General features: G+C 34.2%; 2 protein-coding genes and 1 long non-coding RNA gene across 4 annotated transcripts; 2 read left to right on the forward strand and 1 right to left on the reverse strand.

The window, feature by feature from the left end:
- The first annotated feature begins 20,743 nt into the window (after window positions 1-20,743).
- LOC107956025 (uncharacterized) lies at window positions 20,744-51,805 on the forward strand. Its single transcript, XM_016891783.2, has 5 exons — window positions 20,744-21,666; window positions 21,777-22,065; window positions 23,192-23,368; window positions 24,471-24,668; window positions 51,653-51,805. The coding sequence occupies exons 1-5, from the start codon at window positions 20,744-20,746 to the stop codon at window positions 51,803-51,805; spliced, it is 1,740 nt and encodes a 579-aa protein (XP_016747272.2).
- A 12,827-nt stretch (window positions 51,806-64,632) lies between these two features.
- LOC121219433 (BEL1-like homeodomain protein 1) lies at window positions 64,633-68,423 on the forward strand. 2 transcript variants are annotated; one of them, XM_041097608.1, is made up of 5 exons: window positions 64,633-64,869; window positions 65,274-66,346; window positions 66,983-67,362; window positions 67,463-67,523; window positions 67,603-68,423. In XM_041097608.1, the coding sequence occupies exons 2-5, from the start codon at window positions 65,453-65,455 to the stop codon at window positions 67,612-67,614; spliced, it is 1,347 nt and encodes a 448-aa protein (XP_040953542.1). In that variant the 5' UTR covers window positions 64,633-64,869; window positions 65,274-65,452; the 3' UTR covers window positions 67,615-68,423. The 2 variants fall into 2 exon arrangements, with proteins under 2 accessions (XP_040953542.1, XP_040953543.1); XM_041097609.1 differs by lacking the exon at window positions 64,633-64,869 and adding an exon at window positions 64,879-65,165.
- A 216-nt stretch (window positions 68,424-68,639) lies between these two features.
- LOC121219434 (uncharacterized) lies at window positions 68,640-69,644 on the reverse strand. Its single transcript, XR_005916183.1, has 2 exons — window positions 69,166-69,644; window positions 68,640-68,897 (listed from the first exon to the last, which is right to left on the reverse strand). It is a non-coding gene; the product is annotated as an uncharacterized lncRNA (long non-coding RNA).
- Window positions 69,645-72,089: the final 2,445 nt, after the last annotated feature.

The raw sequence follows: 72,089 nt of genomic DNA on the forward strand, positions 1-72,089 counted from the left end.
TGAGAAGATACAGCACGAAAAAGGTGATAGTTTGGCCGTGGGATACGTATCAGAGTTATGGGACTTCACTCGTGTTAGCGTAGCTCAGAACAACTTGCAGGAATTGAAGGAGATTTGGGATCAATGGGATAATGAGGTTAGGCAGCTATTCTATTCAAATTATGGGGATTTACCTTATTTACTTGACATGAAGGTAGACAAACGTCTATTTCAAGCTCTTGCCCAGTTTTGGAATCCGGCCTACAGTAGCTTCACATTTGGAAAGGTTGACTTGGTGCCTACAATAGAGGAGTACACGACTTTACTTCGGTGTTCGAAGGTTCAGGTGGATAGAATTTATTCGAAAGCGGTGAATGTACCAACCTTCTTGAGGAAGTTGATGAGTATAACAGGGATGAGTGAGCAGTGGGTTACAGCTCGGATTAAGCAAAAAGGGGATAGTAGGTGTATTCCTTGGAAAAGCTTGAAGGACCTCATTTTAGCACACCAGATGCGAGGAAGAAAGTAGACGTCTTTGCTCTAAGTATATATGGTCTAATCTTGTTTCCTAAGATTTTGGGACATGTTTGACGAGGCGGTCACTGATTTATTCGATCGGCTTGGCAAGGGAGTTACACCAGTCCCGGTAATTTTAGCAGAAACCTTTAGATCATTGAATGCATGTCGAAGAACGGGAGATTGCAGATTTATTGGATGTGAGCAGCTATTACTTGGGTGGTTCCATAGCCACTTCTAGAAGGTTGATAAGGTTTCATATCAGGTCTTCTTTGAAAGTTATTCACCGTTGAAAGAGATAGTGGCTGCGTCGAGGAGAGATGATATTACAGAGGAGAAATGGATGGCAATCTTTCAGAATCTGCAAGAAGAAGATATCGAATGGAGAGCTCCGTGGTTGCTTCCAGATGAGATCCTATATAGGTGCAGGGATTTCGACTGGGTTCCGTTGCTCGGGATTTGGGGAGCTGTTGGTTATGCCCTATTGCTAGTGTTAAGACAGTACAGGTCAAGACAGTTTGTGCCTGCCACTCAAGTCCTAGCTGAGTGTGAATTCTCATATAAGGATGATGGCTACAAAAGGAAGGCTCGTGAGATGGCCAATGGGTGGAATCAGACTCGTCGAATGAAAAGATTAGTCGTGGGTCCAATGACAACTTCTGAATATAACGAATGGTGTGTTAGGAGGATTAATGACAACATTCTTGGGCTAAGTTTAGAAAATAGTCAATCGATAGAGGAGCATTTGCGCGTCGTCCCTTCTAAGCTGGAAATCATAAAGCAAGACCTCGAAAGAAGGAATGCAGAATTGGAGAAGAAAATAGAGCAAATGGAGGAAGAAAAGGTGAATTTAAAGTTGGACATAGATGTTCAAAAGCAGGAAACCGAAGGCCTGAGAAAAGGGAAGCGCAAAGTCGAGGAAGATCTGAACAGCTTGAAGACGGATTATAAGAGACTACGTCTGTCAGTAAGAACTGCTGGGTTGGGAAAAACCTCAGAGCAATGGCGTCAAGAGATTCAAGAAGAAAAAACCAAGGCTGGTAGATGGGAAGAAAGATTCCAAGAAGCCCAGATGCAAAATAGATCGCTTGAGAAGAGTTTGATAGAAAATCAAGATGAAAGGGATAAACTAAGGGCTAGAGTGACCGAACTTGAGAAGATTGTTCATCAATACCGAAATCATAATTCAGTGGTAGAACTGCAAGCAAGTTTAAGCAAGATTGAGCAAATGAAGAAGACTATAGAAGAATTAGAGAAAGCATTGCAGAGTAGTGAAGCCAGGATTGAGTATTTGGAGGCAAACAAAGACCATTAAAACGAATAGCTTCACTATCTCCAGAATCAGGTCAGAAGCAGGGATCGTGTTATGGGACAAGCCTTGGTTCAGATTCGAGAAGTAGCTAATCACTTACAAACTTTGGCAGTACAAGCTGACATGTTGAGCGTAAAGTATGAATTAGAGTCAGACCGGAAATGGGAGTTAGCCTCGTTGCTTCAAAAAATCAAGGTCTTAAGTATTAGGACGAAGTCGTATTTGTAGTCTATTCTATGTAAAGGGATTTGTTTTCTAATAAAGTTTTCCAAGTGGAATTGAATCATAATTAACGCCTTTCTTGCTTTCATCTCATGCATCACATCATATGCATTCAAAATCTTTAATTGGTCCTAATTAATTAAAATTATTCCTCAGTTAACCTGGAAACCAACCAACCAATCCAACACCGATACGGCACTCGAGCAAAGACCAAAGATATGGATCAGAGATTAGAAAAGCTCGAACAGTACCAGAAGGAAATGCAAGACCAGCTTCAGTTGCAAATACAGGAGCGTTTAGACAAGATGAAGCAAGAAATGTCTGAGAAGATGCGGGAATCTCAAGAGGATATAGTGGCAAAGTTAACCCAACTGATAACTAAGGGAGGTGACAAAGGAAAGGGCCCCATGGCAGATATCGATGAGGGAAATGATGATGAACTTTTCTATCCTCCAGGTTTCACCCCTCCACACAAGCGAGCTCAAGCTGAATACCCGCGCAAATCTACTGTCACCATCATGCCTCAGTAATTTCGAGCTGGTGTTTCGAACCTTCAAACTGGGCCGGGTTTTAATCCCAAAAATAATCCTATTAACTCTGCTATTCCTAAATTTGATGAAGTGGTTGAGAAGGAAAGAGGGAATGAGGAGTTACCGATACAGTTAGAGGAAATATGCAAGTGGCTCGAGGAGAAGTTCAAGACGATGGAAGTCACTGAAGGTTATCGAGGCATTGACGCAAAAGAGCTGAGTTTAGTGCCAGATCTAGTTCTCCCTCATAAGTTTAAGATGCCTGAATTCGAGAAGTACAATGAGACGACTTGCCCAGAGGTTCATATCACCATGTTCTGCAGGCGAATGACTGGATACGTTAATAATGACCAGCTATTAATACATTGCTTCCAAGACAGCCTTGCAGGGGCAGCATCCAAGTGGTACAATCAGTTGAGTCGTGCCATGATTGGTTCACGGAGGGACTTGGCGCAAGCATTCATGAAACAATATAGTCATGTGACAGACATGGCTCCTGATAGAATCATCCTTCAGAACATGGAGAAGAAGCCGAGCGAAGGCTTTAGGCAGTACGCGCAGAGATGGAGAGAGGTCGCAGTCCAAGTTCAGCCACCGCTCCTGGAAAAGGAAATGACCATATTGTTCATTAACACCCTAAAGGCACCGTTCATTACACATATGTTAGGAAGTGCCACAAAAAGCTTTCCTGACATAGTCATGAATGGCGAGATGATTGAGAACGCCATCAGGAGTGGGAAGATCGATGCTGGAGAGAGTAACAGAAGATCAGCTTCGAAGAGAAAGGAAAACGAGGTGAACAACGCGAGCATGTACAACAAGGGGTACTCGAAGTCAGCAACAGTGAGTCAGCCAGGAAATGCGGCTACCAATCAGCAAAGCTCGTCGAGACAAGAGGTCGGTACAAGGCGAAATACGGAGAGGCCCCAATTCACGCCAATTTCTATATCGTACAGGGAATTATACCGAAACTTATTCGATGCATATGTAGTTTCCCCTTTCTATCTAAAGCCTTTACAGCCTCCGTACCCCAAATGGTACGACGCAAATACACAGTGCGACTATCATGCGAGAATCACGGGGCATTCCATAGAAAACTATACTGCCTTCAAGAAGTTGGTTGAAAGGCTCATTGGTATGGGTGTCGTTAAATTTGATGAAGCCACCAAAACAGAAAATCCATTACCAAACCATACTGACAGTGGAATAAATATGATGGGCGAGGATAGAAAAATTAAGGCAGACATTGCGGACGTGAAGACTCCTTTGAGATGAGTCTGGAAAGAGATGGTAAAAAGGGGGCTAATTGCTTCAGAAGAAAGCTGTGAGAAGAGGAGGAACTACTGTGAGTTCCACTGTGAAATAGGGCATGAAATCCAAGAGTGTACGGAGTTCAGAGCCGTGGTACAGGGTATGATGGATAATAAGAAGATGGAATTTTGTGAAGGAATTCAGAAGGAGAATCATGTATGTACGTCAGAGTTGGCATTGGGAGTTCCGAAGGCTAACGATCCTGTGGTCATCATCTCACGACCTAAGAATAGTGAGGTTGGAGCGCGAGTAACACCAAAGGTTATCATTCAAAAACCGACCGTGTTTACTTACAAGGATAACAGGAGGGTTCCTTAGAATTACAATTGTAATGTGACAATCCCGGGGAAGGAGGACGCAATTAATAAAGAGGACCATGATGAAGAAGGGCATGACGAACAGGTGAAGGCTCGAGTAGAGCCAATAAGAGAAGAAACTTTGATTGGAAAGAAGGAGAAGGCAGTCAAACCTGAATTGTTGGTCAATAAACCAATCAAGGAGGAGGAAGCTAGAGAGTTTTTGAAGTTCATAAAGCATAGCGAGTACAACGTTGTGGAGCAGCTACACAAACAACCAGCTCGCATATCTGTGCTAGCTTTACTCCTAAACTCGGAGGGACATCAAAATGCACTACTGAAGGTGCTAAATGAAACTTATGTGGCCGACGATATCTCTGTTAACAAGTTGGATCGACTGGTCGGCAATATAAGCGCTGATAACTTCATCTCTTTCAGCGATGACGAAATACCACCTGGGGGTATGGGATCTACTAGAGCTTTACACATCACTGCAAGGTGTAAATGGTGCATATTACCGGGGGTTCTGGTAGACAATGGATCGGCATTAAATGTATTACCCCTATCCACGCTCAACAGGCTACCTGTGGATAGTTCGCATATAAAGTCGTGTCAGAACGTGGTTCGAGCATTCGACGGTACTGAGAGGAGGGTCATGGGAAGAATTCACATTCCCTTGTTAATTGGCCCAACTATTTATGAGGTGGACTTCTTAGTTATGGACATCAAGCCTTCTTACAGTTTCCTATTAGGAAGGCCGTGGATTCATTTAGCAGGTGCGGTACCGTCATCGTTACATCAAAAACTGAAACTGGTGTCTGAAGGCAGGGTTGTGACGATAGATGCTGAAGAGGATATCATTGCATCTGTGACCAACGATGCGCCTTATCTAGAAACGAGCGATGATGCAATCGAATGCTCTTTCCGTTCCTTAGAGATCATAAATGCAACATTCATCTGTGAGGGAAACAAAATCCCGATGCCGAGAACATCTAGGACCACAGAGATGGGTCTACAATTGACTGTTAGAAAGGGAGCTTTGCCGAGAAGAGGATTGGGGAGATATCTTTAGGGCCGAGTTGAGGTTCCAGTGTTGAAAGACAAGCAGGACCGTTCTGGCTTAGGATACAAGCCAGATGCTAGGCAGAAGAGGATAGAGCAGGAAAAGAAACAAGTGAGGAGAAGGGCTCACTTGACAGGTGATGAAGTCAAATAGGAACCCATGACCTTTCCTCACCTATCCAAGATTTTTTTATCTGGAGGATTAGTCTATCAAGGAATGCTAGGGGTCAGAAGTATTAACACGGAGCTAGGGAGTATTCACGCCGTGTATGAAGAAGCGACGTGAGGAAGAACTTTGCCAGATATTTGTCCTTACGAGTCGGAAAGGGAGCTAAACAACTGGACTGCAGAAGAAATACCTGTAGTTTTTAGGATTTCCTCAGAGTAATGTCCAGAACACCCTTATTGCTTTTTAGCCTAGAAGTGATAAGGATTCCTTTGTGAAATAGGCTCATGTCCAGAAAATCGTTATTTTAATAAAGTTCATGTTTGCAGTCATTTTTTGAGTAAATCTTTCTTTCCATAAGAGCAGTTATTTTAAGTTTTTCTTAAACTACACCCGCATTTCATTCATGACCATATTGCACCAAACAGATTCATGAATCCATATTGTTTTTTATAACAGGTCCTACGATATCAATGATACGGATGTCACTCTTACAGATTTAGAGTCTCCTTTTGAACGAAACATGTGTTTAGAGGGATCGCATGATCTTGAGGATGACGAAGACTGTGGTTTGTCTCCTGACTTGTTGAAAATAGTAGAAAGGACAGAAGCAAATCCTACCTCACAGGGAATCAATAGAAATTGTGAGCTTGGAGGAAGGTAAAGAGGTGAAGATCGGATCGGATATCTCTGCAAGGACAAGACAGGTCCTCATCGAATTACTCTGAGAGTTCAATGACGTGTTTGCATGGTCATACTAGGGTATGTCGGGGTTGAGTACCGACATGGTAGTTCATCATCTCCCTATAAGAGAAGATTGCAAGCCAGTGCAATAAAAGCTCAGAAGGATGAGGCCTGATATCGTGTTGAAGATAAATGAGGAGGTCCAAAAGCAGTTTGATGCCGGGTTTCTGCAAGAAGTCAAGTATTCTGAGTGGGTGGCTAACATCGTACCAGTTCCAAAGAAAGATGGAAAAGTATGAATGTGTGTGGATTACCGAGATTTGAACAGAGCTAGTCCAAAGGATAACTTCCCATTGCCCCACATCGACACATTGGTAGACAATACTGCGGGCTTTTCATTGTTTTCCTTCATGGATGATTTTTCTGGGTATAATCAGATAAAGATGCATCCTGAAGAAATGAGAAAGACTACGTTCATTACGTTATGGGGGACGTTTTGTTATAAAGTGATGCCGTTTGGATTGAAGAATGCAGGAGCGACATACCAAAGAGTCATGGTAGCCTTATTCCATGACATAATGCACAGGGAAATCGAGGTTTACGTTGATGACATGATCGCGAAATCTAGAACGGAGGGCGAACATGTGCGGGTCTTGAGAAAGTTATTCTTAAGATTGAGAAAGTTCCAGCTCAAGCTTAATCCAGCGAAGTGCACTTTTGGGGTCAAGTCAGGAAAGTTGCTAGGCTTCATAGTCAGTGAAATGGGAATCAAGATTGACCCAGACAAAGTCAAGGCAATACGAGATTTACCTCTACCTCGCACTCAGAAAGAAGTTCGAGGTTTCCTCGGAAGACTAAATTACATCGCTAGGTTCATTTCACAACTGACTGAGAAATGTGACCCTATATTTCGTCTTCTGAAGAAACATAATCCTGGTACTTGGGATGAAGAATGCGAAGGAGCTTTTAACAAGGTGAAGCAGTATTTGTCTAACACTCCAGTGCTGTCACCACTTAGCCTGGATAGGCCGCTGATATTGTATCTGACAGTTTTTGATAATTCCATGGGGTGGGTGCTAGGCCAACATGATGAAACGAGGAGAAAAGAAAGGGCGATATATTATCTCAGCAAGAAATTCACTGACTGTGAAATGAGATATTCGCCTATTGAGAAGTTATGTTGTGCCTTGATTTGGACAACCCGAAGATTAAGGCAGTACATGTTATACCATACGACTTGGCTAATCTCAAAGTTAGACCCGTTAAAGTATATGATGGAGTCAACTACTTTGAATGGGAGAATCGCCCGATGGCAGATCTTACTGTCTGAATTTGACATTGTTTATGTGAGCCAGAAGGCTGTGAAATGGAGTGCAATTGCTGACTTTCTAGCTAGTAGAGCTCTGGAGGACTACGAGCCGTTGAGTTTTGATTTCCCAAATGAAGACCTGATGTGTATAGCGGCTACTGAGGAAAATCCCCAAAAAGGTCACGGTTGGAGGTTAAACTTTGATGGAGCCTCGAATGCTGTGGGTAATGGAATTGGGGCAGTCCTAGTATCCCCGAATGGTGATCATTATCCTTTTACTTGCAAATTAGATTTTGATTGTATAAACAACATGGCAGAATATAAAGCATGCTTCATGGGTATTTGTGCAGCTATAGAGCGAGGAATCAAAGTGCTAGAGGTCTATGGAGATTCAGCATTGGTGATATATCAGCTCAGGGGCGAATGGGAAACGAGAGATCCCAAATTAATCAGTTATCGAAAGTTGGTCCTTGAATTGATTAAGGAGTTTGAGGACATCACTTTTTGCTATCTCCCACGAGATGAGAACTAGATGGCTGATGCACTAGCTACCTTAGCTTCCATGATCAAGCTGAACAGACATGGGGATATGAAGCCAATCCAAATGAGTATCTATGAAGACCCAGCTCATTGTTACAATATTGAAGAAGGAGAAATCGATGATAGTCCTTGGTACCAAGATATACTACGATATGTAAAAAATCGTGAGTATCCTGGCCAGGCAACGGAAAATGAAAAGAGAACTTTGAGAAGACTAGCCATTGATTACGTCTTAGATGGGGAAATCTTATACAATAGGGGAAAGGATCAAGTTCTGCTAAGATGTGTGGACGCTGTGGAAGCAAAGAAAATCTTAGAGGAAGTCCATGAGGGCATCTGTGGAACGCATGCTAGTGGTTTCACAATGGCCAGACAGATTATGAGATTTGGGTACTACTGGTCCACCATGGAAGGGGATTACATCAATTATTCCAAAAAGTGTCATAAATGTCAAATCTATGGTGATAAAATGCATGCACCTCATTCACCTCTTCATGTCATGACTTCTTCATGGCCTTTCTCCATGTGGGGTATGGATGTTATCGGGCCAATATCGCCGAAGGCTTCAAATGGACATCGTTTCATATTCGTGGTTATTGACTACTTCACCAAATGGGTAGAAGCTGCTTCGTATGCTAATGTTACAAAGTCATCAGTCAGTAAGTTCTTGAAGAGAGAGATCATATGTCGTTATGGAATGCCTGAAAGAATCATATCCGACAATACGTTGAATTTGAACAACAGCTCAATAGTAGAGGTCTGCAGTCAATTCAAGATCAGACATCACAATTCGTCGCCGTATCGCCCGAAAATGAATGGTGCAGTAGAAGCGGCCAATAAAAATATAAAGAGGATTGTAGGGAAGATGACTGAGACTTACAGGGACTGGCACGAGAAATTACCGTTTGCCCTCCTTGCTTATCGAACGTCAACCAGGACCTCCACCGGGGCAAAGCCTTTCTCCTTAGTTTATGGCATGGAGGCAGTCTTTCCCATCGAAGTTAAAATCCCTTCTCTCCGGGTTTTGTCTGAGCTACAATTGGATGAAGCGGAATGGGTTCAATCTCGATACGATCAGTTGAACTTGATAGAGGGAAAGAGGCTAAAGGCTATTCAGCATGGTCAGATGTACCAGAAAAGAATGATGCGAGCCTACAACAAGAAAGTCCGACCCAAAGAATTTCACGAGGGGGACCTGGTGTTGAGAAAAATTCTTCCTCTACAAAAGGATTTTAGGGGGAAATGGATGCCGAATTGGGAGGGTCCTTATGTTGTAAAAAAGGCTTTTTCTGGAGGAGCCCTGATCTTGGCTGAAATGGATGGAAAAACTTGCCTAATCCGGTAAATTCAGATTCGGTGAAGAGGTCCTTTACTTGAAGAAGGGAAGGAACCAAGGTGAAAACCCGCAAAGGGCGCTTTGATTCCAAAAAAAAATGGAGAGGCTAGGGTGAAAACCCGTAAAGGGCACCTTAAGACCAAAGGGGATTTGAGCTGAAAACCCGAAAAAGGCGGCTCAAATTTTGATTGTCGCATGGTAGTCTTGTTGTACCTAAATCGGCAGAAAGGAATAGACGACATCTTGGGGCATCAACAAAATACTGTGAATCCCCTAAACACGTGTTGAATTCAAAAGGGTTTTCGAAAAGTTGTATAGAGAAATTCAAGAAAAGATATCTGGGGCACCTGATCACAGTATTTGTATTGAATTCGTTGTTTTAGAATATTTCATTCTTCTTCAATATAAATGTCCCCAGACAATTCTTCTATCATTGACAATCCATTGCGAGCTATGCTCCCAAATTAATTTGGTTTTATTTATCATTGTAATATTTTCGCAAACATGTTGCATTAGAGTAACGTTTAATGGATTAATAAAACTTTTACAAGGGAAGTTTTTCATATTATTCTAGAAATCTTTAAATAACTCAGGAACCGGAAGCAGGACTGTTGTGTAGACCTTCACCGAGTTAAAAAGTCAGGAGATATCTAGGAGCCAAGAGTTGAGATTTTAAATTTTTTTCAAGTTTTGACGAAGCGTTGTTGCCACGAAGGAAACCTTAATGAGCAATAATGACTTTAAACATTCAATATTCATTTTTCATGACATAACATTCAAATGTCATTCATACACGCCTAGTTAGGAACATTTGATTCATTCTGATCATAACATCCTAATCATTAGGCATAATTAGGCTCATAAAGTGAATTATACAGGTCATGTTTCACAGAGAGCAGATTGGTGAAATCATAGAGTCTTATCTCCCTGAGCAACAGTGAAGCATGTTGAAAGATAACAGATCCTGTCTCCATGTACTGGCGTGAAGTAGATCATAGATACCAGATCTTGTCTCTCCGTACAGGTGGTGGAGTAGATCGAAGAAAATAGATCTTGCCTTCCCATACTGGTGGCGAAGCAGATCAAAGAAAGCAGATTCTGTCTTCATGTATTGGCGTGAAGTAGATCAGAGATACCAGATCTTGCCTTCCCATACTGGTGGCGAAGCAGATCAAAGAAAGCAGATCTTGTTTTCATGTACCAGCGTGAAACAAATCAAAGATAGTAGGTCCTGTCTTCCTATATTGGTAGCGAAGTGGATCGAATATACAGATTTTATCTTCCCATACTGGTGGCGAAGTAGGAAAAACAGATCTTATCTCCCTAAGCAGTAGTGGAGCAGATCAAAGATGGCAGATTTTACCTCCCTGAGGTTGCAGTGGAGTATATTGAAGCCAGTAATTCTATTCCTCTGGTTGGTAGTGGAATCGATCGAAAAAAGCAAATCTTGTCTTCATGTATTGGTGTGAAGTAGATCGGAAAAAGCAGATCTTGTCTTCCCATACTGGTGGTGAAGTAGATCGAAGATACAAGTCTTATCTCCCTGAAGTTGCAGTGGAGCAGACAAAAGTAACCAATCCTATCTCCTTGAAGTTGCAATGGAGTGGACTAAAACCGCAGATCTCATCTCTCTGAAGTTGCAGTAGAGCAGATCACATCAGATTTACCCTTAAGTTGTAACAGAACAAGTTGAAGCTATAGGTCTTATCTCCCTGAAGTGGCAGCGGAGCAGACTAAAGATAGTAAATTTTGTTCTTTCTGAGAAGTTGCAACGTGCGAAGCCTATCTCCCGGACATTGTAGTGGAGTGGATTGAAGCACCAGTTCCTATACCTCTGAAGATGCAGTAGGAAGGAACGCAGCTACCTAAAGAAGAGAAGCATTGAAAAAGTTGAGGTTCCACAAGACCAGACACAATTGGGCTTTGTAGTCTTTGCTCTATTCCCGTTACACGACAATGAGCAAAGAGGGGCAGCTGTAATAAGGCCCAATCGACCTGGGCCCACATAATAAACCAAAATAAAGGAATAGTAAACAGGCCTACATTTTACACGGCCCAATAACAAAACTAACCTAAGCCCAATACAGACATCTGCCCAATAAAAAAAAGAACAAAAAACCCTAAGAAACCCTAGCCTCTCTCTGCTTCAGCGCCGCAAGTAGCCCCAACGCCTCCAAAAGACCCCGATCGACGCACGATTCGGGACTAGCTTCTCCATGCACGCGCCGTAATCTCCACGATACCTGCAAAAGCGGACTCAAAGAGCCCGAAGGAAGAAAGTAAGCAGAAAATAGCATTTTTTGTTTATTTTATTTTTCTTTTTCAGGCTATAAAAGGCCGACTTTTATCTTGTAAAAGAGGGGGTATTAACAGAGAAAAAGGCAAAGAAATCGAAAAGAAATTCTTTTTAAGGTGAAATCGAGTTCCTTTTTTTTCTTCGGGCATTTTTCTATTCTATTTATTTCTATTTTTATTTTATTTTTTTGTTAAAAAAAAGAATACAACGAAAGAAAAGGGAAGAGGCTTACCTGCGTGGTCTTGCCGATGAAACCCGAAGCTCGCTTCGTCTTGGACGACCGGGATTTGGATCGGCCGTTTGCTTGAGAACGGCGGCGGTGCGAGGAAGCTAGGGATAAAAACCTAGCAGAGCACCTGTTGAGTTTTTTATTTTTTTATTTTTTATTTTTTTCTCATTCGGTTCCAAATGATTTTGAAAGGGAAAAATTGTTTTAATTAACATTCAAAACGGCACTGTTTTTGTTAAAGCAGACCCGCGCGGTGACCCGACCTGAAGGGAAGGATCCGCGTGATATTGCCTTGAACGGTATAATTGCGCAATTAGCCCCTCCCTTTTGCGGCGCACTTCAACTAAACCTGTTTTGCTTCTTTTCAAATTGGGCCGCATATTTTATTTTTATTTTAATTTGGCCCATGCTGCTGCGCCGCGTTCTGAGAGAATGGGTTAATTTCAATCTGGGTCCTCCTCTTGTTGTGTGCGTTTTGATTCGGTCCTTTTTTGTGTTTTCTAACTTTAAATTCGGCCCTTGAACTCTTTTTATTTTACTTCTGATCCTTCATTTGTCATTTTTAATTTTTAAAATCTTGTTAATATTATCATTGTATCCTCATTATTATATTATGCATTATTTTTATTATCCTTATTATTTTCAGGCACCTGCACGCATTTTTTATATATAATATATATACATACACTTTCTATAAATACATGCGCATTTTACATATATATATACATTATTATTTATTTTCATATTTTTTTAATATATTATACTTATTTTATTTATATTTTATAAAGTACATGCATATATTTTATTATTATTTTCCTTTCATAATTTTTGCATACATGTATACATATACATTAACGCTTTTCGATACATATATAAATATAAATATACATACACATTTATATTTTATAACTCAAAAAAATTCATTTATACCTTTTCTATTATATACATACATTTTTAGTTATTTTTTGTTATTTCATGTATCCCATTACTCTATATACGTATTGTACATATATTTATGTATTTGAATACATATGATTTAAATTAAAATTTCATGTTATCATTAACCTTCATCACACTTTCAAAAACGTATATTTTGATTTTGTCAAATTTTTGTTTAAAACCATCATATTTTATAATTTTAAATATTTGGCATTCATGATTCTCGTGAAAGATCGTGTCCTAACTTACTGGATCGCGATTATTTTTCGATGAATTTCAAAAGCCAAGTATTTGTTTTGCAGCAAATTCACAAATTTTAAATAAAAGCTTATTCTCGGGAATTCAAAATGTTGGGTCCTAACTTATTGGTCATGACATTTTCTTCTCGAAATAAGAATTTTCAAAAACAAAAGGCAGTATTCGGGTATTTTGAAGAGTTAAAAAACATTGTGCCCTAACTTACTGGGTGTGGTGTTTTATTTCTTTGAGATAAGAATTGTCTTATTATTTTAATCCATTCACGAACTAAAAAGTTTCCTTTTAAAATCTTTTCAAATTTTCGACACCAAGGCATTTTAAAAAAAATCAATTTGGTACCAATTTTGGGCGTTACGAGGGTGCTAATCCTTCCTCGTGCGTAACTGACTCCCGAACCTGTTTTCTCAAATTTCGCAAACTAAAACTAATTTTAAGGTGGGCCGATCACACATTAATAAAGGATTGGTGGCGACTCCAGTTTTTGTTTTTATTTTTAAGTCGACAACCAAAATTTTTGTTTTCAAAAAACGGTTTCGACACATAGGATATTTATAATTAGGGGTATTTAATCGATTAATCGAACCAAATTAGTATTAATCGAATTAATCAAACTTTTTAAACACTTAACTGTTAACTAAACCGATTTTTTTAAAAAATAAATTAATCAACCCAAACTATTTTGGTTAATTCGGTCGGTTAACCAAATTAACCGAAATTTTTATGTTTTTGCTTTTTGGTTAAAATAAATATAAAACATATCAAAGAATAAATTTGTAATGTTTATTTAACAAAATTAATTGAAATTAACCAAAATTAACTGAATTGGTAATATATAATCTAATACCCGAATTTTGCCCCGGGTCAAAAACCAAATAATAAAAAGAAAGCACACTTAATAGGCCAAATGTAACAGTCCATATAGGCCCAAAACTACAAAACCGAGTGGCCCAATTACAATGTGGCCCAAAACAGTTGCAAAAACCCCTAGGGTTTCTAGGGTAAACATCAGCAATTCGCATTCGCGCCACCTAGCCCGCATCTCCAAACTTCACCTGCATGACAAGAAAGGAAACAAGATCGGTAGAATAACAAGAAAATCGGAGCTAAATCAGCGAGCAGAGATTTCTTGCCTTTTTCTTTTTTTCATTATATGCTATAAAAGTAAACTCAAAATATTGTAAAAGGGGATTCGAAATCAATAAGAAAAAATTATTATTTTCACAGCAAAAAGACAGATAGTTCAATACCGAGAGAGCAGAAATCGATCCAAGGTTGACATCTACGTTTTTTTATTTTCTTTATTCTACTGTTATTATTATATATTTTTATCTATATACGAATAAAATAAATAGGAGATAGAAAGGAACAACCTTTGTTTGAACCCAGATCGCCGTGGACGGCCGAGGTAGTCGGCTCCGAGGATAGACGGCCGGAAACTGAAAGGTTTCTTGATATTTAGGGCTTTTTCATCGGTATTTTGAAGATCTCGGGGTTGGATTTGGGTTTAGCGGTTTCGAAAGGTCCGGATCTAAATTTTTCTTCTTTTCCGGCCACCGCATGCGGCGGTGCCGTCGTTGGTGACCGATGGCCGGCGCGGCGATCCCTTCGCCAGATTCAAGGCCGGTGCCCGAAGAAAACTGGAGAGGGTTGAGTGGTTTTTGGTTTTTTTTAAAAGGAAATGAAAAAAATGAATTTTTTGAGTTGTTTTTGGCTTAAATAGCCTAATGAAACGACAGCCTCCCCAGGTGCCAAAACGGCGTCGTTTTGGGGAGGCCGACTCGAAACTGACCCGACTCGTCCTAAGATCCGCATGTTTTTATGCGAAAGGGTAAATTGTGCTTTTGGTCCTCCGCCTTTTAATGTTCTTGCAATTGAGTTTTTTTTTTAAATTTACCCCTTTAATTTATTTTTGATTTCAATTTAGTCCTACTTGAACGACGCCGTTTTAGAGGAGAAGGGAGAATTTTCTTTCCAGCCCCTCTATGTTATTCGCATGTTCAATATGGTCCCTTAGTCTGCATTTATTTGAGGATTTGCCCCAGATTTCTATCTCCAATTCAAATTAGTCATTTCTGTTATTTTTTAGAGAATTAATTAATTTCAAAAATATAATTATTATTTCTATTTTTTTAACTTATATATGTAATCATTATTTTCATAATATATATTTATTTTATAACTTATATATGTACATATATATTTATATTTTTAATACATATTTTATAATTTATATATATAAATATTTATATATTTTTCTTTATTTCTGCAAATGTATTATATATATTTTTAAATGTTTTAATCCATATTCGTATATATAAATCCATATGCATGTCTTTTATTCTTCATAATTTCAATGTATATATTATATGCACACCTTATATTCTTTATGTTTTTTTATTTTATAATTCCTTTCACTCGTTTATTTATTTGTGTTTTCATTTATATTTTAAAAGAATATATTTTTTTTATTTTGCTCATTTATTTGATATTTTGCATGCCATTGATTATTTTTTCTTATTTATATTATTTTCGTTTATTTACTGTTCATACTATTCCTATATCATTGTTGTATTCATTATTTGTTAAAGCGGCATTTATTCATGCATCAAATGTAGCATTACACCATTTTTTTACTCGAATTCTTAAAAATAGAAAACTTTGAAAAATAAAGGCAATACTCGTATTTAGAATCTTCGAAAGGATTGAGCCCTAATGTATTGGGTTCCAATTTTCTTCGTTGAATCTAATTATCGAGAATGCTCTTTAATCAAACAAAATAAAAGCTTGTTATCGGGAATTCAACATGTCATGTCCTAACGTATTGGATGTGAAGCGTTGATTTCTCGAGATGAAGATTTTTTTCTAAAAAACAATAAAGGAAATATTCAATGTTTAGAATTTTGAGAAATTGTGCCCTAATGTATTGAGCCGTGATTTCTTTATAAATCTTAAACAAATGAATATTCTTTTAAATTTTATTACACGAGTATTTTGGACAAACTCATTTTTAAGGAAGTAGAATATCGTGCCCTAACGCATTGGGTGTGACATTTTCTTTCTCCGAAATGAGAAGAGTCTTAATAAGTAATGCATTTTTTAAGTTTTTACTAAGGATCATATTTTTCAACTCTCGACATTAAGACACTAATTAATCAACTAGGTACCAATTTTTGGGCGTTACGAGGGTGCTAATCCTTCCATGGTACGTAACCGACTCCCGGATCTGTTTTTCTAAAACTCGTAGACCAAAGCCATTTTTAGGTGATCCAATCACACCTCAATAAAAGATTGGTGGCGACTCCCAAATTTTATTTTTTTTAAATCGATAACTGATTTTTGTTTTTTTCCAAAATAAAAATGGTTTCGACAGCTTGGCGACTCCGCTGGGGAGAAAATTTTGAGAGTTGAGCCACAAAGTTGATTAATTTTTGTCTTATGGTCGAAAAAAAATAAAATTTGTTTTAAATTCACAAGATCCTTTTGCATTCATTATTTTCGTGCTTAATTAATCTAAGTACTTTAGTTGTTTTCTTTGCATTGTACATTACATGTGTTGGATGATTTTACCTTCTAAGTGGGAGTGAGAAACTATTCCTTCGTGAGGTTTTCACCTCCGTATAAAATAGCGGATCGCTTTCGGGATACATCTGTACCTATGCCTTCTTGAGATTCTCATCTTTGTATAGTTATAGGGAAATGTATTCCCTTGAACCGAACTTGATCTATATAAACCTATAATGGGTGAAGATCGAGGAATCTGCTGGTTCGGGTACCTTTGCCCTAGAAGCCGAACTTTATATAATGAACTTTAGGAATCCACCTTAGGTAGAACTACACTGGATCCTAGTAGATATCCGAATAGGTGTTTTACTATTTCTTGATTATATTCTATGTTTATATATGATACTGACTTTTTGTGTTTTATTTTGATTGCATGACATGGCATTTCATTTCATTATAAAAGGCGTCGGTTCATATTCAGTTGCTAGATAGAAAGCTTATCATGGAAAAAGGGTTTCTTGATAAAGTGGAAGATAATGCGGTTGTTCAAACTTGGTCTGAGACAATGCAGCGAGAGAAAGACGATAGTTTGGCTGATGGATATGTATCAAAATTATGGGACTTTACGCGCATCAGTGTAACTCAAAACAATTTGCAAGAATTGAAGGAAATCTGGGATCAGTGAAATGATGAGGTTAGACAACTATTTTATAATAATTATGGGGATTTGCCTTATTTTCTTGATGTGAAGGTAGACAAGCACTTGTTTCGAGCCTTCGCCCAGTCTTGGAATCCTGCTTACAGTTGCTTCACATTTGGGAAGGTCGATTTGGTGCCAACGATAGAAGAATACGTGGCTTTACTTCGATGTTCAAAGTTTCAAGTAGACAAAGTCTACTCGAGAGCGGTAAATGTGCAAACCTTTTTTAAGAAGCTGATGAATATAACGGGGATGAGTGAGCAGTGGGTTACTGCGCGGATCAAGCAAAAGGGGGATAGCAAGTGCATTCCCTGGAAAAGTTTGAAAGATTCAATTCTAATGTACCCAGATGTGAGGAAGAAGGTAGATGTTTTTGCATTGAGTATATATGGCTTAGTCATCTTTCCCAAAGCTTTAGGACATGGTGATGAAGCAGTCACCGATTTATTCAACTGGCTTGATAAGAGAGTTACACTAATTCTGGCAATCTTGGCAGAAACCTTCAGGTCATTGAGTGCATGCCGGAAATCGGGAGAGGGTAGATTCATTAGATGTGCACAGCTCCTACTCGCGTGGTTTCACAGTCACTTTTGGAAGGTTGATAGGGTTTCGTATCGGGTTTTCTCCGAAAATTATTCGCCACTAAAGGAGATTGTAGCCACACCGAGGAGAGACGACATTTCAGAGGAGAAGTGGATGGCAATTCTTCAGAATCTTCAAGAAGAGGACATCGAATGGAGAGCCCCTTGGTTGCTTCTGGATGAGATCCTGTATAGATGTGGTAATTTTGATTGGGTTCCTCTGCTTAGAATTTGGGGAGTTGTTGGATATGTCCCATTGCTAGTGCTAAGGCAGTATAGGTCAAGGAAATTTATACCTGCGACCCATGGAATAGCTGATTGTGAATTCTCATACAGGGATGATGATGGTTATAGAAAAAATATTCAAGAGATATCTAGTGCATGAAAACACACTCGCCAAATGAAGAGGTTAGTTGTGGGTCCAATGACAACTCCTGAGTATAATAAATGGTGGCTTAGGAGAATCAATGATAATATACCCAAGACAAGTCAGGAAAACGGCCAGTCAATAGAGGAATATTTGCAGGTCATCCTTTCTGAGTTGGAAATCATAAGACGAGATTTTGAAAGAAGAAATGCGAATCTAGAAAAGAAGATAGAACAAATGGAGGAAGAAAAAATGAACTTGAGATTAGACATAGACGTTCAGAAGCTCGAAACTGAAAAATTAAAGAAAGAGAAAAATAAGGCTGAGGAAGAGTTGGATAGTTTGAAGACAGATTATAAAAAGTTGCATCTGTCAATGAGAATTGTCGGGCTGGGAAAAACCTCAGAACAGTGGCGTGAAGAAATTCGAGAAGAAAAGGACAAAGCCGATAGATGGAAACAAAAATTCTAAGAGGTGCAGATGCGAAATGAGGCTTTAAAAAAGAGTTTGTCAGATAGCCAAAGAGAAAAAGGTAAATTAAAGGATAGGGTGACCGAGTTGGAAAGATCTCTTCGTCAGTATCGAAATCGAAACTCCGCAATAGAGTTGAAAGCAAGCTTGAGCAAGATTGAGGAAATGAAGAAAATAATAAAAGAGTTAGAAACTGTATTGTAAAATTGTGAGATCCGAATCGAGTACTTGGAAGCAAATGAAAGTCGTAATAATGAACAGATTCACTACTTTCAGAATCAAGTTAGGAGCAGAGATCATATTATGGGGGAAGCTGTGGTCCAAATTTGAGAAGTGGCTGATCACATACAGACTTTAGCGGTGCAAGCTGACATGCTGAGCGTGAGGTATGAGTTAGAGTTAGATCGGGGGCAAGAGTTAGCTTTGTTACTTAGAAATATTAGAGTTCTGAGTAGTAGGGCAAAGCCTTATTTGTAATTCACTTTATGTAAATAAATTTATTTTCTAGTAAAGTTTTCCGAAATGGAATTGAATCAAAATTGATGCCTTTTTTTGCATTCGTTTCATGCTTTGCATTGCTTCATATGTATTAAAAAATATTAAAAGATTCTAATTGATATAAATTATTCCTCAGTTAATCTGGAAACCAACCATCCTACCAAAAATCGCTACGGTACTCGAGCAAAAACTAAAGACATAGACCAAAGGATAGAAAGGCTAAAACAGTTCTAAAAAGAAATGCAGGATCACCTTCAACAACAAATGAAAGGGCAACTCGAGAAGATTCAGTAGAATCTGATGGGCAAAATGATAGAATCTCATGGGAATATGATGACTCAGTTAACTCAGTTGTTGACTGGAGAAGTTGATAAAGGAAAAGGCTTTGTGCTCAATGTTGAAGAAAGAGATAGTGAGGGACCTGTTTATGCTCCAGGCTTTACTCCTCAACATGTTGAGGTATATCCGCGCAAATCCTCTATTACCATCAAGCCTCAATAGCGGTGCTTCAATACCAATGAATTTTCAAGTTGGATCAAGCTCTAACCTTGGAGACAACCTTGTTAATCCTACTATCCCTAACTTTGATGAAACAGTTGGAAAAGAAAAAATGAAAGATGAATTGCCAAAACAGCTAGAAGAAAAGTATAAATGGCTGGAAGAAAAATTTAGAGCTATGGAAAGTACTGAGAGCTACCATGGGATTGATGCTAAAGAATTGAGCTTGGTTCCGGATTTAGTACTCCCTTACAAGTTCAAAATGCCAGAGTTTGAGAAGTACAATGGAACTAGTGGCCCCGAAGCTCATATTACCATGCTTTTTAGACGGATGACTGGGTATGTTAATAACAACCAACTGCTAATACATTGTTTCCAGGATAGCCTCACAGTGGCAGCATCCAAGTGGTACAATCAATTGAGCCGTACCAAGATTAATTCATGGAGAGATTTAGCACAAGCATTCATAAAGCAGTACAGTCATGTAACTGACATAGTACCTGATAGAATCACTCTACAAAACATAGAAAAAGAAGCCCAGTGAAAGTTTTAGACAATACGCACAGAGGTGGAGAGAGGTTGCCGTCCAAGTTCAGCCATCTCTTCTAGAAAGAGAGATGACAATGCTTTTCGTTAACACATTGAAAGCCTCATTTATCAGACATATGTTAGGAAGTGCCACAAAAAGCTTTTCTGACATAGTTATAAATGGTGAAATGATAGAAAATGCTATCAGAAGCGGGAAGATTGATGCTGGAGAAAGTAGCAGAAGGTCGGCCGTGAAGAAAAAAGAAAATGAGGTCAATAACACAAGTTCATATAGCAAGGGTTATTCAAAAATGATTACGGTGAATCAGTCGAGAAAGGTGGCTGTTAACCAACAAGGATCATCAAAATAGGGATCCAACACAAGAGAAAACACGGAGAAACTTCAATTTTCGCCAATTCCAATGTTGTATAGGGAGCTTTATCAGAATTTATTTGATGCACACGTTGTTTCCCCTTACTACTTAAAACCTCTACAGCCTCCGTACCCCAAATGGTACGATGCAAACGCATAATGCGATTATCACGCGGGAATCATGGGGCATTCCATAGAAATTTGTACAGCGTTTAAAAAGTTGGTTGAAAGACTCATAGACATGGGTATTGTTAAATTGGATGATTCGCTCAGTACAGAGAACCCGTTGCCTAATCATAATGATAATGGAGTGAACATGATAAATGGAGATATGGGTAGAAGAATCAAGGAAGATATCCCAGAAGTGAAAATTCCTTTAAAATGGGTCTGGAAGAAGATGGTAGAAAGTGGGTTGTTTGTTTTGGATTCGAAAAGAAACTTTGGAAGGGTAAAAAACTACTGTGAGTTCCATAACGAGGAGGGACACGAGATTCAAGAGTGTACAGAATTCAGAGCCTTAGTTCAAGGCATGATGGATGACAAAGAAGTGGATTTTTACGAAGAAGTTAAGGAAGAAGGAAGTATATGCGCATCGGAATCAATGAAGGTTCCAAAAGTAGCTCATCCTGTAATCATCATCTCACGACCAAAGAATGATGAAGTGAGAACACTAGTAATGCCAAAGATCATAATTAAGAAACCTGCAATCTTTTCTTACCAAGATAGTAGGAAAGTTCCGTGGAACTACGAGTGCAATACATCTGTCCCTGGAAAGGAGATTACAGAGGATCAGGGTATAGGTGCTTATCCAGAACCTGTGAAAGGAAAGGCCATAACATTGGAACAAAAGAAGGAGAAAATAGCTGAGCCTGTGTTATCCATCAACGAGCCAGTGAAAGAGGAAGAAGCTGTGGAATTCCTTAAATTTTTGAAGCACAGTGAGTATAGCGTTGTCGAACAGTTGCATAAACAACTGGCTCGCATATCTGTATTAGTCTTACTCTTGAATTCAGAAGTACACCGAAGTGCATTGATGAAGGTGCTGAATGAAACCTATGTGGCCAATGATATTTCTGTTAACAAATTGGATCGATTGGTTAATAATATCAGTGCTGATAATTTCATATTCTTCAATGATGATGAAATACCACCTGGGGGCATGGGGTCTACTAAGGTTTGCATATTACTACACGATGCAAGGGCTATACCTTGCCAGGAGTGTTGACTGATAATGGATCAACATTGAACGTGTTACCATTATCCGCACTTAACAGGCTTCCCGTAGACAGCTCACACATGAAAACATACCTAAATATACTGAGGGCATTTGATGGTACAGAAAGAAAGGTTATGGGAAGAATTGAGATACCCCTACTGACTGACCCAACAGTTTATGAGGTGGATTTTCTCGTAATGGACATCAAGCCCTTCTACAATTGCTTATTATGGAGACCATGGATACATTCAGCGGGGGCTGTACTGTCATCATTGCATCAGAAGTTGAAGCTAGTATCAGAAGGTCGGCTGGTGACAATAAACGCCGAAGAGGATATCATAGTGGCGGTATCTAATGAGGCGTCGTATATGGAAACTAATGACGAATCGGTGGAATGCTTTTTTTGATATTTGGAGTTTGTAAATGCAACATTTATTCCTGAAGGGAGAAAAGTTCTAGTGCCTAAAATATCCAAAACTATAGAGATGGGTTTGCAACTATTGGTAGGGAAAGGAGCTTTACCCAGAAGAGGATTAGAGAAATATCTTCAAATAAGAATTGAGATTCCGGTGCTAAAAGGGAAACAAGACCACTTTGGCTTAGGGTATAAGCCAGATAAAGGACAGAGAAAAAAAGAGTTAGAAAAAGCAGGAAAGAAGAAGGGCGCGTCTAAGTAGGGGGAAGATTAATTGGGAGCCAATGATAATTCCCCACATATCCAAAACTTTCGTATCTGGAGGGATCATTCATTCTGAGAGAAGGATATTGATTAAGGAAAGCATCGAAGAGACGTTGGAAAATATGCACATCAATGCCATAAATGATGATGCAAATGAAGAAGTGAACTAGTTAGACATTTTTTCTTATGAACCTGGGAGTGTTCTAAATAATTGGACTGCGGAAGAAATACCTGAAGTCTTTAGAACTTTTTCAGAGTAATATTCAGAACAAACTTGTTGTTTTAGCCTAGAGACAATAAGAACTCTTTTGTGAAATAGGCTTATGTTCAAACATCATTATTTTAATAAGATACATCTTTACAATTGTTTCGAGCAAATATTCTTTCATTCTTTCCATACGAGTAAATATATTAACTCATTCTTTCATTTATAATCATATTGCACAAATAATTATACATAAATTCATACATTCTTTTGTAACTATAATAGGTCTCTATATATCAATGACGTGAATGACACCGATACAAACTCAGAGTTTCCTTTTGAACGAAACATGTGTTCAGAGGGATCACATGACTTTGAAGGTGACATAGATTGTGGTTTACTTTTGGACTTTTTGAGGATGGTAGAACAGGAAGAAAAACAAATCCTACCTCATAAAGAATCAATAGAAATTGTGAGCTTGGAAGAAGAAAAAGATGCGAAAATTGGAATTGAGATTTCCGCAGAGACAAGATGAGACCTCATTGAATTACTTCAAGAATTCAAAGATGTATTCGCATGGTCATACCAGGATATGCCCGGATTGAGCACTGACATTGTAGTGCATCGCCTACCCATAAGGGAGGATTGCAAGCTAGTGCAACAGAAGCTTAGAAGAATGAGGACTGATATTGTGCTTAAAATAAAAGAGGAAGTCAAGAAGCAGTTTGATACTGGGTTTTTACAGGTGGTCAAATATTCTGAATGGGTAGCCAACATTGTTCCAGTCCCTAAAAAAGATGGAAAAGTACGAATGTGCGTGGATTACAGAGATTTGAACAAAGCAAGCCCAAAAGACAATTTCCCATTGCCACATATTGATACTTTTGTGGATAATACGGCGGGATATTCGTTGTTTTCTTTCATGGATGGTTTCTCAGGATATAATCAGATAAAGATGCATCCTGAATATATGGGAAAGACTACATTCATTACTTTGTGGGGAACATTTTGCTAGAAAGTGATGCCATTCGAATTAAAGAATGCGGGAGCAACATATCAGAGAGCCATGGTAGCCTTGTCCCATGACATGATGCACAAGGAGATTGAGGTTTATGTTGATGATATGATTTCCAAATCTAGAACAGAGGAGAAACATGTACAGCTCCTAAGGAAATTGTTCTTAAGACTAAGAAAGTTTCAGCTCAAGCGTAATCCAACAAAGTGCACTTTTGGAGCCAGGTCAGGAAAGTTGTTGGGCTTCATAGTCAGTGAAATAGGAATCGAGATTGACCCCAACAAAGTCAAGGCAATACGAGATTTACCGTCACCACGTACTCAGAAAGATGTTCGAGGTTTCTTAGGAACACTAAATTATATTGCTCGGTTCATTTCATAGTTAACCGAGAAATGTGACCCCATATTTTGTCTTCTGAAGAAACATAATCCAGGTGTTTGGAATGAAAAGTGCCAGGAAGTTTTTGAAAAGATAAAGTAATACTTATCAAATACTCCAGTGTTGTCGCCACCTAGCCCGGATAGACCATTGATTTTGTATTTAACGGTGTTTGACAATTCCATGGGATGTGTGTTGGGTCAGCATGATGCGACTGGAAAGAAAGAAAAGGCAATATACTAACTCAGTAAAAAATTCACTGATTGTGAAATGAGATATTCATCTATTGAAAAATTATATTGTGCCCTGATTTGGACGACAAAGAGATTGAGGCAATACTTGCTCTACCATACGATTTGGCTAATTTCAAAATTAGAACCTTTAAAGTATATGATGGAATCAACTACGTTGAATGGGAGGATGGCTAGATGAAAAATTTTGCTCTCCGAGTTTGATAGTATATGTAAGTCTGAAGGCCATCAAAGGGAGTGCGATAGCAGATTTCTTGGCTAGCAAAGCTTTAGAAGACTATGAACCTCTGGACTTTGATTTCCTGAATGAAGACTTGATGTGTGTAGCAAATACTGAAGAGGATTATCAAGAAAATCATTCTTGGAGGTTAAACTTTGACGGAGCTTCGAATGCGGTAGGTAATGGGATTGGGGCAATCCTGGTATCTCTAAATGGAGATTATTATTCTTTCACCAGTAAATTGGACTTTGATTGCACCAATAACATGGCTGAATATGAAGCTTGCATCATGGGTATCCGGGCAGCCATAGAGCGAAAAATTAAGATGTTAGAAGCATATGAAGACTCGGCATTGGTAATATACCAACTAAAAGGGGAATGAGAAACGAGAGATCCCAAGTTAATTCGTTATTAGAGATTGGTTCCGGAATTGATTGAAGAGCTTGACAACATTACCTTTTGTTATCTCCCACGAGAAAATAATCAGATGGCTGATGCTGTGGCTACATTAGCTTCCATGATTAAAGTGAACAAATTAGAAGGCATGAAGCCCATTCAAATTAGTATTTATGAAATCCCAGCCCACTACTACAGTATTAAAGAAGTGGAGAATGATAATCATCGTTGGTACCAGATATATTACTATATGTGAAGAATCTCGAATATCCTGATCAGACAACGGAGAATGATAAGAGGACATTGAGGAGACTAGCTATTGACTATGTCTTAGATGGAGAGATTCTATACAAAAGGGGAAATGATCGAGTACTGTTGAGATGCGTGGATGCTGTAGAAGCTAAGGAAATTTTAGAAGAAGTCCATGAGGGTGTTTGTGGAACGCACGCCAATGGATTCACCATGGCTAGACAGATCATGAGATTCGGATATTACTGGTCCACCATGGAAAGAGATTGCATCAATTATGCCAAGAAATGCCATAAATGCCAAATTTATGGGGATAAAATACATGCACCTCCTTCACCTCTTCATGTTATGACTTCTCCATGGCCTTTCTCCATGTGGGGAATGGATGGCATTGGGCCAATATCGCCAAAGGCTCCTAATGGACATCGTTTCATTTTCGTGGTTTTTGACTACTTCACTAAGTGGGTAGAAGCAACCTCATATGCTAATGTCACGAAGTTAGCAGTCAGTATATTCTTGAAAAAAGAAATCATATGTCGATATGGAATGCCTGAAAGAATCATATCTGACAATGCGCTGAATTTAAATAACAGCACAATAGCGGAAGTCTTCAGTCAATTCAATATTAGACACCATAATCCATCACCATATCGCCCAAAAATGAATGGTGCAGTGGAGGTGGCCAACAAAAATATTAAGAAAATTGTGGGGAAAATGACTGAAACTTACAAGGACTCGCATAAGAAGTTACCGTTCGCTCTTCTTACTTATAGAACATCTATCAGGACTTCTACTGGGGCAACGCCTTTTTCTTTGGTTTATGGGATGAAGGCAGTTTTACCCATTGAAGTTGAAATCCCTTCTCTCCGGGTATTGGCTGAGTTAAAGTTGGATGAGGCCAAATGTATCCAATCTCGGTATGATCAGTTGAACCTGATAGAAGAAAAAAGACTAAAAGCTATTCGTCACGGTCAAATGTACCAGAAATGAATGATGGGAGCTTGTAACAAAAAGGTTCGTCGCAGAGAATTTCATGAGGGGGGCTTGGTGTTGAAAAAGATCCTCCCTTTACAAAAGGATTTTTGAGGGAAATAGATGCCAAACTGGGAATGACCTTATGTTGTAAAAAAGGCTTTTTTGGAGGTGCTCTGATTTTGAGTGAAATGGATGGTAAGAATTTGCCGAATCTTGTAAATTCAGATTCAGTAAAGAAATATTTCACTTGAAGGAAAAAGAGGGATCAAAGTGAAAACCCGCAAATGGCGCTTTGAATCAAGAAAAAAAAAGGGGAGAGGCCAAGGTGAAAACCCGTAAAGGGAGCCTTGAGACCAAAGGGAATTTGAGTTGAAAACCTGAAAAAGACGGCTCAAATACTGATCAGATTGGGACATGTGGTGATCTTGCCATACCTATATCAACAGGAAAGGGTAGGTGACATCTTGGGGCATCGACAAAGTACTGTAAATCTCCTAAACACATGTTAAATTCAAAATGGTTCTTAGTTTGCACAGAGAAGTTCAAGCTACGATATCCGAGGCATCTAGTCTTCATATTACTTGTACTGAATTTGTTTGTTCTTGCAATACTTTATTCTTTGCTGTTCTTGAATACTTTTTTCTTTTCAAGACACTTGCTCTCAATAAATTCCTTTTCTATTATTTTTATTTGATAATTCATTTCTTAGTAAGTATTATGATCTTGATGCAAGCATGTTGCATTAGAATAATGATTAATAGGCTAATAAACTTTCACAAAGGAAGTTTTTCATATTACTCTGGAAGTTTCTAGATAATACAATAACTTGAAGCAGAATTATTGTTTAGAACACGCCAAGTTTAAAATTTGAAATGTCTAAGACTATTCTTTCAGATTTTGTCGTCCAAATATTGACTGAACGAGATGACAATATATCTTGTTGGTGACAAAACTTCAATGAACAAACAAGTAGTGATCACCAAAGGATAAGAAGAAGTTCCCTTTAAAAAGAAAATTATTCATTTGTGCATAAGAATTTGGTATGATACCCTGAGAATGGTGTAAAGGACCAAAAGAGTTTTAGGATCTGCATCCTTGAATTACGATAGGAGAGGATTGAGGAAAAGCTAGATTTTTCTACCTTTGGGTCACAACGAAAGAAAGATGATACAAATTTTGCGTCCTAGGGGATTAAACTTTGAAGGTTACAGTGGGGCAATCTGACTGAGTGTTTCTTGGGAGACGCCAACTGAGCAAAAAGGCATTGTAGCACGTCAGCGATAAAACATTAATAAACTTTGAGTAATGATAACCTGAGTGATAATGAGGGATCATTATCAGGAAAAAAATGACATTCTGCATTCATTCATACACGACTAGTTAGGAGCATTTGATTCATTCTAATCATGACATCCTAATTACTAGGCATAATTAAGTTCATAAAATGAATTTTACAGGTCATGTTCCCCAGAGAACAGATCAATGAAACCACAAATCCTGACTCTCTGAAGTTACAGTAGAGTGGATTAGAGTAAGCAAGTCTTATCCTCCTGAAGTTGCAGTGGGACAGATTGAAGATAACGAATCTTATCTCCCTGAAGTTGCAGTGAAGCGGATTAAAGTGATAGATCTTATCTCTCTGAAGTTGCAGAGAGCAGATCGCATCTAGTCTTATCTCCCTAAAGTTACAGTGGAGCAGACTGAGTAAGCAGGTCTTATCCCCCTGAAGTTGCAGTGGAGCAGACTCAAGAAAGCAAGTTTTATCCCCCTGAAATTGCAGTAGGGTAGACCGAATAAAAAAAATCCTATCTCCCTAAAGTTGTAGTGGAGTGGATTAGAATGATGGATCTTATCTCTATGAAGTTGCAGTAGAGCAGATCATATCAAATCTTATATCCCTGAAGTTGCAGTGGAGCAGACTCAAGAAAGGAAGTATTATCTCCCTGAAGTTGCAGTGGAGCACACTCAAGAAAGCAAGTCTTATCCCCTTGAAATTACAATGGGGCAGATTGAATAAATAAATCTTATCTCCCTAAAGTTGCAGTGGAGTAGATTGAGAAAACCAATCCAATCTCCTTGAAGTTACAATGGAGTGGACTGGAGCATCACTTCCTATACCTCTGAAGATGCAGTAAGATGGAATGAAGAAGAAAAGCCCCAAAGTCCAATACGACCGGGCAAAATTGGTTTTTGGGTCTTTGCTCTGCTCTCGTTACACGACAACGAGCAAAGAGGGGTAGCTGTAATACCCGAATTTTACCCCGGGTCTAAAACCAAATAATAAAAAGAAAGCACACTTAACAGGCCAAATGTAATAGTCCATATAGACCCAAAACTACAAAACCGAGTGGCCCAATTACAATGTGGCCCAAAACAGTTGCAGTAACCCCTAGGGTTTCTAGGGTAAACATCAGCCTTCCGCATTCGCTCCGCAGCCACCTAGCCCGCATCTCCAAACTTCACCTGCATGACAAGAAAAGAAACAAGATCGGCAGAATAACAAGAAAATCAAAGCTAAATCAGCGAGCAGAGATTTCTTGCCTTTTTCTTTTTTTCATTATCTGCTATAAAAGCAAACTCAAAATATTGTAAAAGGGGATTCGAAATTAATAAGAAAAAACAATTATTTTCACGGCAAAAAGACAGATAGTTCAATACCGAGAGAGCAGAAATCGATCCAAGGTTGACATCTACGTTTTTTTTATTTTTTTTAATCTACAGTTATTATTATTATATATATTTAACTATATACGAATAAAATAAATAGGAGATAGAAAAGAACAACCTTTGTTTGAACCCAGATCGCCGTGGACGGTCGAGGTAGTCGTCTCCGAGGATAGACGGCCGGAAACTGAAAGGTTTCTTGAGATTTAGGGCTTTTTCATCGGTATTTTGAAGATCTCGGGGTTGGATTTGGGTTTAGTGGTTTCGAAAGGTCCGGATCTGAAATTTTCTTCTTTTCCGGCCACCGCATGCGACGGTGCCATCGCCGGGGACTGGTGGTCGATGTGGCAATCCCTTCGCCGGATTTTAGGCCGGTGCCCGGAGAAAAAGGGAGAGGGTTCAGAGGGTTTTGATTTTTGTTTTTTTTTTAAAAAGGAAATGAAAAAATGAATTTTTTTAGTTGTTTTTGGCTTAAATAGCCTAATGAAACGGCGCCGTTTCATTAGGCCTCCCCAGATGTCAAAACGGTGTCGTTTTGGGGAGGCTGACCCGAAACCGACCCGACCCGTCCTAGGATCCGCATGTTTTTATGCGAAGGGGTAAATTGCGCTTTTGGTCCCTCCGCTTTTTAATGTTCTTGCAATTGAGTTTTTTTTTTATTTTTAAAATTTACCCCTTTAATTTATTTTCGATTTCAATTTAGTCCTACTTGAACGACGCCGTTTTAGAGGAGAAGGGAGAATTTCCTTTCCAGCCCCTATATGTTATTCGCGTGTTCAATATGGTCCCTTAGTCTGCATTTTTTTGCAGATTTTCCCCAGATTTCTATCTCTAATTCAAATTAGTCCTTTTTGTTATTTTTTAGAGAATTAATTAATTTCAAAAATATAATTATTATTTCTATTTTTTTAACTTATATATGTACATATATATACTTATATTTTTAATACATATTTTATAATTTATATATATAAATATTTATATATTTTTCTTTATTTTCGCAAATGCATTATATATATTTTAAATGTTTTAATCTATATTTGTATATATAAATCCATATGCATGTATTTTATTCTTCATAATTTCAATGTATATATTATATGCACACCTTATATTTTTTTATTTTATAATTCCTTTCACTCGTTTATTTATTTGTGTTTTCATTTATATTTTAAAAGAATATTTTTTTATTTTTCTCATTTATTTGATATTTTGCATGTCATTGATTATTTTTTCTTATTTATATTATTTTCGTTTATTTACTGTTTATACTATTCCTATATCATTGTTGTATTCATTATTTGTTAAAGCGGCATTTATTCATGCATCAAATGTAGCATTACACCATTTTTTTACTCGAATTCTTAAAAATAGAAAAATTTAAAAAATAAAGGCAATACTCGTATTTAGGATCTTCGAAAGGATTGAGCCCTAACGTATTGGGTTCCAATTTTCTTCATTGAATCTAATTATCGAGAATGCTCTTTAATCAAACAAAATAAAAGCTTGTTATCGGGAATTCAACATGTCGTGTCCTAACGTATTGGATGTGATGCGTTGATTTCTCGAGAGGAAGATTTTTTTTCTAAAAAACAATAAAGGAAATATTCAATGTTTAGAATTTTGGGAAATTGTGCCCTAATGTATTGGGCCGCGATTTCTTTATAAATCTTAAACAAATGAATATTCTTTTAAATTTTATTACACGAGTATTTTGGACAAACTCATTTTTGAGGAAGTAGAATATCGTGCCCTAAAGCATTGGGTGTGACATTTTCTTTCTCCGAATTGAGAAGAGTCTTAATAAGTAATGCATTTTTTAAGTTTTTACTAAGGATCATATTTTTCAACTCTCGACATTAAGACACTAATTAATCAACTAGGTACCAATATTTGGGCGTTACGAGGGTGCTAATCCTTCCTCGTACGTAATCGACTCCCGGGTCCATTTTTCTAAAACTCGTAGACCAAAGCCATTTTTAGGTGATCCAATCACACCTCAATAAAAGATTGATGGCGATTCCCAAATTTCATTTTTTTAAATCGATAATTGATTTTTATTTTTTTCCAAAATAAAAATGGTTTCGACATATAATATTGGTTTTTTGAAAGTTTGGTTAATTCAGTTAATTACCTGATTTTGAACCGAATTAACCGATAACCAAACTTTCAAAAAATCATTAACCGACCTCCGATCGAATTAGTTCGGTTTAGTCGGTTAATTCGGTTTTAACCATTCTGGAAAAAAAATTTAAGTGTTTGTTTGAAGAGGTATCCTTTGAAAGTAGGCTCTGCATAGATATTCTTCTGAAAAGTACCTATGTTGTTCTAAGAAGGAATAGGATTTGTATCGACTGATAAGATCTAAAATTAGCCAATGAGTGAAGTGAGAGTTGGTATGTTAAGTATGGTAATTGGTGTATAAGTATATATCCGATGTTAGTAAGGTATTCTCCAAAGATAGAGTGGTAATCCAAAATCTTCAAGAGGAGGAACTCAACTAGAAAGGCTCCAAGGTATTTTGTATCAAAACTCACTAAGTTCGCGTGAACTTACAAAGTGTTTGTTTATGTTTCAGGTATTGCTGTGAGAGTATGTGCTCCAAGAGGGACCAAGCCAGAAATGCGTCAGGGAAGTGACGAGTTGGGTTATTATGCATACAGAAGAAATATTAGGAGTAGGGTGTATAGGTCTCTACACCAAAAAGAGTCTGTCTTTACTGAACTTTTGTGTTGTAATATATTATGTTTTTTTTAAAAGCTTGTTGTATTTTTTAATGTTTTCTTTATCTCTTTTGTTCAGAAAACCTTTATTAGAATAATATGAAGTATGCTGAAAATTGATTATATACAAATGGTTTAAATTTTATGCTTAGTGAGTCAATATTGGCTTTTATTTTGCTTTGCATGTAAAGACCACATGAGGACATTTGACAAAGTATATTAATATAATCCATGAATTGTTTTATTTACCAATCTATTCGTAAAAATTATAAGTGTAAATAGAAAAAAATACTACACTTAGGGCACCAAATCCAAAACTATGAGCATTCTCTTCCCTATTCTATTTATTTATATCTCTATCGTTAATTCAATTAATTGAATGTTTGTATAAATAGTAGAATAAACTTGTGCTTTATACATATACCGCATGAATAAATTGTTTAACAGATTAATCGATTAACTAAATAGTTATCTGAAATTGGGAATTTATTCGAGTTTGCTAAATAACTTAGTATACTAGGTTTGATGACCCTAGTGGAAAATCTAGATAGGTTAGACCGAAAGGGTATTCTGTTGGGTAAGCCTTTAGTAAACTTGTGCTGAGCGGTGAGACCGAAAAGGTATCAATATGCCTAAGTGGGACCGAAATGGTATCTTAGGTAGTAACTCTTAGTGAGAATGAGATTGAGAGGGCATTCTTAGTTAATGGTGGTAAATAACTCAATTAAGGGTAATTATTGACTTAGTTGATAATTAGGAATTCAATCAATTCTATGCCAACTAGCTTGCATTGTTGAAACTTGGAGTAGGAAGTTCTAATAGTTTAACCTAGGTTTAGTTTTAATTAATTAGTTTATTGCAGTCTTAATTTAGAATTTGCACTACTAATTCATAACTCGACTAAACTAGTAGTTGTTTTTAGATAATTAATTTAATAATAGTTTTCACCAAATTAGCAATCCCTTGGGTATAATCCTCGGAATACTTCCTACGTGTTTTATTGTAAACTTAACTATATTACAACCTAACTTGTTCAGTTGCAGATACACCACTTCAATTTTATATTTAATTGCATATTTCTAAGCCTCAGTGCACGCATGCTGGGGCGCAGTCAGTAATGAAATGGTTATAACTAAATCATAAATTGAATTGTGTTAGTTTATATTAATGCTAATGTTATTTGACTTGAATCATGAAAGTACCACTAAGCTTTATTGCTCAACGTACGATTTGTTTATTTAGTGCACATGTATAGGTGAATCTTAAAGTTTCAATAAGTAATTTAGCATCCAATCAACAACCCTCAACTCAACCATGTTTGTATAGTTTCTTCATGTTTGAATTTATGGGATGCACTTAGGGTTTGGAGTCAGTTTGTATCAAAATGGTCATTTTGAATTCCAAATTGGAAATGTAGTTTAAGTTTAATGTTTTTAACTTGTTAAATGCATATATGAGTTTAGCATAAGTATTTGAAAGGGTTTAAATGGCCGAGACTTTGCACTAGAGCATATATTGAATCGATTTTATGTTGAATGGTTAGTTAGGTGATTTTTAAATGAAAATGTTGATGAAATGGCATTTTCTGAGTCAATTGAAAGCACGTATCTTATTTAAATGTTGGAAATAAAAAATAGTCAATCATACAAGTTATTGTGAATTGGTATTTAATGAACTTTTGGAAACAGTGAGTAACGTCGCGACCGAGGTCGTAAAGTCAACCCGATGGTTTGAATTTTTTACATTTTAGTCTATATTCAACCTAGAGTTATCAAAAAAGCTTTTGTAAGCTCGTATAAAGCCCAAAAATGATTGTAAACCATATTGTGAATGTGTAATATACTTATCAAGATGTAAAAATGGTTAAATGGTGTTGTAACCGGTCGTAGTTACACTAACAACAAATGTGGCATCCTGACCAAACAATCTGGTTGAGTATGGGATGTTACAGTTATTACATTTATATCTTTTCATAATCAATGTTCAGATTTAGCCAAAAACTTCATCTTTTCATAATGAAGTCCAAAAAGAAAGGTCGTTCTATCCCTGTCCACCTTCGGTGGTTAAAACATCAAATTGAAATAATAATAATGAAGTCTTTTTCAACAATAATGAGGAAACATGGAACCAAATGTTTAAAAACATTGAAACATTGTGCCAATTAAATGAGTCCTTGAAGGAAGAAGTTATCATTCTCAAATGAGAAAAGGAAAGGCTTGAAACCGTGGTCAAATAGAAAGATGATGTGATTATTAATCTTAAAAAGGTTAATGAGATGCTTATTGGTACTATCAAGAAAAAATGAGATGATTGCTAAAACTGATGTAACTTTGAAAGCAACTGAGTAAGAGTTAAATAATGCCAAATCCTTTCTTAAAAAATATGAAAGGCTAAGTGGAGATATGTTAGCTATTAAGAGATCTAAAATCTCTTAGCAATTGAGAGATCTGAACCTGATTGTAATGTACTTGGTAAGGAACCTATATCTCCTACAATTTTTGTTAAATCTAATGAGATGGTTGTTACTTCTTACATGTTAGATCTCATTGTTACAAGTTGACTAATGATAAAAGAAGGAAAAGTACAAGAAAAGCTCAATTTAATGTTGCAACAGTTAATGGAAGAACACCTAGATAACAACATATATGTTACAAGGAGAAAGGATAATTCGTATGCCATTATTGTGGGAAAGAAAGATACAGTGGACCCCTACTGTTTTAAAATGATGTAAGGTTAGAAGAAGTTTAGCTTGGTTGCTAAACTTGTTCGACCAATAAGTAGAACAAGGAGGCCGCAACATAGGCAGATTTAGATTAGAAAGGATCGAGCGCATTTGAGTAATGAAGACCAACATTTGATTGATCTTCATTTGGAACATAAGGTTGTAACTCATGATGACCATGTTGAAGATTTATTGAGAATTGGACAAATGTCATCTAGGTTCCTTAAAAAAGACTATTGTTGTTCCATGAGCTCTAACTCTTCTTGTTGATAAGGTAGCATTCAATCTCATCCCTTTAAACAATACGATGGAAGCCAATAGAGGATGAATATAGTAAGAGGGAGTAATGGTGCTGATTTGGTGATTCTGTCAACTTTGTTTTCATTTAAGGTTGATTCCGATATCTCTCGGTGAAGGGTAGCACTTTTGGCATCTTTGCCAAAAGGGGGGAGAAAATGGAAAAATGGTTGCAACAAATGAAATGAAAATGTTCTTGCTGACTTGTTGAATTTGTTACTAATGTAGTGATGGTTTATGGTTATAATTGTCACATTTTGCCTTGTCAAAAGGGAAAATGATTTTGAATTTTTAAAGACTTTGTTGATTCAATAATTGTATGAAATGAACAAGCACATTAGTATAATGGGTGTTTGATTGAGCATGGTTCTACCTCTTAGGGGGAGACATATTATAATTCCCTTAAGATTTGGCTTGTTTGGTTTGCGTGTTAAACATTTATTACAAGGTTTTTTTAAAAAAATCAAGGGAGAGATTGTTGGGGTTTTTAACCTACTTGTTCCATATTATGTTAGAATGAGAATGGATTTTCTACTTGGGTCATGTGAAAGGTTTTAACCTCATGGATGATTATTGTTTTCAACCTTCAAAGTAATGACATATTTGAAAAAACAACAATTTGGTTCAGCTAAGACTCTAAAATGCTTCATATGATCCTTGTGATGAGATCATTGGATAAGGATTGAGTTCTTATCCTTATCTCTTGAGAGAGTTTTGGAGTTGTTGGAAGACTGATTTATGAATACTTTTATTTGATAAATACTTATGATAATTAATGGGATAATTTCAGCTTTTAAATAGCAGTTTAAAGCTTATTTAAACTCTGTTGGATGAACTCTTGTATCAACCTATAGATAGGCTACTTGTGGTGTCACTTGGGGAGTAGTCTTTTAGTGCCTTTGTCGACAACTTTGTTGTGTTATTTTGGTTATTTTGTGACACTCTTTTAGCCATGATTTGTGAAAATTGAGGTCAGTATTAAGGCCACAATCACTTCTTTGTGTAAGGATAGATTGGGCTTAAGCCAAAAAGTGATCCAAACGATTGTTGAATAAAATCATTCATTAAGCGAGGCTCCGCAAATGTAGGACCGTTGTGTCTGAACTACATTAATAAATGTTGCGTGTTATCTCTCTTCACTTTCTTCCTTGTGTTACTTTGCCATTAAACTTTCTGTCTGTTTTTGTTCTAACAACAGTAGGAATAAAATTATTTTTCAAGTGCAAACTAAAGTCTTTTTAAGATATTATGGCACTATTTATGGTTTGAGTAGTTTTTTTTTTTGGTTAATGAAATTAATAACGGTTTCAAATTTACAAAATATTATCATAGCTCATTTTGCAAATATGTATATTAATATTTAAATATAATGTGAATATGACTTTTTTCAATACTTATAAATACCTAAAAAATATAAATTAACATCTCAAATTTAAATGTAAATATGTCTTCTACTCGAACTTTAAATTGCATTAAAAAATATCTTACCTATAATGGGGATTGAAAGTTCTAGGAAAACCTTCGCCAACAAATGTTCCATTTTACCAATACTTGTGGTTAGCTTGTAAGAAAATTTTCTCGACATCTACCTAGCCGGTGGTCAACAAACTACTAGACAGCTCAATACTAGCGGTTTTTTTTATTTTTTATTGGCATTTATAAATGGAGGTAAAAATGAGATTTTTTTGTAGCGTTAACGAAGGCTTCAAGGCATGTAACCGCCACTTTCTTTAAAGTTTTATTCACCCCCACTGTTGTTGGTGTACAAAAGAGATCCAAGAAAATGGACGTCAATGAACCAATGAAACTCAATGGTTGTCTGTGTTTTGCACTGACGAAAATAGTCTATTGAGTGTTGAACAATGTGTAATAGGAATATCTAATAGTAGAAGATGGAGAGAACAACATGAAACTTTGTTTCATACATTTTTGGGTGTTTTTGGTAGCTTCCAAATGAAATATGATTCATATTTATAAGAGCTCTCATGTTTCTTCAGACAAACATAACTGTGCAATAGATGTCTATTTGAAATAGTTACATCTTTTAATGATATAACATAAAGGTTAATGCAATCTTTGACCTCTAAACTTGACTAAAAGACATCATTCATCACTTTTAATACCTTACTTATAACTTTTGGCTTAACCCTCCACTTGTATCTATTAAAACATAATAAATATTTTTGAAAATATTTTGACGAGTATTTGGAGAAGCTTCAAGACAGTCTCTTGTTTACGCGAACTAGTTGAATCCTCCCAATTATATGAACTACGCAAGCCCCATATAAGATTAGCCCATAGTTATGGACCCAGTTAAATCAAGTGGCGCCCCAATTTAAAATGATTAAGTTATTTACTTTAATAGAAGTTAAATCTCATCCATTCATTTAATTACTTGAAGAATTTTAATCATTATAAATCGATCATCCCTCTACCTATTAGGGCTACACACATTAAAAATTAATAGAAAGTTTATTGTTTGCATTGCTTAAGGGTTGTGTAATATTAAGGGAAAAGGTAAGGGGGAAAATCAATTTATTGAGTATCCTTCTTTGTCAAGTCTAATAACCAACTCTAATTTTATATTATGTTATTCTTAGAATTGTGAAATCTAACTTCATAAAAAAAAATTACAACTCGATTTAAGTATTCCTCGGGTGCGTGTAATCCGTAACATATAAGATTGGGGTTTTGAAATGACTGAATCAGATTGAGTTTGAGTGCTGATTTGGTTTCTAACTAAGCAAACATGAAAAGATTACCGATATTGGATAATTGTGCAATGTAAATTAAGTCACCTTAATTGTGTTTGCTCTTATTTTCCTTTTTGTTAATTTGAACAAAGAATAAACATTTTTATAAACACATTCATCCATTGAAAGGGAAGTGCAAAAGTTGAGTTTTGGACGTCCAGATGTTGGCAAGTGAAGGATTAATTCAAAAGGTTATATTGAGTGGAGCATTGTTAAGTGGGATTGTTTAGGCCACCATGCAAAAGCAACTCACTGCATTGGATGGATCACTGTCTTTTTAGCATAAAGTTTCTGTCACATCCTTTACAAATGTTATAATCAGTCACAATTAGAAGTATAAAAAAAATTAATAAATTCTAGACAGAATATTAAAGTACTGATGCTACAATAAAAAAAAAATCTCAAATTTCATTTTCTTTCTAAAAAATATGTCTATTAACGCAAAATTTCATCAAACATAAAAAAAGAAAAACTATAATATTTATTTGTCTAAAATAAAAAATATGAAATAAAAATATTTTTCTTATCTGCTTTATTCTTTATAAAATCATTAATTTTTTGTAGTTATTTCTGTTAATAACATTATATTTAGAATTTAAAATTATTTTTTTATGTATGCTTTATACTGCACCGACATCTAAAAATTTTAAAATACAAACAAATTGAAGAGCAACAATATTATTTCGTGGCTAGGATCTCAATTGGGAATATATATATATAGAGAGAGAGAGAGAAGGGAATATTAGGTTAATTGATTTCGATGATTTAAAAGAGAATGGTTGAACAGGAACAGGAAACAAACGTGTATGCCATCATGCATTGCATGGCTGTCTAAAATTGGGAGTTCCATAGTTGAATATCACACGAGATAAAATAGATGGATTTTACTTTAATCAGTGGGGCTAAACTCTAACTCGATTAATTTTAGTTGATAAGATATGTTTCTTTACTAATCTTGATGATACTAATGATGATTTTAAAGTGAAAATGCCTGCTTTGTCATACCGGTTTCTTCCAAGATTAATTAACCCACTCTTCTAATGGAAAAAGACAAAAGTCTAATTGTAATTTTCATCCCTTAACTTTAAAAAACTTGAGAAATTAGTTTTTTTTTTTACTTTAATTTGTATTTGGTCATCTTACTTTACAAAATCTATTTGTTGATAAACACATAAACTTAATTATTATTTTTTATTAATTTGTTGCATACATTTTGTTGAACTAAGAATTAACAATTTAACGTCAAAATTCATCATTAAATTAACTTCTCAATTTTTATAAAATACAATACTTAAATTTCAACAAATTAGAGGAATAAAATTCAAGTGGGTCCCGGCTGTTTTTATATATTTCTCTTTTGTGTTATCATAAATTTTATATTTGTATCCTTTAGCATTATTTTTAACAAATGCTCATTTTACAATCTATAGAGTTATTATTTTGAGGTTTGTGACAATTTCTTCCAATAATATTATGTCTAAAATTCAAATATATATTCTCTTTCTAAAAATAAGACTAAAAGTGTCTTTTTATTAAACATAAGAAACAACTTCTAAACACATCTATATTATTATTGAGTTAGAGAAATTATAAAAATGCCTTCCGTAGTTAAAATAATATATTATTCGAGAATTTTTTATTTTTTATTATTTTAACAAAAATCAATAAAAATATACATATGGTGGGATTTGAACTTACACCAATTGAATTAGTAAAATTTTAATTTTACCATTAAATTAAAGTTTCTATTTGATATGTTTTATATATATTTTTTAATATGTATAATTTATTCTCTTCATCAGTTGTATATATTAGTAATGTTGTTAATTGAATAGGTGACATAAGTCAACTTGACACAAACTCACAATTGATGACAACGCCATAATAAATAATTGTAGTTCATTTAGTATTATTTGCTAGAAAATATGGACAGCGCATATATAATAACAGTAATTGCATATTATTATTTACTATCACAAAATATTAGACCAAATTAAAAGTGATCTAATTTGGTTAATGTTTATTGGGTTTTAGTTATTAAATAAAGTATGAGTCAAATATGTATAGATAATATAGTAACTAATTTCTAATTAATGATGAGCTAATTAGGTTATCGTGCAAAAGTTATATATTAGGTTATGATCTCCAAAGTACACATACGTAATTTTTCTAACTCCATCTTCAAAAAAAAGAAAACCACATTCTCTAAATTTCATATGTGTTAATTTGGAAGATCAAAATCGTAAGAACCGAAGATTCTAAGAAATCAATGGATTCAGGTACGCTTTTGAATTTAGTTTTGTTCTTGACGATTTGACATGACAAATCATGGTTTATGGTTTGTTAAGTTTTATGTAAGATCTTGTTTTACGGTTATAACAAATGATATCTGAGCCTCGTCATGTTGAATCATTGAGAACGAATTGATTCTTTATTAATTTTGAATTGATTTGGTTTTTTAAATTTTATAGGTTTAATATATGAATTTTGTGTTTCAATCATTCACACATTAAATTTTTTGGATTCAAAATTTTAGAATTTATTTTTTAATTTTGGTGATTTTGATTTTTCATGCTTCAATTGAAGCTTGGCGATTAAATTCAATATAAATTCTAATATAGTTAAACCATATTAATAATGCCAATAATTAACATATAAAAGAGATTTTGGATTTGCGTGGTTCAAATTCTAGAAGGTTGAATTTGAATGCACGTCTATTTATTATTGGAGAAGTGAGTTGTATTTTTTATGATTTTTTTTTTATAATTGTAATTAAGTACATATACTGGCTTTACGATTCTTTTGATTTAGATCAAACTAATTTATTTTAATTCAATTATCCGATATCTTCCAAAATCAATCAAAATTGCTTGTCAAAGTTTGACCATAAAAAGGATTGTACAAACTTTTCAATGTATAGCTATGGTATTAAAAGTATGTGTTTGGTTGTTAATTTTACTATACATAGTTTAGTTAAAAACCAAAATTGATGATATCAAACTTGTTGCTTGCTTTATTCATATATATATATATATATATGTTTCGATTTATGCATGTTTTGATTGGTTGAATGTGTGAATTACATTTATGTATTGAAATTTATTGTTTGATTAAGTGTATGGTTTATGTAATGGTATGGTTCGAAGGTAGTCAAGTTTTGAACTTTATGTCACGATTATGTTTATTATGAGATTAAAGTTACAACTTTAATGGATGCTAGATAAATGATTCAATTAATATTCTTGAAGACTATGACAGTACAAATGATTCAGTTAATAGTCAAAGAATAAGATTTTTGGTTTATGATGGTGCCATTTAGACTTTTATTTTAGTTATTTACGCAAACTTAACACAATCAGAAGTTTCAATTTTAAATTGTCTGCTATGAAAGTATTAAATATGAATTTTTTAAGTTTATATATATACATATTAAAATAACTTAATTGAAACAATAAGTTGCCAAAGTGACCTCTGTTGTAAAAAAATATATATTTTAAAATATAAAAGGTTGTGTGCATGGAACTTAGGTTAATATTGATCAGCCCAAAGGAATGTTAATATTTAACAAAATTACATGTACAACTGTGGTAATAAACATGTGACGATTATTCGATTTTACATGTGAGCAATAAATCGGCCCAAAGGAAGATTTATTGTTCGACAGGTTTTTATTGTCATTCTTTGATTACTACAATAAGATATCACTTACAAGTTAATATTTTTGTCCAAAGATGAAATATTAATTGAGTGCCTGATATCTCGAGATGAGATTTACCTTTATTCAAATTATTTTGGTTCAAATTTGAAATATTTTGAAACTAATAAATTCATATTTTTACTTTAGGATTTAATTAAGGATGTCTAATATTTTAAATAGATTAGTTGAAACAAAATGACACCAAAGTGACCTATTTTGCGTAGACTAGTTTATTTAAAATATCAAGTTGATTATATGTTTTTATGATTCATACGTTTATTAATTAACCCAAAAGTAAGTTAATATTTGACAGAATGTCAACGACATCTGTGGTGATAAATGTGTGACAATTATTAGGTACTTTATATGAGCAATAAGTTAATCCAAAGATTGATTCATTATTTGACATAATTTATTGTCAATGTTTGATTGCTACAACAAGAGTATCACTTACTGTTAATATTATTGTCCAAAGACTTTATATTAATGCTGCGTTTGGCATCTTGAGATGGGATTAGCCACTATTTTGAATTTATTATTTATTTATGAATATTGATTTAAGGTTGGTTTTATCTATTTTGTTATATATTCAACTAGTTCATCTTCTGCTGTCACAATATCTGCTAATATAAATTTTATACCAATGCTTAATGTGACTAATTTCAAGGAATGAATATAAACCTTGCACTAAGGGAAGAACAACTTGCACCTCTCATTGCAGTAAGCACCCTTGATTTTAAAAGGGATTTTGAGAGATGGGATTATTCAAACCGCATGAGTCTAATGATTATGAGCACAACATTCCAAAAGTCTTTAGGAGCACAAAATCTAAAGAGATTACTCAAGCAAAGGGTTTCCTTGAAAAAATTGAGAAACACTTTGCCAAAAATGATAAGGTTGAGATGACATCACTACTGACTTATTTGATGTTTGTGAAGTATAAAGGTCAAGAAAATGTGAGGGAGTACATTACAGAGATGTTCCGTGTTGCTTCAAGACTTAAGTCACTTAAGATCGAGTTTTCTGAGGAACTACTTGTTCTTATGGCATTGGTATTTCTCCCTACACAGTTTAAAAAATTTAAAATTAGTTACAACTGTCAAAAGGAGAAATTAGCTCAAAATGAGATCATTTCTTGTTGTGTGAAAATGCTCATTTGGCCAGTGCCTCTGAAGACAACACTTTATGAGCTTTGGATAGGTTGAAAGCCTAGTCTAAATCACTTTCACATTTAGGGATGTCCAGTTGAGGCAAGGCCTTATAGGTCACATGAAAAGAAATTGAAATATAAAATAGTGGGCAACTACTTTATTAATTATTCTAAGCGATCTAAGGGCTATAAGTTTTATGATCCTACAATTAGGAATATTTTTATGGGAACTGCAACATTTTTTGAGGATGTTGAGTTTGGAAGGAGAAATAAGGTTAGAGACATTGCTTTTGAAGAGGAATTGGATTCTAACTCAGTTCCTATTCTCACTTTTGACAATGTTCAGGTTCTCATATCTATCATTGATCAAGAAGTGAGTGCAAATCCTTAACAAGACAATGTTGAACAACTCCCTATTCAAGATGAGGTAATTATTCCAGAAGAACAAACTCAACAACCTCAAGAACAAGTGCCATTAAGGAGGTCCACGAGAGAGAGGAGAAATGTTATTTTAGATGATTATGTTGTATTTCTCCAAGAACATGAGGATGTTAATGGAATTATGGAAGATGATCTAATCAATTTTCTTTAGGCCATAAAAAGTTATGGTTCTCAAAAGTGGATTGATGCCATGAAAGAAAAGTATAAGTCTATACAGACAATAAAGTTTGGGAACTTGTCCTATTACCTGAAGGTGCAAACCAAGTTAGTGTAAATGGATATTTAAAATCAAGAGAGATGCAAATGGTAATGTGGAGATGTATACACATTTTGTAGTTAAAGGATATATTTAGAGAGAAGGCATTGATTTTACAGAGACTTTCTCTCTAGTTTTATTAAAAGACTCTTTTAGGACAATCATGGTGCTTGTTTCTCATCTTGATCTTGAGCTACATTGGATGTGTAACACCCTAACCTGTCTCCGTTTCCGGATTAAGGTTGCGGAGTATTACAAAACAATAAAAAATATTTGAACATTTTATTAATCAATATAATAATCACATCACAAACCATTCAAACTCATACACAACGTTCCTAAATCAAGCCCTCGAGGCTCTAAAAAAAACCTAGAAACAATTTGGGACCAATTTGAAACAGTTTGGAAAGTGTAGTAAAAAAATATGTAAAATTTGAAAACCAAGGGTGACACGGTTGTGTAACTCTTTGAGTTTCCCCACACGCCCGTGTGCCAGGTCGTGTGTTAGGCCATGTAACTCACTGACTTGCACCCTAAAGAACGTATCACATGACACACGGTCATGTCACCAGGCTGTGTCTCACACGGCTGAGTCATACGCCCGTGTCTCAGACCATGTAGACCTAAAATAAACCTTAAACAACAATTTTACCAATTGAAGCTTACTAACCTTAAACAACAATTTTACCAATTGAAGCTTACTTGGACTCTAATTAATCCATTTACCAGCCAAAAAACCTATTCAAAGGGACATTATGTAACAACCCGTTTTCAGTGAAATCAAAATAGTGGTTTCGGGACCACAAATCTGAAGTCAAAAAATTTATTTTAATATTATTTTAATATATAAAGCATGATAATATGATAGTATAAAAATTTCATTTAGACATTTTACCGTTTGTATGTTCAATTTGTGAAAAAGGACTAAATCGCGTAAAGTGCAAAAGTTGTGTTCTATTAGCTAAAAGTGTTAAATAACTATAGAACATTAAAGTGGAGGTCCTTATATGGTAATTATGCCACTAAATGAGTTCTTGGATGTGCATGGCTTGGTATTTATGAAAATTTTAAAATTAGGTAAAGGTAATTTGGTAAATAGATAATTAAAGGTTAAAATTCAATAAACCAAAATGGTCATATTTTTCCCCATACATGCAGCCAAAATTTTCAACAAGGTTTAGCCATTGGAGAGCTCAAAATTTTCAGCAAAATAAATCCCTTACATGTAAGTGATTCTTTGTCTCGTTTTTGTTGATTTTTATGTTTTCGGGCAGTTGTAGCTTAACCTAGCTAACTAGGGGATTAAATTGCAAAGCTATTGAATAGTTTGAGATTTTATTTTGATGAATATGTTAAGGTTTGAAGTTTGATGGAAGAAAATAAATCCTTGTTGTTAAATAAACAACTTTTGTTAAGTGATTTTTTGTTAAATTGTCAATTAGGGGTTAATTTGAAAAATATGAAAATTATGGGTTAAATATGTGAAATGGTAAAATGTATGGGTATTTATAGGCTTATAAGATATTCGTCTAGGCTTGGGTGTGGTGAAATTACATGAATTTCATCTTTACGAGCCTAGGGACTAAATTGTAAAGAAGTCAAAAGTATAGGGGCAAAATAATAATTTTTCCCAAAACTTGAAACTTGGATTGATTTGAATAGAATAAAGATTAAAGTAGTTAAATTTTATTATATAGATCAAGAAAAGCAACATACGAAATTAGATCTGGGGAAAGATAAAGTTTTGGATTGAACGATCGTTTTTCGTAGTACGAGTTCAAGGTAAGTTCGTGTAATTAAATTGCATATTTATATGTTTTAATAGAATTATATGTCTGTGGATGGTTTAATTATTATGTATAATTATAGAGCAACATAACTGACGATGTACGAAGAATACCGAGTCTCATTTAAACCTTAAAAATTCGTAGGATACAAATGACATGTCATTAAGGTCATCGATTTCAGCTCTTATGAGCTTACCGTTACTTAGCTCGTATGAGTTTACTGTTATTCAGCTTGGAGGAGCTTACTGTTATTTAGCTCGAAGGAGCTTACCATTTATCGCTCGTATGAGCATACATGTACAAAAATTGACGAATTATAGTTTAGTACACCTCGTGTGTACTACCCGTGTATCTAGCGATATTTTAAGTGATTCAACGGACATAGTGTTATTAAGAGATTATACAAGTTTGATACGAACTAGTACAGGTATTTACATGGAAATGGTTTATATATGATATAGGATACACGATATAGATGTTACATCTACATGGAATTTAATAATTGTTGAATTCATACATGATTCTCGGTTTTATATGAGTACATGGCTAACTTGGTTATTGATTATGTAATAGGCTTTGGCCATATTGAATTGTGTTACTTGAATTACTTACCTAACTTGTGGTTAAATGGTAAGTTTAATTTTGTGTTATACGAACTTACTAAGCTTTATTGCTTACTCTGTTTATTTTTCATGTTTTATAATGATTCAGAAGCTCACTCGGATTGGAAGTCGTCAGGGCTCTCATCACACTATCAAACGTTATTTTGGTACTTTGGACTTTATATTTTGGGTTAAATGGCATGTATAGGTCATTTTGGCTAATAGTAGCCTATATGTTTTGTGGTGTATTAGCCATTTGTGTTGGCTTGTTTTGTGAACATATTTTTGTAATGTAAATATGTAAAAAGCCTTTGTATATGTGGTGTATGATTGCCATGTGAATGCAATTGTTTGTGAATTGGTATTTTGGGTACCCAGTGGTTGAAATGGATAAGTTAGGCACATTGATGCATATATGTGTTCGACCATTTAGGTAGATGTTGGAGGCATAAGTGACAAGTTCTAAAATGGTTAATTGAGGTGTCTATTAGTATTATACTTGTATGTGATGTTTTAACAAGTTATAAGCTTGATATTGGTTGGTTTTGAATGTCTATTTATGCCATGGTTGTATGCAAATGGTTGTGTTTAGGTTGGTACCAATTTAGGTGAGATATATGGCTTAGAAAATGGCTTATTTTTGTCCACACTGGCAGAGACACGGGCGTGTCTCTCAACCGTATGTGACACATGGCCAGGTGATATGGCCGTGTGTCCACTATAACTTCCTTAGAAATCAAGTCAGTAGCTTCACACGGCCTAGCACGTGGGCGTGTGGCTTGGCCGTGTGGCACTAGTCAATATATCCTCCAGTTTTCACATGCCCTAGCACACAGCTTAGCACACGGGCATGTGAGGCCATTTCGAAAAGGTACACAGCCCGGCACACGGGTGTGTGGTCTGGCCATGTATGCTCACTATTTAGGATACAGGCTGGGACACGGGTAAGGACACAGATGTATGACCCTATTTCGAATGTCCATACGGCTTGAGACACGGGCATGTCTCTTATCCGTGTGAGAACACAGCCTGGCCACACGGGCATTTGTCCCTTGTACCTTTGAAAATTTTACATGTTTTCTAAAAAATTTCTTAAGTACTTGGTTTAGTCTAGAACTATTTTTAATGTCTATTTGGGGCCTCAAGGGCTCGTATTAGGGATTATATGAATGAATTTGAATGGTTTTTGATTTGATTGAGAAATGAACTTGAAATGTATGATTGTTTGATTTATAAGTCCGGTAATACTCCGTAACCCTGTTCTAGCGTTAGATACGGGTTAAGGGTGTTACACATTAAACAAGCTAAAAACATGTTAAATCAACCATTATAATTGACTAACTAATGTACCCTCATTGGTACCACAAGTATACACAATTACACATCATTATGAATTATCAATCACAACTTATCAATTTTACAAAATTTAATATCTAACCAATGTGCCTATCCTAGGCACCTCAAATCACAACACTCTAATCACACTTACCATGAACTTACACTTAAACATCTTACCTCATTCACATATATCATATAAGTTAACTATTTGCACTTAAGGTCATACTTTAACATTTTACATATCAAAATAATAGTAATGACATACAAGCCAATTACATGCCATATAATCCGAAATGAATGTTCCAAAGACTACCGAAAATAAGTGGATAATGTGATTTGAGTGCCGATCCATCCGTCTAACCTTCAAAGTATATACAAGAACAGAAAATAACACAAGTAAGCTCATTGAAGCTTAGTAAGTTCGAGGTGCTAAAACAATAAATCTTACCGAAGTAAGTATAACAAATCATTCAAAAATATAACAACCATATGTGTTCCCTGTCCCTGGTGAATTGTAAAATTCAATTCAAAGCTCAAATACATGTCATAACCATCAAAATCACTAATCAAGTTACATTACAAAGATTTACAATCTGATGAACGACTTACGGATATGAGCACATCAATATTCCAACTGAAACACACCAAATGCTCATAAGAGCTAATCCACCCGATAACACACCAGATGCTTATAAGAGCCAGTCCACCCGATAACACACCAATGGCTCCGAAGAGCTAGTTTAACCGAAAACACAACAAAACAGAGAGTATAACACAAGCATTCGCAACAAATGCTGAATCTCGGACTACTCGGGAAACAAATACATATATCAATCCACAACAATCTGCACTCCAATCCCCTATAACACACCATATCTCGATTGTACTCTATCCTGCATTTAATCCGATCCAAGTATTGAATTTCAACAACTTTTCTCAAATAACTTTACATAATTTATAATCAAATGTATCTATTATGTCACATTATATCATCAAACATTTCATATAGATGTTAAATTATAAACTGTACAAACTTACATGGATTGAATTGTAGTAGTTGCAGAAGTTCAGGGACTATTCGATATTTTTTTCTTTTTCACGAGTATCAACTAGGTCTTGATCTAAAATGTAAAATTTCTCAATTATTAGCTTACTTTTCACCTTCCAACTAAAATTTCATTTTATACCCTTTTATTTTTCAAACTTACATAATTACCCCTAACTTTTACAACTTTTTCAATTTAGTCCATTAACCCGAAAATCATCAGATTAACCATTTTTCTCAAGTCAATATTTCAGAAGAATATACTAGGCCCTTAAAGAGTCCCTACTAAACATCAAATTCACTATCAAATCCTAAAATTTTGACATTTTGACAATTTAATCCCTAAATCAAAATATAATAAAAATCACTTCACAAAATCACCAAATAACACAATCAAAGCTTCAAATACATAATTATCATAAAAAAACTTCAAGATTCATCAATGGGAACCTCTAAAACTTTTAACAGATTCAAAAACGAAGGTACAGGTTAGCTAGACCTAGTTGCAATGATCTCAAAAACATAAAAATTACAAGAAATAGGTATGAATTTCACTTACATGCAATGAAAATAAGAAAACCAAAGCTCCCTCTCCCTAGCTATGGTTTTTCAGCATGAATATGAAGAAATGGAGAAGAAAGTGTTTTATTCTTCATTTAATTTTGTTTTAATTTTGCAAAATTTTCAAAATTACCATTAACACTATTTTCTTTCAAAAAAAATTTATTTAAATTAAGCCTCATTACAGTCCACTATCTAAAATAAGGACTAATTTCCTTATTGGTCCTCCCACATTACTAATTAGGCCATTAAATCATCCAAATGCTTTAATTAACAAGTTCTGCACCCTTTTCAATTTAGTCCTTTTTCTTTAATTAACTATTTAAACATTAAAATTTCTTGACCAAATTTTAATACGACCCTAATGACTCCATAAATATTCTGTAAATAATATTTATGAGCTGACATAACGAGAATTTATGGTCCCGAAACTATTGTTCTGTCACTACTGCAAAACGAGTTGTTATAGGATGGATGTTAAGACTGTGTTTTTCAATGACGACATTGAAGAAAAAAATTATATGGTACAACTAGAAAAATTTGAGTCGGGAGACCTAAAGAATACGGTTTGCAAATTTCATCGTTCAGTTTTGAGATGAATGTGTGTATCAAAAATTCAGTGGAAGTAAGTCTATATTTCTAGTTCGTATGTCGATGACATTTTGCTTGCCACTAATGATATAGGCTTATTACATGGAACCAAGTAATTTTTATCTAAGCATTTTGAAATGAAAAATTTTGGGGATGGCTCTTTTGTTTTAGGAATTTAGATGCATCGAGACTGATCTCGGGGTATTCTTGGATTGTCACAAAAGAGTTATATCAATAAAGTACTTAAAAGGTTTGACATGTAAGGTTGTAAACCAGGTGACTCCCCTGTTGCTAAAGGAGATAAATTTAGTCTTACTTAATGCCCTAAAAGTAACCTTGAAATTTAGGAAATGCAAAATCTTGACACCATTTTTTTTGTGAAAATGGGGTCAACTTGGATTTTTAAAAAAGAAAACGAATATGGGAGTTGCCACCAATCCTTTTAATAAGGTGTGATTGGGTCACCTCGAAGAGTGGTTGTTTTTAATAAACAATTTAATTTTATTAAAACAACGATTTTGGCCCACAAAATTTAGAAAACTGGGTTCGGGAGTCGATTACGTACGAGGAAGGATTAGCACCCTCGTAACGCCCAGAATTGGTACCTAGTTGATTAATTAATGTCTTAGTGTTGAAGATTGAAAACTTTAAAGAGATTTAAGATACGATCTTTTATTGAAACGTTGAAAATTTTCGGGAAAATAGCATATTTCACGTTAATCGAGAAAGAGAATTATATCCAGTAAGTTAGGACACAATGTCTTGAATTCCCGATGCGTGAATGAATGCCAAAAATTTACTTATTTAAAAGATATTTAGCTATCTCGAATTTTTAAAAAAGGATCATGCCCAGTAAGTTAGGACACGATCTCTTCTTAATTCCCGAGATCGTTTAAAACTTGAGAAAAAAAGGGATCATGCCCAATAAGTTAGGACACGATCTCTTCTTGATTATCGAGATCGTTTAAAATTTTAAGTTTGAAAATATTCGTATATTTGAATTTATCGAGAAAATCGAAACCCAGTAAGTTAGGGCACGATCTTATCGAATCAAAATACAAGGTTTTACCCGTTTTGAAATCATGATTCGTGCATCGATTAAAATTAATCTTACTCGAAATGGTAGAAATGAAACTCGGTACTAATATGTGTAACAAAATAATATTGAACACGATAATGTAAGCATAAATAATACAAACGACCTCGCAAATGAGATATAGAAGAGGCAAATAAATCATATCACCACAGGTAAATAAATGAATAATTAAGACATTCTTTTAAAGTAATGATGAACGTATACGCAAATAAACAAAGAAACATCGAGTAAAACAAAAATACCATAAATAAAATAAATAAAAATATAAAAACATGTGTGTAGATATATGCATATTTTAAAATTGTGAAATATAACAAATATATATATAAATTATAAAGTATATGTACATATATGTATTATAAAATATATATATAAGTATGCGTATATTTAAGATTATAAAATATATATAAAAAATAATATATGTATGTATATATATATCTTAAAGTTATAGAATATAAAACGCATATTTATGTATAAATATATAAAACATAAAATATATGTGCCTATGTATATTATAAAAATGTGTGTATGTACGTGTGTGTATATTATAAAAAATGTAAGCATATATATATTTTAAAATATATGAAAAAAAATATGTATGTATATATACATTTTAGAATTATCAAACATAAAAGGTATATATGTATGTATATATATATGATAAAGTTTGAAATAAAAGGATATGTATAAGCAAATAATAATAATCAATATACAATAGGATAAATATATTTCAAATTTAAATAAGTGAATATAGGACTATAATAAATAATAATGGTACAATGCTAATAGCATAATATAATGATATAATAATGCATGAATAAATATAAAATAAAAATATAAGTATGATAATACTAGATTAATTAATAAGATAATAAATAAATAACAAAAATGGACTAATTCAGGATAAAAATTAAATCTAAGAGTCAAAGCTACAATAAAATAAACAAGGAGGGACCAGAATGAAGAGAGTACAAAAGGCCGGGGGCCAAATGAGTGAATAAACCAGACCCTGGACACGCGTCCGCTTTTCAGCGCGCTGGTGGGTCAGGGATCTGATCGAAAACTAAGCAAAATTCTAGGGCCAAATTTTAAAAGGGTTAAAAATGAGCAAAATGGAGTAAATTAAAAGAAGCACAAACGCGGCAGGACCAAGATTGTAAATAACCCATTTATGAAAAACACGCGGATCCCCCCGGAGCGGGTCGGGTCACGTGCGGATGTCTCCATACGGCGCCGTTTTGGTGCCACTGAAACAGGCCCTAAACGACGCCGTTTTGCATCCTTCATAAAAGCCAAAACTTCTCCTTTTTTTCTCATTTCTTCCATTCTGTTAAAAAAAGCTCTCACCGTCTCAACTCTCTCCCTAAAATCTGGCCGGTCACCACTGTAACGCCGCCGTGGCCAGTGGCCGGCGTTGCGCAAAAGGGGTAATTTTGGCCCACGTTTCATAACCCTCTTTGGAGCCCAACCCTTTTGACCCAAAAGGAGGACCCTTGGCCCCCTCTTCCTCTCGAATCCGACGGCCGCAACAGAGGAGAGCCCTCCGACGGCGAACCCGTGAAACAATTCAGGTAAGCCTCTATTCCTTTTTTATTTCTTCTTTAATATATGTAAAAAAGGGATGATAAAAAAACAAAAAAATAGAAAGAACAAGTAAAAAAACGTATCTAAAAAAATCACCTCTTAAAAAACGTTTTTTTATTTTCGTTTCTTATTATGCTTGTGGAAAAATCTCTCCTTACATTGTTTGATTTTGGGCTTATACAGCCGAAAGAAAATACATTTATTTTTACTGTCTCTGTTCTTTTATGCTGCTTATTTCTTCTTTCGTGCTTGTTTGCAGGTCTTTGGTGAAGGCAGAAGAGTGGCTTGCCGTTTAGGTGCAAGGCTGGTTGGCGGTGGCAGACCCCAGGCGATGAGTACGCTGGAGGCACATGGACAGCAAGCTGCGACGCGAAGAAAGGAGAGAACCCTAGGGTTCCCTGATGCTCTTTAATTTTGGGCCCCATTGGGTCGTTTAGGGTTTTGGATTTGGGCCGCTTGGGATTGTTTGTAATTTGGAATTTTTGTTATTTTGGGTTTTATTATTTGTGCCTGGGCTCGGGCAAAATAGGGCATGTACACAAAAGAGTCCCTATGCATCAGTTGTTGGGAGTCTAATGTATGCTCAAGTATGTACACATCCGGATATTGCGCACATTGTTAGGATGCTAGGTAGATATTTAAACAACTTTGATATGGACCATTGGATAACAGCCAAGAGGGTTATGAGGTATCTTCAGAGAACAAAAGATTACATGTTCATATATAGAAGGTCTGATAAGCCAGAGATCATCAGGTATAAATACTCCGATTTTGATGGAATTTTGATGCAAAATTTTTTCACTAGGATACAAAATGTGACAATAATTTTTAGTCCTTTATTCCTATAAAAATAGAAGCACATCAAAGTCAAAATACATAGACTTTAAATTCCTAGTTGTTAAAGTAAGAGTTGAGAGTGATAAGGTGTCTATAAAGCATATTGGGACACATTCCATAATTGCGGATCCAATTATTAAGGGACTACCACCGAAAGGTTTTTTTCACAAGCACACTGCTAATATGAGTGTAATTTCATTTGAGGATATTTGGTTTTAGTGGGAGTTTTTACTTTTAAATGCTTTTATGTTATAGACACTTTTTTAGTTATTTCAGTTTATGGATATTAAGTTTATTTTCTGCAGAAATAAAGTTTATTTGGTTTATTCAGACTCTGATTTTGGTAAGGGTTTATACAATGGAAACTTAAATGTGAATTAGAAATGAGATAGTATATGTTTTATACTTGATATGTTATAGGTATATGATTTCCTTAGTGTTCATGATATTTCTCATGATATGTATGACTAACTTCTTTGGTTGATGATGTTGACATGTATCTAGATGTGCCAATATGTGCCACGAATAGCCATTTTTTGAATGCCAAAATGTTTAATAGTTTATTATGCTTAAAATGACCAAGGTAAGTATGAAAATTCCATTTGAACTTACTAAGCATTCATAAAGTTTACTCAGGTTGTTTTCCTTCCCTATAGATTGTCACCTTGCGAAACTCTAATCTACCACAATTCGTTGTGCCAAATTAAGCTCTTTTCAAAACTTAATGAGCTTTTACTTGAGTAATTATATATCTTTTTGTGTTTTTTAAATTCAATAAAATGAGCTTTTAGTGTTTTTTTATGACCTGTTAGGCCAATTTGGACCTAAGGAAGAATTAACGTGTTGGTTAAGTGTGCATGATGATATTGTAGGCCAATGAGTCAGTGAACTGCCCCAGATGTCACAACATTAAGAGGGGATGTAGTGACACCCAACTTTAAACCAAGAGGGGGAGCATATAGTCATCGATGTCGTGACAACCACCAGACGAGGCCCATTTGTTAGCCAATGGTGTTTTTCATCCTCACAATGATAATTAACATATTTAGCAACATGTAATTGACCTAATTTGGTCATCTAACCTGAAATGAATTTGCTTAAAATGAATTTTTAAAATGAGATCGAATTTGAAAATATATTAGAAAATAACCTTTAATTGAAAACAAAAACTGTTTTGTAAAAGCAAAGAAACTGGAGGTGGACAAAAGGGCAATTCCCAACTTTTAAAATTTGGTTGGCTATTTAAAAACCACCAACGTCTATTCCCTCCCATTTCAACATCCATTCAAATTTCTTCCAAAAACTAAGTTTGAGGTTTCTCTTTCAAGTTGATTCATCCTTTTTTTATTTCCTAGCCATTAAAACACAATTTTATTCTTCAATTTTAAAGAAAACTCATCTTTTCTCATTCAATTCCACCATTGTTCTTCAACTTGTTTTTGGTGAAATTCAATCCTCAACTCATCGATTACTTCAAATTGAGGTAAAATTTTTGAATTTTTATGATTAAACTAAGTATGTTGTTAGTTCAACTTGGGTTTTAATTGATTTAATCAAGATCTTAATAAATCTAATGAATTTAAACTAATTTTTGGCTTGAAAATGGTAGATCTCGTAAGACTAAGCTAAACTACTATTTTAAAGTGGTTTCTAACTCATTTTGATCAAATTAAAAGATATTTGATCTTAATTTAACAAATCCTTAATGAACTCTAATGAATTGGACGTTTTCCCCTTTTTAATGTTCATGTAAGCTTGATTTTTCTGAAAAGTTAGATCTGTGCAATTAGATGATATTGATGGTTTATATATGTAATTAGATTATGTTTAGGATGTTTAAAATCGAAATTGAGGCTTAGAAACGAGATTTGAGTGATGAAATCTCTATTTCGGTAAAACTAGCTAGTTTTTCGATATTCTAAATGAGAAGCTTAGATCTATGATTCTATAGTAATTTGATTTTGCTTGTTGTTGTTTGAAATTTATTTTTATTGTGTTTGATGTGTATGTAAAGTGTCAAATCAGTGAGAAGCTTCTACAAGAAAAGACAAAGGCAAACAAAAGCTTACTTGAGCTTTTGTCATTGAAGCAAAGGTTGCAAAGGTGAGTGGTCTGATGTGTTGCAATTTTGGACATTTCAATGTGTTAAAAAGGGAGCTTAGGTAGCTTAATCAACTATCCTAAGTTTCAAGAGTAAGTGTTTCTTCCTTGAACTATAATATTTTGAAAATGATGATAAATTGTGATGTGATGTGTATATGATATGTTAAAGAAATCGATGTGAATATGTCAAAACATGCCTATTGGTATATTGGTTTAATGCACACATCTGATATTAAAGTGTATAGGGCTCAATAAGCAAAGTGATAACACTTGAATGTGCATAATATGTGAATGTGATAAGTGATATGATTATGATGAACATGATATGTGAATGTGTGCACGAACCATAAAATAAGTGTGTGTATAAGTAAATATATTGGCATTGTGACCTTTTGAACCCATTGGATATCATTGGCATGTTAAAGGATTATGAGTACTGACCATTATTATGCTCATGAGAGAGGGAATTGAGGCCCTAAACTGTTTTGGAGAGATAAGGGAATATTTCCATTCAATGAGACTTGTTGGTGTGTTTAGAGAGTATTTAGCTTCATGCTACACTTTTATGGGACTAGTATAAACTATATGTGTCATTTGGTGTGTTGGGAGATCCACTTATCCAATGCTTATATGCTTTATACATGTTTCCTAGTCACATTATGCCAATATATTAACATGAAATGCTATGATACATGTTTGATGTAATACCCTAAGTAAATGATTTACTATGCTTTCAATTAACCTTGATATTGTGAATTCTTTGTGGAAATATTTTAGCACTCACTAAGCTTGAAAAATCTCACTCTTCTTATGTATATATTGTAGAAAAATAACCTGAGTGAGGAGGAGAAGTGGGCAAGCTTAGGTTCACAAGGCACCAACTCATGTTCCACAGGTATTCATTATGCTATCTTGGTTTTACATTTTTAAGTCTTATCTACAGTTTTCACAAAACACTAACACATGTTATTTTTAGTATTTTCAGTTTCTAAAGTCAATAGTTTTATACAGTACAGTCCTAGTGTTTGTCTACATTTTAACAGTAGTAGTACTAATGAACACATTATCGGAGTCTCAGAGTTTATAATTTTGAAAAAGTTTCAAATAAAAACACCGTGGTAGGTTTTTCCCAAAATACCACTTGTCGAAAACATGCATTCAGTCTCATTAAAAAATTTCAAGTCGAGTTAATGAACTTGGCTCTGGTACAACCAAATGTAACCTCCCAAACTCGACCCAAACATTATGATCAAATTTTGAAGGCTACATTAGCCACCAAAATGACCTAGTAAATCCATTAAGTTTTCAAAATGTTTATTTGGTCCAATTTTAAAAAAACTTTGAGTAGTTGTCTTAGGATTGACAAAATTTCAGATTATTAAGCCAAATGACTCAAGGTCCAGTTATTAAAAATATCATGTCGTTTTAAAGAAAAACATAATTATTTTTGTCATTTTGCCCTTAAAATATTCGTTTCATTTCTACGCAAATATTAATTAATAATATTTAATGACTTAATCATTGGAAAATGGGGTTCCTAAACCACCATTTTCGACACCACTAAAAAACGAACTATTACCAGCCCAATCATCCACACTAGGCCAACCCTCCCCTTTTTAAGTTCAGCCCTAAGTTTGTATCTGCTCCTCAAATCTCTCAAAAATTTGAGTAGTGTCTAAGATTAAGTAGGTCGAATTCTATCTAGTAAAAACATCAAGACACAGCATCTTCTTACACTCTACCTTTTCCACCATAACAAACTCCTTAAACTTTTGTAATCTAGCTAGAGATTGTCTCACATATCTAACAACCCCCTTAACACGTTCAACAGATCAAATTTACAATGTGTGTCATGCATCTCATGTGAAGGTATTTACCATCTTGAACTAAACACCCTTAAAGGCTAATTTTTTTCTCAAATAACCAATAGCAGCATACTTTGAACTTCCATTATCAACAGTGACAGTAAACAAATTACCAATCCCCCAATTCAACAAGCATTTCTCAATCATCATCCCAATAGACTCATCCTTATGACTAGAAATAGGACAAAAGTTTAAAATCTTTTTATTCAATTTCCAATGTTTATCAATGAAGTGAGCAGTGATACACAAATAATTATCTCTTTACAAAGAAGTCCATGTGTCAGTAATTAAGCAAACTCTAGAACAAGAACTTCTTAAAAGTTGTTTTAGCTTAGCATTTTCAACTAAATACAATTGATAAACATCCCTTTCATCTAATTAACTCTAGGACATGTCACGGACATAAATCTCCTAAAGCCTTCACTTTCAACAAACTTGAAAGATAATTCATCAATCACAATCGTTTATGTTAACCCTTTCCTACATGCTTCTTGATTAAATCTCCAAGTTGAAAGGTGCCCTTCCCCCCTTCAACTCTCTTACTAGGTAAAACTAGTTACCCTTGCCTAGTGTCAACAATGTTACTAGTGATTTTCTTATATGAACCGATATGATATTTCAATGACATCATACCATTTGTTTCCCATTACAACAAAATTCCTTTTTACAATAATTACGTTTAGCCTTACTTGTGACCTCACTATTAATAATCTTAGTGAAGTGAAACCAAACTTCTGACCTTGGAAGGATGACTTTTCTTTTCCCAACAATCCCCTTTGTTTGGCTTAAAGCTTCACCTGGTGAATTTCTAGAATCTGTCGAAGTAGGAGGTGAAACACTACCCTCAACAAATATTGGTTTGGTGGACATTATGCAAGTATAAAAAATATACAATAGATTAAAATATAGTTTGTACAATATATAAATGGATTAAAATGTATACACATTTATATACATTTACATACACTCTGCCCAGTGCATGACAAACAACAACCCTTTAATAATTATATTTTATATTTTATAATTAAATTTTAAATAAAAATAAAGATACTTTGAATCCAAGAAAATTTATATGGTTGATTTTTTAAACTCAAAATGAAAAGGAAAAGGATGTTGTTGTCGAGTTGGGATGCTACAGGTGCAAAGTGAAGCTTGAATTGAACTTGAAAATGAGTTGAAAATAATTTACCTCACCCTTATACTTTGAAGACTTGACACTATCACAACTAAATTCTCCCATTGTGAATTCAACAAGTAAAACCACAATACAAAAGTTTTACTATCAATATGCACTTATAAAATACGGTTCCTCACTTAAAATAGATTAAGTGTTCAATTCTCTCCGTACATAAACCTATACAAGTTTCTCCATTATATAAAGTTTATTAGGGCTTGATTAGATAAGAAGATCTATCACAATTCCTATAAAACAATCACATTATAAGTTGAATATAATATAATAATAATGAACAAGATAAATAAGGATTCTTAGCTACTAATTTTTTGGTGATTCAATCCAATTCAACTTTCTTGATTAGAGGGATTAGATAATGGTAATATTATTCAATCCAATCACTAATAAATGATTCCCCAAGTAATATGATCTTTCAAAATGGGCTAGATATTATCCATATAATCAGCCTAATCCAAATAATCAGTTCAATAAATTGTCAATTTCATAATTTTCAACATATATATTAGAGAAAAATAGTTACCAAATATATTTTAATTATTAAAAATATTTTTTATTCCTATTTATCAAATATATTTTTTAATTTTTAGAAAATAAAAAAAGATTCAAAAACCAAACGGATTCTTAAATTTTCTTTAATAGCTTTTTAGAAAAACGAGATGGTTTCAGGTGAAGAATTACTTCACTATTATAATGCTACATAAAATCATTTTTTAATTAATTATTGTTCCTAATTGCAAGTTCATAAACTTATAATAACAAATTGTATTTAAAAGTTCCTTTTAAATGTGTTTCATTTATTACATGTACGTTTGATCTTATTAAAGCGTATTAAAAAAATTAGAAACTTAAAAAGTGTTTTATTATCTAATTATTTTTTAATAAAATATTTCAATAATCTCTCACGTATTTTAATTGTGTAGGTGTCAATGGGCTGAACCTAAACTTTGTGTTCAACCATTTTTGCTTCAAAGCCAAATAGTAAACTAAGGCTATTTTGGGAAAAGTATTGTATTACCCACACGTATATTTTCAATGTCTAACTTTAATTTTCATAGGAAGTGCCCTAGCTTCTACACTTGTATAGGTGAGGCTATCAAAGATGTACATGTAACTCCACATCCTACTTAAACAAGCTATGGACCTTATTAAAAATATAAATATATATGAAACGCATCATAGCTCCCCTTATAATCTTATCTCCAATTAAAAAAAAAAATTAGACAGTTTTATAAACTCTGCCAATTAGTGAACAAGATGTTTTGAATAATTGAACTATTGGTATCAACCAAGACAATAATACTCTATACCTGTGTCCATATTTTAACCTTGAACAACTCCAGCTTTCAAAATACTCTAGGGAGTTTAACCATCACGGTTAAACCCCATCTCTAGAAACAGTGACATGATCATTGTAAAGTTCAATCTCCCCCCTCATCTAGAAATGTGCTACAGGTTCCATGTTCGCCATAAGGTTATCACGGAACAAGTCCTTATTCCTATTCTTCAATTAATTCACCTCCACTTCCATCCAGATCATTTGATATCCTCTTTACCATGTACCTTCTTTGTAGCTCTTTCTAATTCTGATGGCAAAGGCGAGCTTGGTTGTTCCAAGTACGGTGTCGACGAGAGGCTCAGTGAATAGTGAATACTCCATGCCCAATTATATTATATATATTTATTCAAAAGTATTTAATATGTCAAACATAGAATTTTAAATTAGATGTAAAATTTTGGCTTAATGTTCACTTAAACTCTCAAACTATACATGTTTTTTCACTTTGATACCTAATTCTTTTAGTCTTAATTTGATACTTAAAATATTATTATATTGCGCATTTTTTGTAATAGAATTAAAAGTTGATTAACATGTGGCACCAATCATAATATGTCACGTGGTACATTCAACCAATTAGAATGTGCCTCAAAACATTAAATTTAATTTTTTTTTAAAAATAAAAATTTAAATTTTATAAACTTCTGGCTTTGACCTTCTATTGACCCATCATGATTTGTGTTGACCGGCAGTAATTGGGTGTTTACTTTGAATTTTAAATATTTTTTTTAAATATAAAAATTTTAAAAAATATATACTTTTTTAAAATTTTAAAAATCTATATATTTTATTTTTTAAAATTTTTAATGTTAAAATTTTTCAAATTTTCAATTTCTAGACATTATATTTTTTTAATTGAACTTTTTTCTATGTTTGAATTTTTTATCTATTGTTTTGAATTTTTTATAATTTATAAAAATTAAAATTTATTAAAAATTTTCCAGAATATATATTTTCAAATATTTAATTTTTTGGAATTTTCTAAAATTTAAATATTTCTTAATTTTTATAAATTTTCAATTTTTTATACTTTTATTTTTAAAATTTATATTTACATTTTAGGATTTTCTAAAAAATAAATAAAAATTTAATTTTATGAATTTATTTATTATATATGTGATATTTTATATTATTTTAGTAAATATAATATGCATAATATTAAAAATAGAAAGAAGGTTACCATGACACGTTCTAATACAACATGGCAATCTTAATATTTTTAATGCTGTAATACCAAATAAAGATTAAAAAATTAAGTATTAAAATGGAAAAATAGATATAGTTAGGAGGAGAAAGTGCGCAATAAACTTAAAATTTTAAGGTATAATAATTTTTTTACCCTCTAATTTTATAAAAAAACTATTTTAGTCTTTTATTTAATTTTTTTTTATCTCTTTTAGCTTTTAAATTTGTATTTTTTGACAAATTACCCAAAAATAGATGGAAAAGTTAACATTTGTTAACTGTTGTGGTGTTCACATGAATTGCCACGTAAATGACACATTAACATTTAATTAATTTTTTAAAAATTTTAAAAATATTAAAAATATATATATATTTTTAAACAATTTTAATATTTTTTTAATTTTTAAAAATAGTTTTTATAATTTTTTGAATTTTTAAATTTTAAAAAAAATTATTTAAATGCCACATGTCAATTTGCATGTATGCATGCAATGTAAACAAAGTTTAAAAATATATATTCATTCATTTTGGAGTGATTTGACAAAAAATACAAATTTAAAGATTAAAAAAATAAAAAATTAAATAAAAGAATAAAATATTTTTTTGGTAAAGTTAAAGGGATAAATAAATGGGTTATACCAAATTCTAATGACAAACATGCTGAGCTAAGTGTGATGAAAGAAAAAAAGAAGAAAGTTTTGAAGGGGTCTTAAATTTTCATTTTCTACTGATTTTTGGTAGCAGTCTTTTCTTAGTGAAAAGGCATTACAGTTGCTGGCTGCTGGGAAAAAGGCCCGTCCAATCGTATTGACTTATTTATCCATTTACTACTGAAATTGCATTGATATTAGGATCAATGAATTTTGATCAATGGCTGGGAATTTGAATCCATTCTACATCCTATCTGTAAATTATAATTTGAAATTTTAATTAAATTTTATTATATTTATAGTATTATCAAAGGAAAAAAATTTATTAGTTAATTATATATATTTTTCATCAAAATAATTTTAAAGCTCGAATAAAATATTAAAAAAAAATATTGTTATTATCAGATATTAAAACATTTAACTTTTATTAAATACAAGTGCTTCATTAGACCAAAAATGTACATATAGTTAAACAATGTTGAACTTCTTTTTGATACAGAGTTTAGAATTATCCATAACCTCTTTTTTCAATGTGTAAATAGGAGGATAAATATATTTCAGTATACTTAAACACACGTCCTCTTACATTGACAACAATATTGATGTCAAATAATTTAAGACTCAATCAATAAAAAAGAGTCAATCTTAAATATCAAATGACGTAATAAAATGAATTTTAAAGACATTCTAAACCCATCACTTTTAAGTACATTTTTTTAAAATAAAATAATAAATGAAATAATTTTTTATGGAATAAAATATCAATTTTAAATAAACTCCAAAATTTCCATATAAATTAATTTATTTAAAAAGCAATATTTAAAAATAAAATAAAAGTAAATTTTCATTTTTTATGTAATAGTAATATAGATTATTAGTATACATGGGTAAAAGCAACATCGTATTGAAATAACATATTTCATTGAGGACAATACGTTTAAGAATAGAACTATAAAGGATAATGTCACATTTTGTATATGTAATTTTATGAAATGTTTAACGTGGTATTTGTATTTTAAAAATGTTTAATGTGATATTTGAACTATTATTATATGTTTTATTATGGTACTTGTAATTTCACAAGATGTCCAATATATGCTTCATCATAAAATGCATAGTAATAGTTCAAGTATCGCATTTGACATTTTATGAAAGTGCAAATATTATAATAAAACACGTATTGATAGTTTAAATATTATATTGGATATTTTTCAAAATACAAGTAACATATTAACATTTTATGATAGTATAAGTACCATAATAAAATACATATCAAGAATTGATGTACCACATTGGACACTTTATAAAATTAAAGGTATCCCAATTATAAAATTATTGGTAAAATGCAGTCATGAATGTAATAATAGCTACGTCAAGACATTGACTCTACTTTGTTTGGCTGTAGTTAGGGTAATTGAAGGTGGCCCTGCAATGGCTGTCATCATTCGTACATCAGTCACGCCACATTCTTTCATTTTCTTTTCTTTTTTTCACAACGCAAAAGATAAATTCACAAAGCACATGCATCTCAATTATCGTCATTTTAATTCGACTTAGGACTTTGGATAACAGAACCTTTGGTCAGTAGAAGGATTTCCAAGGGAAGTCAAAATTTGCACCAAAGCAAGAAGTACAGTAAAAAAAAAAAGAGCAACGGCAGTGGGAGCCACTTTTACCACACCATTCGTTTTTCCTTTTTTGGACAAACACCATCCCTTATCTGGGTGTTATAAGTTGCATATTGTTGAACAATATCAAAACAGTTTGGAGGAATTAATTTGTTGAGAAAGTAGTTAAGCAGTTAAATCAGTTGCTTAAGTTCTTTGCTTAGCCTATAAAATCAGGTTTATGCACATTCTAATTGATGCACAAAATGAGCTTCTTTTCTTTGTTTTCTACTTATTGGTTCGTTTCTGTTTTGCCTGTTATCTCCGGCTATATTCTTCGTGTCATTTCTACACATAACGGTCAATATTTGGCACATTAATAGTGTATATTTTTTATTCCATAAATAACCTTGAAAAATTATCGTAATTTACTATAATAGAACAAATAAATTATAAATTTTATTTTGTGATAATTGTATCAACTTTATTCTATTATGTGAAGTAATAAATATAAATTTATTACTATAAAAGTATGTTAAATTATTAATTAATATAAATTTATTTTATTATATTTTATTATTTAGTATGGAATATGAAATTATATGTATTAATCATAATTAAAATATATGAATAATAAAAATAAATAAAAATATAATCAATAAAAATGTAATTAATTATTAATAAAATTATTATTTTAACATAAATAAAAATTTAATATATATATTTTATTATTTAGTATGGAATATGATTTTTTTATCCTATTTAATTAATTTAATTTAATTTCCTCAATAGTCTTTTTCTAATCTCATCTTAGCACTACAACTGTAATGAAATCCAAACACATATTTCACCACTAATTTTAATCTCACCGCTACAGTAACTAATCTTATCACCATCGTTTTTTTTTAACCTCACCATAGTCAATCTTACCGATGACCCAAAGGAAGCCTTAAGGTCATTACTGTGGTTGAAAAAATAAAATGAATTGGATCAAGGTCAAAGTTCGATCTTAATGTTAGTTGTAATCGTTTTACAATATTAAAATTAATTAGATTGAAATATGTCAAATGTTCATGTGTTTTTACTAAATTTGAAATTTAGCACTTATACCTTCATTTCTAGGAATTTAGTTCTTCTACTTTTTTTATTTTATTTCAAAATTCAGGTCCAACTGTTAATATTATTAAAATCATTTTGTTAAATTCAAGTTCATTACACTGTCAAATTTTTAGTTAAAATGCTACCACATGATTTTTTTTATTATTTTAAAATGTCACACAACAAATTTAATAGAAAAAATAACAGTGTTAACAATTAGACTTGAATCTTAAAATTTGAAAAATAGATAGATTAAATTCTTGGAAATAAAAGTACAGAGACTAAGTTCCTAATTTATGAAGAGTACAGGAACCTATGACATAATTTAACCTAACAATAAAAAATATAAATAACTTTTTGAAAAATATATTATCAAGAAAAAATCAAAGACATGGTAAGAACGAAATTCATTTTTTAATTAAAAAATGGACAAAAAATAAAGAATTAATTTTAATTGATTTTTAGTTAACTTAATTTATATAATTAAATTATCGAACCAATTGATTAGCTATAACTGGTTTTACAATCATGGTAAAAAATAGATATAGTTAGCTTTCATTGTTGTTATTCACATTAACAAAGATGCCAGTAAATGTCAAGGTTGATTTCATGTAAATTAGATTTCTTTTGAGATGCTGTTGAGTAATTAATAGGGTTGGTGTATTAAGTAACTAGTAAAATATAATTGTGTGTTTTAGATCTTTGCATACCACTGCTACCACAAATATAAATTATAAAGGACAGAAGAAAAGGCAACTGATGGACAAAGCTTTAAAAAAGGCAACAAAGAGATGAACCACTTCTCTAACTCTTACTCCTACTCCTACTCCTACTGTTGGTCATTATTGTTAAAGCCTTCTCTAGAAATTGATATTTCCTTGTGTTTTTCAGCTGCCCCATTCTTTTAACATCTTTTTTCTTCTTTGTCATAATATACAGTTGCATGTATGGGAATTTTTAAATAAAGGGTAAAGGGTTCCGAGATTTAAATTTGAGATTTAATAACGAATAACTTAGTTGACTTGCATATAGTGTTATATATATATAATACTTACATCTTTTTAAGTACACTTTGCGATTTACCAACCATAATACCTCACAGACACACACAGTAAGTACCACACTCTTCATATGCATAGACTGTTTGCCAGACATCATATTTATTCATTATCGTGATATGAATAAAATGATTATATATAGATGTGAAACATTTGAGTTGGATTATGATTATAGTTTTCATTTGGTTCCTAGCCAAGCCTGTTGCTCGCACCTAATTGGAGATAAGATTAAAAGTAAGTGTACAAAAAGCAAAAACAATGTATCAAACAGTGATTGTTTTCCTTTTTAAATAGTTCAACCTCAAAACCCCATTTAGAAACCAGCAAAAGCCTGATATTAGAGGGTATCATTTCTTTTTCTTTTTCTTTGCTTTCATACTTGCAATCTTGAAACCTCATCTCTCGCCTTTCTCTTTCTTTGAGTTATATTTATGCGGTGAAAAAGGCAGAAAAATAACAAAGAGTCTGAGTCTGACAAGGTCATCAAAACCACCAAAAGCTTGAAAAGATTTCTTCCATGACAGACATTTAGACAGAAACGTGTGAGTTGCCAGATGCATATCCTCTCCTTCTCTTGTGTTTTCTTGCCATAATTGGACTGTAAATTTTGTACTAGTTTCCTTTTATCTCATGGGTTCTTTTCCCTGTTTCCCCGTTTCTTTTCTAATTTTTTTCAGAAGTTGAAGATTATTATTATTTTTATTTTGCTTTGATGAGCATATCTATTATCCCGATACCTTAAAATTGTTTCCTTATCTTTCCCTATCTTTCTCTTTCTATACATAAACAACTTTCTTCAGTATTTTATATCTCTCTTCTTTTGTCATCTTCTATCAAAGTATTCACTCAGTTTTCTTTCTTTTAATTATTTCCAAGTTACAGTTTCAGATCAGGATTGCTAAGCTTCTCTCCTTATTTTTGCTGTGGGTTTCCCTTTCTTTTACAGGTTATTAAGTTAAGAAAAAGCAAGAATTGAACATCAAAATGGGTTGATTTCTTGACTTCAAGTCAAGCTCTAGTCTTCTCTTCGCCAAGTTCCTTGGAGATTTTATTTAACAAGAAGAATTTTGCAGTTCCCGTATACTGCAACAAGTGTCTTTTTTTTTTAGGGGCTTTCAAATCAATATGGCGACGTACTTTCATGGGAGCTCAGAATTCCAAGCTGCTTCAGTTGCTTCACCTGATGGGATGCAAACGCTCTATCTCATGAACCCCAACTATATACCCTACTCTGACACAAACCAACCATTTGCTGCCACTAATCTGTTCTTCTTGAACCCCGCCGGCAACGCGCTAAACCCTTCAAGCTTTCCCCACACGCCACCACCCAACTATCACCACCTCCTTGGCCTCCCTCTTCCGACACCCACCGCTTCGATCGTACCGGCCAATTCCAATGAAACCCACCGTCCATCATCCCTTCATGGTATAGTCTCCGGTGTTCATTATAACTCATGGGGATCAAGTTCAACTATTGATCATCAGACTTCATCAGCAAGTACCTATCCTCAGATTGTGTCGACTGCTGTAGATAACTCGGCCGCCAGGCCCCATGATGTTGCGTCGCAGTTGCGGCCGGTGGTGGTTTCACCAAGGCAAGGCTTGTCCTTGAGTCTATCATCCCAACAAGTTCCTTGTAGTTCAAGTACCGTTGAAGCAGATCATATCCAAGGACAAGTTCCAACTATGTCACCAGCAGCTGCTGATGAAATGAGGATATCTGGGAATTCACCGTCATCGGCTTCTGTTGTTTCGAATGGGATTCCAGGGGTTCAAAGTGTGGTTTTGGGATCAAAGTACTTGAGAGCAGCACAAGAGCTTCTCGATGAAGTTGTTAATGTGGGGAAAGTGATAAAGCCTGAGGTGTCTGAGGGGACCAAGGAGAAGATAAAGGCGGACAAAGAACCGGTAGGTTCAAGTGCTGGTGAAGATGGGGCTCAACGTGGACCTGAGCTCACCACCGCACAAAGACAGGAGCTTCAAATGAAGAAGGCAAAACTTGTCAGCATGCTCGATGAGGTTCGCTTATCTTTTCCCAATCCCCATCATGTATTTTCGAAGCCAACACGCATCAAAGACCCCCATCATTAATATTTCCCAACAAATCTTTGTACTGAAACCATAATTTACCACGCAAAATAGAGATATATTATTCTTACACTTCCATGCAGGGAAAGAAAGATTTCAGATATTTCTGCAACAGTTTTAAGCTACCCATAATGGAAATGTTACTAGTGTATAGTATTATACTACTACCTAGAGATTTAAATAGCTGCCAAGGCCATTGATAGTTAAAAATCTTGCTGTGCTTGGTATTCAGTAGACAAGATAATGTTTGATATATAATAACTATATTTTATAGAATTAGGTTAGTTCTGGGAAATTGGGACCCTCATAGTCATGATCAAGCATTCGATAACGTTGAGCTGTCAGCAAAACTTGTGGCGATGGTTTCTATGGCTTCACTTGGCGTGAATGCTTGGCCTAGAGGCTTTAGGTAAGGACCCTAAGGTTCATGTGGATCGGGTCCATTTGCTTCAATATCTATTCCACTTAAGACCGACTTTCGTACGATTTCTTTCACTTTATTTCATTTCATTTATTTTATTTCTACTGATCTACTTTTTTTTTTTTAATTTGGTTATGAACTTTAAGGTGGAACAAAGATACAGGCAATACCGTCAACAAATGCAAATTGTTGCTTCATCGCTAGAGAAGGCAGCGGGGTTTGGTGCAGCAAAATCGTACACCGGACTTGCTTCGAGGACGATTTCGAAGCAATTCCGTTGTCTGAAAGATTCAATATCTGACCAAATCAAAGCTACAAGCAAGAGTTTAGGAGAAGATGATTGTTTAGGTGTGAAATTGGAGGGTTCAAGACTACGATACGTTGATTATCAGCTACGGCAACAGCGGGCACTGCAGCAATTGGGAATGATCCAACACAATAATAATGTTTGGAGACCCCAGCGAGGATTACCTGAACGAGCTGTTTCTGTTCTACGTGCTTGGCTTTTCGAGCATTTCCTTCATCCGTATGCACTTCTTCAACTAAATAACTGAGAACTAGCCAAAAAAAAAAAAAACCTCTTTTTCATTTTGAACTCATCGGAAACTCCTTAACTTTGGGTGCAGCTATCCTAAAGATTCAGACAAACACATGCTCGCCAAACAAACTGGGCTTACAAGAAATCAGGTACATAGCCTAACTTGTTTAATTTAATGATCTTTATTCTCTATTTGTATTAAAAAACATAGGGCACGTTGGTTCGCAGGTGTCAAACTGATTTATAAATGCTCGAGTCCGCCTGTGGAAGCCAATGGTTGAAGAGATGTATTTGGAGGAAATGAAGGAACATGAAAGGAAGGGTGGTGAAGAAAATATAAACAAAAGTGAGCAAAAGGAGTCAGGGTCTACCAGCTCCAAATCCAATGCCCAGCAGCAAGAGATGAATGCTTCCCCTACTCATCAAATTTCCAACTCCACTATCTCCACATCTCCCATGGAAGGGTCCCTTATGCCGCCGCAAACATCCTTCAATCTCATCGGATCATCTGAACTTGACAATGGCGTGGGCGTGGCTCAAAGAGCTTCAAAAAAGTCAAGGAATGTTAATGATGAGTTGCAGAATTCTCCCGTGGAGATGAAGCCGGGTGAAACGTGGGAAACTAACATCAACATGATTAAGCTCGGCGATGAAGAAAGTCTACTCAAACACAGTTTTTCATACTTGAGTGGAACAACTTACACTAGTATGGGAGAGATTGGGAGGTTTAATGAAGAACAGCAACTGCCACCAAAATTCCATGGAAACAGTGTTTCCCTCACCCTCGGACTTCCTCATTGCGAGAATCTATCTCTATCGAGGAACCCACAAAACTTCCTATCGAACCACAACATTCAACTTGGGATCAACACCCCGCATGCTTCCCATTCAAACGCCGCCGGCTTTGACAACATTCATGAGATGCAAAACAGGCAAAGGTTTGCTGCACAGTTGTTGCCAGATTTTGTTGCCTGACTGAAATCCAATTTCACATTGCACATTGATGCACTCATGGCATGGGGTATTATACTTTTACAATATTTACTTCATTTCCTTTCTAAACGGCTGGGGCTATTGGGATTACTAGTTTGGGAAATTACCCAATAGGGTTCTCATTCATTAATGATATTATATTGCCCCCGACATTCAAAGGATATATTTGATGAACAAGTTTGGTTAGCAAACGGTTTTCTCGGCTTTAATAGATGGGAAAATATTTTGGAGTTTTAAGACTGGTCAGAGGTTTAGAAGGGTTGTACAGGATATAATATAATATTTTTAAAAATAAATAGAAAAAAAGTCTAATACCTAATTTTAGCCCGGACCCAAATAAATAAAGGTGTCCAGTCCATTTAAAAACCTAATTTATGTGGCCCAATTACATTAGCCCAATAAACCCATAACAGAATCAAAGAACCCTAGCCCCTTCGCCTCAGTGCCGCAGCAGCAAACAGCCTCCGCACAGATGTCGCAGCACGTCGCACGTTCTCCTTCCACGCTGCGCACGTTTGTCTTCCATGCACCTGCAATAAACCACGAACAGCACAAATAGGACCGAATATACAACAAAATTGTAAAAATATTTGGCTATAAAAAGCCAACTGATTTCTATAATAGGGGTGAGCAAAATACTGTATTGAAAAGTAAAAGAAAACACGAAAGTGAAAGAATCAGAAAAGCAAAATTTTGAAGGTGATCTTTTTGTTTTTTTTGTTTTTACTGTTTTTTGTTTCATTTTTCTATTGTTTCTTTTCTTTTAAAAAATAAACGAAAAGAAAAGGAGAAAGTTACCTGTGTGGAGGAGAAGGCGGACTCTGCCCGAATCGAAGTGGGAGGGAGGCTTCAAGCCGCTGAGGTGGTTGTGGCGGTTGGGGAGGGTTTGGGTTAAGGAAAACCTACCAGAGCACCCCCCCCCTTTCCCTTTTCTTTTGTTTTAAAACAGAAATGAACTTTAGTTTTTAAAAAGAACAAAATTTTGTTTGTTTTTATAGTGGAAGCAAAACGACGCCGTTCAATGTGGGCAGATCTGCACGTCGACCCGACCCGCAAGCAGGGTCCGCGCGTTTTTACCCTAAATGGACTATTTGCGCAATTAGTCCTCATGATTTTACTGTGTTTTAAAATTATTATTTTTTATTTCTTTTAAATTTCGCAACATATTTTATTACTGTTTCAATTTAATCCGTGTTGCTGTGCAGCGTTTTGGAGGGAGGGATTAATTTCCCTTTTGGTCCTCCACTGTTAATTTCATGTTCTATTTGATCCATTGGTGTTTTATTTATTTCAGATTTGCCCATGAAACTTCGGCTATTTTCAATTTAATCCTTAATCTTTCTTTTTAGGTTTTTTAAGTTTTTTATTAATATTGTTATTATTATATTATATATTATTATTATTATAATATTTATACATTTTCCATATTTTATAATCTATAAATATGTTTATTCATTTTTATAATATGTATATATATATTCATACACTATTCAAAACCATTATAAATATATTTTTCGCATTTTTTTATATAATTTACTAATATATTATACTTATACATTTTTACTTTTTGTAAATGCATGTATATATTTTATGTATATTTTATTATTGTTTTATTTTCATGACTTTTGTATACATATATATATGCATTAACATTTTATAATACGTATGCATCTTTTATATTTCATAATCCATGCACATATACATGCATTTTCTATAATATATATATGTACCTTTTTTTGTAGAATCATTATAAGTTTTTTTTTGGTTGTTTTTTGTTTGGTGTATTTCATGTTTTTTTCTATATGTATACTTATATATACAAGTTTTAATATATGCATACACATATTTTCAAAATTCACTGATATATCATCCTTATATATATTTTGTAAATACATATACATGTATAATTTCAGTTAAAGTATTTGTTTCATATTGTACATTAATTTTTTAACATCCCTTTTGAAATATATATCTTGGTTGCGTCAAAACATTAAAATCATTTTCTTTTGATTCAAAGGCTTTTAAAATAATGCAATATTCGATATTCGGGATTTTTGAGGAAATTGAGCCCTAACGTATTGGGTTCCGATTTTCTTTATTAATCCTAAATAACCGAGAATATTCTTTATTCAAAATGCATAAGCCTAAAAATCATTTTCGGGAACTTAACTTGTTGTGTTCTAATGTATTGGGTATGACATATTGCTTTCTCAAAATGAAGATTTTCTTATAAAATAAAAGCGGTATTCAAAGTTTGGGGATTTTGAGAAATTGTACCCTAACGTATTGGGTCTCGATTTCTTCGACTAACTTAAACAATTGATTATCCTTTGCAGGTTTCACCATTTGAGTTTTTTTTTTAATCTTTTTAACCCTCGACACTAAGACATTAAATAATCAATTTGGTATCAATTTTGGAGCATTACAAGGGTGCTAACCCTTCCTCGCACGTAACTGACTCCTGAGCTTATTTTCTCAAATTTCGTAGACCGAAATCATTTTTAAGGTGAGCCGATCGCACCACAATAAAGGATCACTGGCAACTCCAATTTTTTGTTTTTAAAGTTGACAACTAAATTTTTGTTTTCAATAAAGGGTTTCGACAGCTTGACGACTCCACTGAGGACTTCAAGAGAGTCGAGCCATGAATTGATTATTTGGTGTCTTTTTGCCGAAAATTAATGTTGTTTAAAATAATGATTTCCCCTTTTGCATTCATTGGTTTTTATCATATGCTTGCTTGATTGGCCTAAGTCTGTTAGCTTATTTGCATTTTCCATTTCATGGTCAAATTTACCCCTCTAAGTGGGAGTGAGAAGCTAGTCCTTCGTGAGGTTTTTACCTCCGTGCAGGGTAGTGGACCGCTTTCGAGATACATCCACACCTATGTCTTTGTGAGATTTTCATCTCCGTGTAGCCATAGGGAAATGTATTCCCCTAAACCGAACTGGGTCCATATGAGCTTATAATGGGTGAGGATCGAGGAATCTACTGGTTCGGGTACCCTTGCTCTAGAAGCCAAACCTCATATAGTGAACCTTAAGAACCCACCCTAGGTAGAATTACTCTTAACCTTAGTAGACACCTAATTAATAGTTTTTACTATTTCTTGGTCGTATTGTATTTAATTGATACTGACTTTTTATGTTTTACTATGATTTCATGGCATTACAATTACATGACATTTCATTATAAAGGCGTTGGTTCGTATCCGGTTGCTCGATAGAAAGTTTATCATGAGAAATGAGTTTCTTGATAGAGTGGAGGATAATGCGGCTGTTCAAACTTGGGCTGAGATGACACAGCGCGAAAAATGTGATAGCTTGGCCGAAGGATACGTATAGAATTATGGGACTTCACCCGTGTTAGAGTAACCCAGAACAACTTGCAAGAGCTGAAGGAAATTCGGGAGCAGTGGAATAATGAGGTTAGATAGTTATTCTTTTCTAATTATGGGGATTTACCTTATTTTCTTGATTTGAAGGTAAACAAGCATCTCTTTCGGGCTCTCGTCCAGTTTTAGAACTCCGCTTATAGTTGCTTCACGTTTAGGAGGTAGATATCTGTAAATGTACTGACCTTTTTGAAGAGGTTGGTGAGTATAATGGGGATGAGTGAGCAGTGGGTTACAGCTCGGATCAAGCAAAAGGGGGATAGCAAGTGCATTCCTTGAAAAAGTTTGAAGGAACTCATTCTAGCGCTCCCAGATGCGAAGAAGAAGG

This window comes from Gossypium hirsutum, chromosome D07, assembly GCF_007990345.1.
Source record: "Gossypium hirsutum isolate 1008001.06 chromosome D07, Gossypium_hirsutum_v2.1, whole genome shotgun sequence".
Lineage (NCBI taxonomy): Eukaryota > Viridiplantae > Streptophyta > Magnoliopsida > Malvales > Malvaceae > Gossypium > Gossypium hirsutum.

What these genes read in the sequence shown, in the direction of transcription:
- LOC107956025 (XM_016891783.2), top strand. Translation starts at nt 20,744, where the DNA reads ATGGGTATTGTTAAATTGGATGATTCGCTCAGTACAGAGAACCCGTTG. An exon ending in ATACCACCTGGGGGCATGGG is followed by an intron (nt 21,667 to 21,776) that starts GTCTACTAAGGT and finishes CGCACTTAACAG; the next exon opens with GCTTCCCGTAGACAGCTCAC. An exon ending in AAGAGGATATCATAGTGGCG is followed by an intron (nt 22,066 to 23,191) that starts GTATCTAATGAG and finishes TGGTCATACCAG; the next exon opens with GATATGCCCGGATTGAGCAC.
- LOC121219433 (XM_041097608.1), top strand. Translation starts at nt 65,453, where the DNA reads ATGGCGACGTACTTTCATGGGAGCTCAGAATTCCAAGCTGCTTCAGTT. An exon ending in TTGTCAGCATGCTCGATGAG is followed by an intron (nt 66,347 to 66,982) that starts GTTCGCTTATCT and finishes ATGAACTTTAAG; the next exon opens with GTGGAACAAAGATACAGGCA. An exon ending in TTCGAGCATTTCCTTCATCC is followed by an intron (nt 67,363 to 67,462) that starts GTATGCACTTCT and finishes CTTTGGGTGCAG; the next exon opens with CTATCCTAAAGATTCAGACA.